The sequence below is a fragment of the Dendrobium catenatum genome, unplaced genomic scaffold (assembly GCF_001605985.2).
Source record: "Dendrobium catenatum unplaced genomic scaffold, ASM160598v2 fragScaff_scaffold_153, whole genome shotgun sequence".
Taxonomy (NCBI): domain Eukaryota; kingdom Viridiplantae; phylum Streptophyta; class Magnoliopsida; order Asparagales; family Orchidaceae; genus Dendrobium; species Dendrobium catenatum.
In genome coordinates this window covers 661-72,749 of record NW_021318615.1, presented here as the reverse complement: position 1 = coordinate 72,749, position 72,089 = coordinate 661, and the positions used below count along the sequence as shown (strand labels likewise).

At 32.6% G+C, this 72,089-nt stretch overlaps 1 protein-coding gene across 2 annotated transcripts; it reads right to left on the bottom strand.

Moving 5' to 3' along the window:
• Nucleotides 1-39,494: 39,494 nt before the first annotated feature.
• Nucleotides 39,495-47,516, bottom strand: LOC110108289 (MADS-box protein SVP). Of its 2 annotated transcripts, none has more exons than XM_020838866.2 (8): nt 47,360-47,516; nt 47,090-47,281; nt 40,754-40,832; nt 40,314-40,378; nt 40,108-40,207; nt 39,965-40,006; nt 39,820-39,861; nt 39,495-39,730 (listed from the first exon to the last, which is right to left on the bottom strand). In XM_020838866.2, the coding sequence occupies exons 2-8, from the start codon at nt 47,269-47,271 to the stop codon at nt 39,551-39,553; spliced, it is 690 nt and encodes a 229-aa protein (XP_020694525.1). In that variant the 5' UTR covers nt 47,272-47,281; nt 47,360-47,516; the 3' UTR covers nt 39,495-39,550. The 2 variants fall into 2 exon arrangements, with proteins under 2 accessions (XP_020694525.1, XP_020694526.1); XM_020838867.2 differs by having other exon boundaries at nt 39,503-39,730; nt 47,090-47,274.
• Nucleotides 47,517-72,089: the final 24,573 nt, after the last annotated feature.

Below are 72,089 nucleotides of genomic sequence, written 5' to 3'. Positions count from 1 at the left end.
GAGCAACCCTCAGGTTTTGAGAGTTCCCAATTTTCAAATTATGTTTTTAAATTAAAAAAGGCCTTATATGAATTAAAACAGGCACCATGAGCTTGGTATAAGAGGCTTAACACGTTTTTACAAAGAGGAATTTGATTAAAGGAAGTATAGACACCACCATTTTTCTGAGGAAAGTAGGAGATGAGTTACTCATTGTTCAGATTTATGTTGATGATATACTTTTTGGATCTTATGATAAAAAGCTATGTGATGATTTTTTTTTAAATAATGAGTAAGTAGTTTGAGATGAGTATGATGGGAAAGTTGTCCTATTTTTTGGGGTTTAGCATAAGACAATTGGATGATGGAACCTTTATAAATAAATCAAAGTACATTAAGAACATCTTGAAGAAATATGAAATGGATAAAGCCAAACCAATAAATACTCCCATGATTTCTAATATTCAGGTGGATAAGGACTCAAATGAAAAATATGTTGATCAACAGAAGTATAAAGGGATGATTGGATCCTTAATTTACCTAACTGCTAGCTGACCTGATATAATGTTTAGTGTTTGTCTATGTACTAGATTTCAAGATGATCCTAAAGAATCCCACCTAACTACAGTTAAAAGAATTCTTAGATATCTTTTGGGGATCCAAAACTTAGAAATTTGGTATCCTAGGCACAATACTTCTTTTGAGATTATTCAATATTCTGATTATGATTTTGCACGATGTAGGGTGGATAGAAAGAGCACTTTTGAAATTTGACAATTCATAGGATAGTCTTTAGTTTTCTGGTCTAGTAAAAAATAAAACTCTATTGCACTTTCCAGTGCTGAAGCTGAGTACATTACCTTAAGAAGTTGTATAGCCAAAGCCCTTTGGTTGAAGCAACAAATTCTGGATTTAGGATTACCTATAAGCATAATTTCAAACCTCTATGACAACACTAGTGTCATCTGCATCTCTAAGAATCCTATCCAATATTCAAGGACGAAACACATTGACATAAGGCATCACTTGATTAGAGACATGTGACAAAAGGAGATATTGAGTTACAACATGTGACAACTGAGAATTAAATCACTGGCTTTTGACACTTTCAACATCTTAAGGATCAGATTGAGTGTGATTGACATAAATGCATGAACATGATGTTTACTGAATTCTAAGTTTTCTGTTTTGTTGCCATTTTGTTCTTTTATTTATTTCACTTTGTTTGTTTTTACTTTTTACTAGCTTTTGTTTATTTTTATTTTTATTTTTATTTTTATTTCTTTTATTTTGGTTTCTCTTTTTTTGATCACTGCTGAAATAATATTTTATGTCATGTTTTTATTTTTTGAAAATTTGTAGTCAATATTCAACATCTATAAATCAGTTACGGAGAGAAAAACTATTGATTGTTTCTCTTCCTCTAATATCTCTTTAGTGGTGTAATTTTCTTTTCTAAATAAAAATCTATCTCAAATTAATAACTAGACTTTGTGATTGAGATCTTTTCTATCTTGCTACAATAATCTATCTTATCTTTATAATATTCAAAATCTTTATATTACTTTCAAATTTTTTCATAATCTTGTCATTACATTTATCATATGATTTTAATTCTATTTTGTGATTTGTTCTTCCTTATATTAGAGAGTGAGTTTTTCTTCTCTAATATCTGGAAGATATACTCACAATTGAGAGTATTTAAAATTTTTGAAAAGGGATCTAGCTTGCAAAAAAAAGTGAACAATAACGTCAAATCAAAAGATACGCAATGATGCCAAATTGAGAAATATACAGAAAGTGTATCAAAAATCAAATGATGCGCAAAGTGTACCAATCAATTGACAAGAGGCATAAAATGAGCCCACCAAAAGCAAGCTCTCTTATCTTTCAAACTTTTAAAACTTAGAAGAACTCATGTGTCACTTGTATTTTCAAAGGCTTGATTTCGAATATCACGATTATGATAAATTACTTTAGCATATTATTCTATAAGAATTTTTTTTTTGAAATCAAGTTTTGAACATCTCTTTTTTTATCCAATTATTTTTTTCTGAGTTAGGTATTTTTTTTTCAAAAGACGATTTTGCCCTGAGAGAAGTCCTAGCTAGGGTTAACAGGATCAAATATTCTACCATATTCAAATTTTGACAATGTTAACTCATTGATCTTACAAGTCTTTAAAATCAATCACATGAAGACTTTGTAGTATTCATGCTTTAATAAAAAAAACTTTGCTTTCATTTTTTTTCATATTCTTTCTACTTTTTCTTTTATGATTTTTCTTCCTTTTTTGTGACGTCAAAAGGTGTAGAGTCTGAGTTGTTTTTTCTTACTGTTTTCACTTATGTTCGTGTTTTATTTATTTTTAATTATTAATTTTTTTGCCATCATAAAAAAGGGAGAAATTGTTGTGAATCTGTCAAGGAATATAATTTTGATGATAGCAAACACTTCAATTTCTCTACGACCGCCTTGCCTATTAATATTTCATGTACACAAGATCAAACTGCAATTTGAACCTGTTCAAGATCGGGTAGATTAGGACTGAGTCAGTTTGTAATGTATGATGTGTCTTTTACCTTTTCTTGAGTCCATTATAATTTTATGGATCTTGATGCTATGTAACCTTGCACACACACACTTGGGGACAATTTCTGACTGTTTTAAATTTTTCTGTTTTTGATCACATTGTCTGGGAAGATCCAAAAATTCATCAGATGATTAGTTAAAAATAGAAACCCTAATTAAAGCATCCTGATTAAGGCAGCCGCAATTAAGAGAATCGTCATGAAAAAATTAGTATCGGCTGTGATGATATGCTCAAATCAGAAAAAATCTACCGCCGGATCTATTTAGGTATCTTTTATTTTTGGATATCGTGCAGAGTAATTATGCCTAAATTAATCTGGTAATTAAAGAAAGCAATTAAGGTTTGATTGCTCGTTCATATCGTCCTGGACGATCAATTCATAAATCTTAATTTTTCCTGGATGATCAAATATCAGCCTGGTTCCACTCAGAGCGATGCTCTAGACGATATGTGCTGAATTTAATTAATCATCCAGGACAATCGAGAGATTGGCCTGGACGATCAGGTTATTTTTCCATCGTCCAGACATCCATTCAGGGCTATGTTATGGACAATATTCGACGTTTTGTACTCCTCGGCCTAGGCGATCTCACGATCGTCTTAGACGATCTAGCTATTTTTCAGCCGTCCAGACATCCATCCAGGGTGATTTTCGGATGATATTCATCGAGTTGAACTAATCGTACAGGACGATGTACTATCGTCCTGGATGATATTTGATGATTAGTTGCTAATTAGGACTAATTTTGATCCCTTATTTAAAAGCTCTCTTATTTTCTCAAAGAAATATCTTTTGCTACTTTCCTGACCTGAGAGAGCCAAAAGGAGAGGGAGAACAAGAAAGAGAGAGAGGATCTTGTGAGGGGGAGTTTGTGAAGGATTTCACAAAGGTTGCTCCATGAAAGGATTCATCGTCATCTTCTCCGGTCATCGTCCCTGGTTCCTTAGGGGTTCTAGAGAGGTCTACTTCAGCATCTGATCGAGATTCTCTGCTTGCTTCAAGAGGAAGAAAAAGGAGTTGGGTTCTTTGCGTGCTTCAGGAGGAAGCAAAAAGAGTTTGGTTCTCTGCCTCATCGAAGTCGGTGGAAAGAAGTTTTTGTACGTGATTCTCCGCCTTGCTGTGGGGGAAAAAGGAGAGACACTGTGTTTAGTGCAATACTCGGAAGAGAGGCTCCGGGGAGTGGACGTAGGTCAGGTTGACCGAACCACTATAAAATTTGGTGTGTTCTTTCTTATTGTCCTTCCATACTTAATTTCCGCACTTTAATTTCTATGGTGAATCATGGTTTGGTTGTGATTGTGCTTTTACTTAAAGATTTTTTAAAATACAAATTCACCCCCTCTTGGTTAGCCTTGGGACTAGTTCATTAGGGCTTAACATCCCTGTCAAACTTTCAATTTGGTTTTAGTATTTTCATTTTCACCTAAGCATTATTGGAATCCAATCTCTTGAAATTTTAATTCAAGTTCCAATTTAGTTCAAGTTTACGTTATTTTGCTCAAGGTTTTGTTTAGAGTAACTTCAACTTCAAGCTTGAGTTGTTTAAATTTTATCCAAGTCTTTTTCATTTGATTTCCAAATTCATTCTAGATGCAGTCCATAAATAGTCCCTTGTTTGTTCCAAGTCCTTGTTATTTTTAGACAAAATTTTGGCAATCTCTCAGCATCTTCCCTATTTAGGAAAAATTTCAGCAGTCTAGAAAAAAGCATGCACGGGCAATATCAGATGACACCAAGGCTAGAAATCTTCAGTCCCACCACGTCAAAAAAAGATGTGCATGGGTCTTCAAGTACCTGTTTAAAAAATGCACAGTTTTATATTCATCCCTGCCTTGTCGTAGGCATTACACCTGATCTCATCCCACCATGCTAGAGAAAAGCAAGCATATGTTGGTTTTCCGGTGCGCTGCTAATGTAGAAAATAGGATTTTACCCGCCTCGCCGTAGGCATCGCACCAGGTTTCCTTCTTATCATGGCAGAGAAAAGCGTGCATGAGTTAATTTTTTGGTGCATTACTAATGCTAAAAATGGGGTTTCGAGTTTATAATTATTAATAATTATAACAAACTAATTATCATAATTAATAATAATTATAATAACATGATTATTATAATTAATAATTATTATAATATCTAGATATAATTAACACTTAAAGATAAACTAATATATATAGCTAAAATGTCAGGATTTGCTTGGGTATGAAGTGGAGATTATGATTCAAGTTGATTTGGAGGAATCATAACAGAGGATCTTTGGCTATGAGAAGATTTGTGTTTGGCTATTAAAGTTGGGGATAGGATCGGAAGTCAAGTAGAGGTTGAGATATTTAGCTTAGTGGGGTTCGACGGCCTGGTTCAAAAAATTTGGCAAGATTGAGGGTATTTGGGAAGATGTAGGTGGAAGGATTGCGAGTAGAAGATCAAAAGTTTTGGCAGTTGGAGTCGAACGGAAGGGAGGATCGACTTTAAGTAGGTTATTAGAGAGGAGATCACAAGCAATGTGGATCGACTTGGGGAGGTAGGTCGGAGCTTACAGTTTGTGAGTAGGAGGTAGATGGTCAGTGAGAGGATCTGGAGGTGTCATGGGGTAAGCGGGAAAGAGGCAGAGCCTAGGTTCTCATTTCTATCTCCTTTTAACGATGAGAATCAGGCGAGATTAAGGATAGTGTGAGAATAATAGAGAAGCGTCTGTTTCAGCATTAAATTCAGTAAGATTTTTGCTGATTTCTTGAGAAAAATTGGGAGGATTTTAGGGACTTAATATGTATAAGGTATGTAGGCAAGATTTTTATTTTTTTGTTCTCTATTATAGAGGTCAATAAATGTCCTCCAACAAATATGGTACACGTCTAGAGCAAACCACAATTAGTACAAGTTGATTGACCATGTAGATCTCCAGATATTTATCCCTAGATGTCACACAGAGGTTTTTATTTAGTGGATCTCCAAAAATTTGTTTGGATGTCATAATAAGATTTTCATTTAGTGAATATCCAAGAATCTATCTCTGTGTCTTTATAGATCTTTAAATGTACTTATAATAATCAATATGATTGACACGTTGGCTTTTGTGAAGTAGAGATCCATTAGATAGTGATAGAGTACTTCATACTCAAATTCTTAGAGTATTACTTTATAGATTGATGGTAGTAGATAGCATTTTTATCTTGTATCCTTCTTCTACCACTGATGTCACCTCTACTTCCATCATTTTATAACTGCTCAACATATTTCTCTACCGCAATTATGTATATTTGTAATACATCTTCTTTATATTGCTGATATCGTTCAAGATTTTTCTGAATCTTACAAATTCATCACCTGGTGAAATTTTCTCTCTTATATTGATTGTATCTTACTCAAATTATACTTTTTGCTAATGACACATTCTTTTTACGAAGGATCTTTCATTCTTTCCTCCTTTAGCTGCATCTTGGTAAGAAATTTTAAATATTTATTTGGGGATCTCGGCATACGGCGCGATGTCGACCCAAATAAATATTTAAAATGTCCCCAATCTTTAGGGACATTTGTAGATGTCATTCAAGATGCTTCTTTTTGTAGCTTTAGCTTGAGTTATGCGATTTTGGTTCCTTCAGCCTTTTGCTTATTGCTTTGGCGGACTTGATGAAGCAGTATACACTAGTGACTTAAACCCTTTAGGTTTGCATTAGGTCGATGGTGAGGATTCATCGGTCTAGAGCTTTGTTCATAGTGGACTAGTTGATGATGAAATCATTTTAATTTAACCTTAGGATTTATACAAACTCTGGGATAGTTTTTCGATCTTTTGCTTTGTGCTTTTGCAGACTTATTGAAGAAAAATTCATTCGATCCCCACTTAATGCTTTATGGATTTGTTGAAGGATTTGTAGGTTTTGGATTTAATCAATAGTAGTAAATGTGGGTAGTATCTTGATCCTTAACTACTTGAGAAAACTTTAATCTGAGACATGTGAGTTTGTCATATTAGGTGAGCTAGCATTTGATAGCTCCGTAACCTCTGGTTGCTGAGATGTGGGTTCCTCTACTGCAGCCTTTTTTTGTGGCGTATTGAGTAGATGGAGTTGCCAGTAATCTGATCATGTTTAGGCTTATTGGATCTAGCCTTTTACACCCATTCAGGCCTTAGACTTGAGTTATGGGCAATGTGCTCCCCAATGCTGATTTTGTAGAAGTTGGTAGATTTATAGTCCTTTGTTGTCGATGATTTGGAGTCTACAAGCATTTGGTAGTTGTTAGCGACTCATCCTTCCCACTGGAACTTGGATTCTCCAGCCGATTAGGAATTTAGTATACTACGATAACTTGAACTTGCCAAGTCGAATAATCCTTCGTACTTCTTACAGTCCCTACTAACGGGTTGATGAAGTAGGAGTTCCTCAACTACGACATTTTTTATGGCTTGTTGAGTAGACAGAGCTGCCAGTAATCCAGTCATATTTGGGCGTATTGGATCCAACCTTTTACACCTATTCAAATCTTAAGCTTCAGACTGTTGGAATACTTTAACTTCTCTAGCTCGATTTGTTGAAGTGGGTAATCACAAAAGTCTCTTTCTTGACTTTTGAATCTTGGAATGTTGGAGATGGTGGTGTCTAAAATTTATGGAAAATCACCTGCATTTACTTTGAAATAACTTTTTTTGTATTCTTTAGCATGAAAGAATATTTGCATAGATAATCTTAAATACGTATTTGATAATCTCTACATACAACATGATGTCAACCCGAATAAATATTTAAAATATCCCTGCCTCATAGGGTCATTTTAAAATATAATTAATTTAGAATTTTAAAATTTAATTATTTATTTAAGAACCTCAATGCATAATATGATGTTAACCCAAATAAATATTTAAAATCCCCGTGTCTTACAGGAAAATTTTTGATAGGGTTTGTATTTCAAGATTTTAAATATTAATTCAAGAATTTTGACATGTGGCGAGATGTTGACCTGAATAAATATTTAAAATGCCCTCAGTTGTATGGGGGACTTTTTGTGAGATTTTGTAAATGCATTCTTATAATACAAGAGAATTTCAAATATAAGATGCACTTATGTAAGAAAATACATATAAAGTACATGATGGTTTAACACATAGCCATTCTTATGTATTGTATTTCTACAGGTATCAACTCTTGATCGACGGTATAGGCCTCTGACAATCTAAATCGATCAACTGATAAGCTCATCTTTGATATACCTCGACGAAAAAGGGGCCCTCCCAGTTGGATATGAATTTGCCAACAATTCCTTGGTGTGAGATGATTGACCTTCTTAGCACCAGGACCAATTTTGCTTCTTAAAATTACCAATGATGTACCGTTTGTTCAAATGATTTTTTCATTCTCACTCGGTATATCTCCTAGTTCTGTTGAGCTTTTACTCTTGTCTCATCGAGCACATCAAGTTCTTCCAATCTCAGGCAAGCATTTTGCTCCTAAGTGAGATCATTAAAGATTACTACCCAAAGTGATGGTAGCTTGATTTTTAGTGGTGACACGTTTTCAACCCTGAACACTAGCGCATAAGGAGTGGCTTTGGTCTGTATTTTATAAGTAGTATAATACACTCATAGTGCCTCTGTCATCTTTGTGAGCCACTCTCTTTTGTACTTGGTGAGAATTTTCTTCAATAATTTCACCATCGTTTTATTGAAAGCCTTGACCAATCTATTTGCCCATGGGTTGTATATTGATGAGGATCGCCAATCGATCTTATGTCGATCAATAAACTTATAAATATTTGTACTTTTGAAAACTGTACCATTGTCAGAGATTATGCGGCATGGCACACCGAGTCTATAGACAGTATTGTGGGTAAAGAAATTGATCACGTGCTCGGACATGACTTCTGTGAATAGAGCTGCCTCTGTCCACTTTGAGAAGTAGTCTATTGCTGCCAGAATAAAGTGATATCCCACTAACAATGGCAGGCTTATCAAATTGATTATATTAGTTCCCCAACATTCAAATGGTTAGGACACTACTGTTCGGTACATTGGATTTGACAGTTGATGTATAACATCACCGTAGATCTAACACTCATGACACCTCTTGGCATGGTCAATATAATATTTCACTATTATTAGCCAATAGTAACCCATCCTCTTTGCTTTTAGCAACCATTTTGGGACCTAACTGATGTGCACCACAAAGTCCTTCGTGGACTTCTTCTACCACTCTATCAGCTTCCATGATTCCTAGGCACCTTAGCTACATCTGGTCAAAAGCCCATTGATATAATGTGTCATTAATAAACGCGTACCATAATGCTCTTTTTCAGATTTTTACGGCTGTACTTTTTTCGTTAGGAGTTTGTTTTCTTTGAAGTAGTCGACGAATGACTACCTCCAATCATTCTCTATTTCAATATCTAAACAATGCCACCATGATCCCAAAGCTTGACTATTTTTATGTCTCTTGTCTACATGATATCCTTCTGGATAATTTTTATAATGATCTGATTAGAGGTTGAGGGTCAACCAGAATTTTATCTCGGTTGCTTGAGTTTGGTACTTCTTTTGCCTTCGGGAATTATAACAGAGTGGGCTCCAAAACCTAATAATTATAAACTCTGATGAATATAGGCCTCTCCTCATTAATATTTATAATTTCCTTGGCCAATTTGGCCAAATAATCTATTTTGGCATTCTATCCTCGAGGAACTTCAGATATTTTAACATTTGGCACCTGTTTCAAGAGCTCAAGAGTTCAACGGTGGTAATGGGCCAACTCAAGCTTGCAAATCTTAGAAACTTTCAAGACTTGATTTATCACAAGTTAAGAGTCACTGAAAATTTGAAGATTTTGAATTCTGAAGTCTATTGTCATTTAAAGTCCCACTATTAGAGCATCATACCCAGCCTCATTATTGATCGATGGTTTGGCCAAGCTGAATGAAAATTTTATTATACCTCTTTTAGATGATATGAAAATGAGCCCAAAGACAGCTTGAGCCCTAGCAAGATTTTGAGGTTGGGCATGTTTTATTGATGATGCCCCATCAAAGTACATCTCCCAAAATAATTCTTTGTTCTTCTCGACTTGCATGATTTTCTTGTTGGGAAAATTGTTGAGTGGGGAATTTGCCGGGATAGGATATGTAGCGAGAAAATCTTCCAAGGCTTATCCTTTCACCGCCTTTTGTGTCATATAAGTGATATCAAACTATAGTAGTATTACTGCCCATTTCATTAAATGACCTATCAATTATGGTCTTATCATCAAGAAATTCTGCTGATCGATTTTTGATATCAACATAACCTTATGAGAAAGCATGTAATGGCATAATTTATAAACTATAAAAATCAACACCAAACAATGCTTCTTAATTGAGGAATAACGGATTTTCACTCCGATCAATCTTCTACAGATATAATAGAGTGCGGTCTCCTTGCCTTCTTCGTTATGTTGAGCTAATAATGCTCCAAGGGACTCTTCTAGAGTGGTCATGTATAGTATGAGAGGCTTCCTGTAATTGACGCTGTAAGAATAGGTGGATTCAACATATATCTTTAAATACTATTTAACGCTTCATAGCACTCTGCATCCCATTTGAAGCAAACATCCTTCTTCATCAATTTTGAAAATGGTTGTCACCTACCTAATAGATTCGATATGAATCGTCAAATAAAAGCCATATGCCCTTGTAAAGAACAAAGTTGACAGAGGTTTCTGGGAGGCAGCATTTCTATGATCTCCTTAATTTTGTTGGGGTCGATCTCGATTCCTCAATGACGAATAACATACCCTAGGAATTTATCAGAAGAGACATCGAAGGCACATTTAAGAGGGTTTATCTTCACATCAAACTTTTTGATCTTCTCAAATACGAACTTTAGGTCATTTAAGTGGTCCTTGAGATCCATGCACTTATCGACTAGGTCGTCAACATAACACTCGACCTTTTGGTGTATCAAATTGTCAATACTGCATGTCATTGCCCATTGGTAGATGGCACCATCCTTTTTCAGGCAGTTGGCCTTTACCGTTAAGGACTAGGTCATATACATAACACTCGACCTTTTGGTGCATCAAATTGTCAAAAATGCATGTCATTACCCGTTGGTAAATTGCACAAGCTTTTTTCAGGCCAATGGGCTTTACCGTGTAGCAGAATATGCCAATGCGCATTCTGAATGATGTGTGTTTTACATCTTCAAGCACCATCTTGATTTGATTGTAACCCGGTGATCCATTCATAAATAAGAGCATATCATAGTTGAAAGTGTTATCGGCTAATAGCTCTAATAATGGGATCAAAAAAATTATCTTTTAGACATGCATTGTTGAGGTCCCGAAAATCAATACATACACAAATCTAACCATTTTTTTTCTTCATTGGGACTACTGACAATCTAATTGACATTTGTAAGAGGATGTACCTTACCTTGATTAATTTTTTATTTTTGTTGTTAATAATTTTCTTGATGATAAGTCTTGAGAGGGAGTTGAAGGTAAACTTGAAAATGAAGATCAACCTTTGAATCTAAAGGTTGATTTTGAGAATGCCTTAAGCCCATATCATTTTTCTTTAGTCATGGATGTTCTCAGTAGACATTTGCAATAGGTTATACCCTGATATTTTTTTTTAAGAGGCAAAATATGTTTTTAATATATTATATTAAATATTTTTAATGATAATTGATTATTCTAATCATCAAGAAGATATTTGAACAAGTTGAAAGAATATTTTAAGAATAAATCTCGACCAAAAGGATTGATTTGTGAAATATATTTATCTTAAGAAACCACCCATTTCTGCTCCTACTACTTAAAGCTCTATGAAGGAGTACAAGAACAAAGATTGGTCGTAACAAAGACTTCAATGTAAAAGAACAATTATAATCTGCACTATTAGTCTTTATAAGTCATGAAAAGCATAGTGACAAATATGTTGAACGATTCCTCAATAATTTAGAATCAAAATAATGATTTTATATGTCCTACTGATCTATCAAGAAATCCAACCAATCTCAGAGTAAGTTTTTTCTATAATATATATAAAAAATCATGTTCTTACAAATACTAAAGTCTTCCTTGGATGATTTTTCACCAGGTACTTTATAAGCAATTTGCCTTTAACATATACTATAAATGTTGAGCAATTTGATACAAATAAATTTTTAATTTGGTTTAGATCATATAGGAGCACTAAAATTTTAAAGTTTTTATTAATTTAAATCTTATTTAATAATAGAAGTCCTAACGTTTAAAAATTTCTTAAGTACATAACCCTAGTAATAAAGTCTTTGATAAAGGTATGCAAGCACTAATATGAGGCTGAATATGAAAAGTAAACACCTGGCAAATATATATACTTAATGGGTTCAAATTTTATTCCATATTATGGAGTGAAGGAAGAAAAACTAAAAATTATAGAATTTGTGTTAAAGGGAATATTTATGAAGAAGATGAGTGTGATAATTATGGTATTCTGAATGAGGATCTTGAGCACAGTATCTAAGAGAAGATGAGAATCTTATATGTTTGTTCAACTGTCAATAATATAATCAAGTACCGAATAAAAGCATAAGGGTTCATCCCACGTATCCCTCAATAGAAATAAAATATAGTAGAAAGCATAGGAAGTTTAATCAATTTGTGTTAGCAAGTCAAGCTGTTTAAGTTTATTTCAACAAATATCCTAACAGTCGTAAAGATAAACAAGATTGGCTAGCTGTCATAAAATTAAAAGCATGGGATAGTTGGCCAATAATACATCATAGTAACTATATATCAAGATGATGAAATGTTAAATTATAAGTATGTTGAAATTGATGAGATGTCAACTATATCACATAATGTTCGAATGCAATTAGAGGATGTAAATAGTTCGACAGCTCTTCAAGTGAGAATGAGGAAGAAAGCGAAGATATCTTAGAGAATAATGAAAGTATTTCTGATTCTGAATAGTTCTTATAATTTAAGTGACTAAATTTATTGTAATGTACTTATTATATTATAAAATTAAGTTAGTGAACAAATCTTTGTAAATGTCTCTTATTAAATATTATTTGTATATAAATCATTATATATTATGTAATTATCATACTTGTTTCAACTAAATACTCAACATTATATTTTTTATTTCTACTTATGCAAATCTTCATAATTGTTACAACTTAATTTTTTATATGTTATAACAATTTACTAATTACTTTTTTATTATAAATAATTTCTTGTGATGGTCCTCCTTATAGACCATTCACTTCAAAATCTTCTCATAATAAATATTTGAGTACTGGACCAAGCAGGTCTATACAGGGTGATAAACGTTAGGGATAAAGATCAGTTTCAATAGTGATATCATCACCACCACCTGCGAGTCAGCAGCATTCCCCTACTGAGCAGGATCAGGGATAATCAGATCCAACTATGGTTAGAGTGTCACCCCTTTCTGGGTACTTTCCTCCTACATATACACGTCCTCAATTTTTCTCTCTAGATCAAACACATTCAGGTCCATTTTATCCATATTACTCTCCACGAACATCACAAATAACTCCATCCACCTACCCTTACCCTCCTTACCCCTAACCCTATTATTACCCACCTTCTATACAGCCAGAACAAGGTGGACCATTAACACAAAAAGGGTTTGATGTTGGGGATCCTGCAATAATAGCAGATAAGCATATATTCATCGAGCTTGAGGGATAAGTTCAGTTTATTATGTAAATTTATTATTATTTGATCTATTATTATTATTGACATAAAATTTAACATGCATCTTCAATCCCTTAAGGTAGCCAACCCACATGATTTGGGACATCATACAGAGCAAATATTATTCTTCTTACTTATCATGGAAGAATATCTCAAAGGAAGTTAGGGATATGTGGTTTAGAAAATTTCAGGTATATTTATTTGGCATTACTTAAAATATTTGATTTTATTTATATTAATATTATTTATTATGCCTATATTTTACAGAAAGATTTTAAGTGGTTTCCTGAGCATGGTATGAGAATCAAAACAATTTTTGAGAGGAGAGGAACAACTCATCTTAGGGACATGTTAACGAACATTAGAAAGTCCGGGCAGCATCCAATATGAATTGGCGAGGGAGTATGGGCAGATTTGAGCAGAGTTTGGGCGAGCCATGAGTTCACCATTGAGAGAGCAGAATAAGCAAAATAGAACATATGATCGTGGGATTTAGGAATCTCTCTTCATACTGATGAATCAGTGTCTTATAGTGAATATAGACGATGACTAATAAAAGTTTTCAATTAGTTTAATAAATATATGTATATTATTTTAACTATACTTTCTATTTGCATAAAGAATTTCTTAGGCGAAAGCCGACACCACTGGAACTGCATAAAAAGACTCACCAATATCAAACTGATCATCGGTGGATTGATGAGAAGGAAAAAAAAGCTCATGTGTGTTTTGATATGCAAATATATTTGTTTATTATGTTTTGTTAAATAATAAAAAATAATCAACAAATATATTTCAATAATCCACAATAAGCAGAAATAGTTCTTTAACCAAAGAAGAATGTATATGTTCCACAATAAACATAATATACGAAATCCACAATTAGATGTTCCAAATACACCAAAAAGTTCTTCAAATAAATAACAACCTTAATCATCGTCCGTATCCTTACTTCTCGGTGATTCAGGTGTAGACGCTTGCTCTTTCTTCTTCTAATTTTCATCTCGATATGATTAGAGCTTCACATGCATCTCATTTTGAATCTTTCTTATCTTCTCTATCTCTTTTGTCAGGTGATTAACCCTCTGGCTAACAATTTCTTCAGCTCCACTGACATCATAAAATCTTGACATAGATGCACTGCCCTCATAAACATATCCCTACCAACCTAAGTCGTAAACCCTCCTCCCCTACCTTCCTTCAAGAACATCTGACCACATCTGATACTTAGAATATTGGGTAGATTCTGAAGATGGTTTCTCACTAGTAGACTATTGATTTTCCCGAACTCGTATAAATCATCCTGCGAGAATTAATTAATAAAATAAATTTATATTTATTTTGTAATATTACCCAAAAAAATTATACTCACTTGAGCTTTTCTTTCCTTCTCATCATCTCAATGTTGATTAGCTTAATGTTGATGAGACATAGATGTATAACTAATTGAAAGCTTTTATCACTCATCATCTATGTTTAGTATGAGGCACTTATCCACCAGTATGAAGAGAGATTCCTAAACTTGCACAATCAGATGCTCTATTTTGCACTCTCAATTTGGTGAACTCAGAGCACGCCCAAGCTCTACTCAAATATGCCCATACTCCCTCGCCAATCCATAATGGATGTTGTTCGGACTTTCTAATATCCGTGAACATGTCCATAAGACGAGTCGATCATCTCCTATCAAAATTTATTCTTATTCTCATGCCTTATCAAGCAACCATATCAAAATTTATTCTTATCCTTGTACCTTATCAAGCAACCACCTAAATTTTTTTTTGTAAAATATAGTCATATTAAATAATATTAATACAATCAAATATTTTAAGTAATGCCAAATAAATATACCTAAAATTCTCTAAACCACATATATCTAGCTTCCTTTGGAATCTTCTTCATAGATAAGGAGCATCATGCATTTTTCTTTGTATGATGTTCTGAATCTTGTGGGTAGGTTGCTTTGGGGATTAAAGCTCTAGGTTAAATTTTTTTTCAATAATATATAATAGATCAAATTACAATAACTTTACAAAATAAACTATACTTATGTATCACCTTCAGGTTCAATGTATACACACTTATATGCTGCTGTTGTAGGATCCTCAGCACCAACCTTTGCTTATGTTGATTGTCCATTGTATTTTAGCTTCACAATAGGTAAGTAATAATAGGGGTGGGGGTAAGGAGGGTAAGGGTAGATGAAAGAAGCAGTTTGTGATGTTGGTGGGGGATAATGAGAATAGAATGGAGCTAAATGTGTCTGATTTGGAGAGAAAAATTGAGGACTTGTAGACATATGAGGAGGGAAGTAACTAGGAAAGGGTGGTACTCCAACTACAACTGAATCTGATTTTCCCTGACCCAACTCAATGGGGGACTGCTTTGACTCCCAAGTGGTGGAGATGGTATCACTGGTGGAACTTATCTCTACCCCTGACCTTCATCACCCAATCTAGACCTGCTTGGTCCTGCGCTCAAATGTTTTTTACGAAAAAAAACTTTGAAGTGAAGGATCTACAATGAGGGTCATCACCTAAAGCCATATATAATAAGTGAAGCAATAACAAATCGTTGTAACATAAAAAAAAAATAAGTTGTAAAATTATGAAGATTTATATAAGTAGAAATTAAAAAAAAAAGAATATAGAATATTTAGTTGTAACAAACATAAAAAATTATAGAATGTATAATGATTTACATATAAAAAGAATTTAATAAGAGAAATTTACCAAAATTTGTTTACTAATTTGATTTCTTAAAACTACAATTCAATAAGTACATTATAATAAATTTAGATGCTTAAATAACAAGAACTATTTAGAATCAGATATATTATCATTTCTCCCCAATGTATCTTCACTTTCTTCCTCGTTTTGACTAAAAGAGCTTTTTGAACAATTCAATCATCTAACTGCATTTCCATATTATGTGCTATAGTTGACATCTCATAAATTTCAATAGATCTATAGTTTGACATCTCATAATCTTGTGAGTAGTCACTACGACGTATTTGTTAGTCAATTATCCCCCATGCTTTTATTTTTATGATAGCTTGCCAATCTTATATATCTTTGTGACCACTATGATATTTGCTGAAATAAACTTGAACAACTTGACTTGCTAACATAAATGGATCAAACTTTTAGTATCTTCTATTATGTTTTACTTCTACTAAACCATATATAGAATGAACCCTTATGCCTCTATTCGGCAATGAATCATACTATTGACAGTCGAACAAACATACAAGATTTTCATCTTCTCCTGGGTACTGTAGCTCAAGAACAACATTCAAAATATTTTAATAATCACACTTATCTTATTTATGAGTATTCCCTCTAACACAAACTTCATAATTTTTTATTTTTCTCCTTTCACTTCATGACTTGGAATACAATATGAACCCATTATATATATATATATATATATATATATATATGCTAGGTGTTTACTTTTTACAATGAGTCTCATGACAGTTCTTGTAAACCTTTATCGAAAACCTTATTATCGGGGTTATGTACCTAAAAAAAATTATAAATGTTAGGGCTTCTAATATTAAATAAGATGTAAATCAATAAAATTTTTAAATTTTAAGGTCTCACATATGATCAAAACCAAGCTGGAAATTTATTTGCAACAAGTTGCTCTGTAGTATCTATTAGAGGCAAATTGCTTATAAAATATTTGGTGACAAATCATCCAAGTAAAACTCCATTATTTAAATTTAATATGATTCCTTTTGCATATTATGGAAAAGCTTACTCTAAGATTGGTTGGACTTATTGGCAATTCAGTAGCACATATAAAGTTGCTATTTTGATTTCTAAATTATTGAGAAATCTTTTAACACATTTACCATTAAGCTTTCCATGACTTTTAAAGATTGATGGTGCAAATTGTGATTATTCTTAGTCATCGAGTCCATGTAGATCAATCTTTGTATTTGTACTCCTTATATGTGGTCGAAGTAGTAGGAGCAGAAGTGAATGATTTCTTGAGATAAATATGTTTCACATATCGATTATTCTGGCCGTGCTTTATTCTTAACATATTTTTTAACTTATTTAAATATATGCTAAATGATTAGAATTATCAGTTATTATTAAAACTATTTAAGATAACATATTAAAAAAAATGTTTCACCTCTCAAAATAGTACATCCAACATTATTATACATGTCTACTAACTCTAACTTCATAAGGTAGATGACCGGAAGATGTTTCATAGAATCAAAAAATCTTTGGGGAAAATTTTTTTCTAACTTACATAGGATGATTGTTATGTAATCCTCCCTTCTCTAGAAATCATCTTTGTTTAGTTTAGATTAACATAGGCCTTTAAAGAAAATGCTAAGCCCTGTCAACGAATTTGATATATAATCTAATAACATATATACTATGATCAGAAGGAGAACCTTCAAAATTATGTGACAATCATGACTTTTTAGTCCAAATAATCTTGCAGATTTAAGATCTACATATCAGCATAAATTTGATCAATAGTAATCAGACATTTTTAAATCTTTAAATCACTAAAATATTGATCTTTTAAGCCCTAACGTGAAAGAGTAAAGTGCTTGGGATTCATTATTTTTCCATCACTGGTTCTTACTAACTTAAGATTTCTTTGATGGTAGTACTTTTTAAAATCTATTCTAGCTTTGACATTATCCTTGCTCTCTTGTCTTTAATATCCATAATTGTATTAAAAATATTGTCTAAAAAGTTTTTCTCAATATCCATGACAATCAGATTATGTCTTATCAAATTTATTCTCCAATATGATAATGTCCAACAAATACTTTTTTTAATCCAATTATGTTGAACATCATATATCAAAAGTTTTTACTTTGATACTGTTGGAAAATCAAAAATTGAGCAAATGCTAGAAAATCTCTGTAGTACGTCATCATCACTTAATCTCGGTGGAAGAGGTGACCTCTAAACTCTATTTTAGACAAATACTTGCTTATTTATCCTAAACGGATGATCATCTGTAGAAACATATGATAACAATCAAACCAAATATTTTTTCATCCATATTTTAGTGTAAAAGATATAATATTCTCCATACAGAAAGGGTAAGCTAATTTTCCTACTTTGCTCCAATCAGATAACATACAATTAGCTGGAAAATCGCCAATGGTCCAAAGCAATGCAGTTCTATAGAGAAAATTTTATTTGGTTGAGATGTCACATATGAGGACACCATCTTCCCATAAGAACCTGAGATGATTTCAAAAAATATCAATTTTTCCTTTTGGATTATGTGGTCCAGAGATTATAAGTGTTAAGAGTATGTATGAGGTAGTCATAAATATCTCTGGCGGAAGGTTGTATTATGTTAATATAACTGGCTAACAAGAGTACGATGAAGCTGCCTGACTATATAGAGTAAAACTATCAGCACATAATTCCAATCTTATGTTATGTGGCTCAATAGCAAATGAAGCATTCGTTGAATCAAAATATTTTCACTTATAAATTTTGGTGACCTACTGGGCTTTTTAAGCTCATTATATATGGTTAAATGATTTAAGGTCAAGGCAGGGGAGTATGAGTGTGAGACTAGTCAAGATTCTTGAGGTTGTATTTATTTTTGTTATATATTATGAGTATTGTATATGATTTTTGGGAATGAATATAGATGTAAATATTATTTTTTTTAATTATAGAATATGTTTTATTATTTGGTAGATGATATTAGATAGCTCTGGTTATTATTTATTAAAAGATTAAAAGAATATTTTTTTTCAAATTAGATTATGGAGCATCACATCTTATTCCTTATGAGGTTTATGCCTTTTGAGTTTTAGATGTACATCTTCCTATTGAGGCTTTTGTCTTTCAAGGGTTTTTAGGTACACGTGTTTCTTTTGTGACATTTACCATTAAATTTCTTGAATAATCTTGAATCTTCTAAAACTTTTACCTTTAGAGGTTTTAAAATAATCATCTATCTTATGAGCTTATGCCTTCTAAGTTTTGAAATGTATATACATCTTTTGAGGTTATTAGTCTTATAAGAGTTTTTATATTAGCATATTTTGGGGTGTATACCCTTTGTGATTTTAGATTATCCTATACCTTATGAGGTTTATGCCTTCTGAGATTTTAGATTTATATCCAACTTTTGAAGCTTTTTTGTCTTTCAAAATTTTGCATACACATATTCCTTATGAAGTTTTTATCTTTAAAGTTTTCTTAATAATCTTGAACCTTCTTATGATTTTTTAATGAGTCTATCAACCACTTACTCTCATGGAGACTTTTTAGTGAGGACATTGTCAACTACCAGCTTTACTTTGAAGCTACCTTATAGGCATTCCTTCCTAGGGTTGTGGGTGGAGACTTTGTCTGTCACTTTTCTTCACGGGGTCTTTCTAGTGAGAATCTTATCCACCACTAGCTTCCCTTTGAAGCTACCTCATGGGCATGCCTTCATGGGGTTATGGGTGGAGACCTTGTCAATCACTTACCTTCATGGTGTCTTTTTAGTGAGGATCTTGTCCAGTACTAGCTTCCCTTCAAGTCTACCTCAGGGGCCTTCCTGGGATTTTTCTTATATGCAATATTATTTATGTAAAATTTCATTAATAATTCAAATAAAACTTACTTTAAAGATATATATGTTAATTTTTTTTAAGTGTTCAACTTCCTTGAGAAATTACAATATGATGGCACTCTTATCCAATAAATACCAATAATGTTTTTGCCACGACTCTTTTGATCTCGTTTATTTTGAGGCTCATGATTTACAAGTTGCTCTTGCAAAGAATGGCCTAAATATCCTTAGTGAATTAAGCGTTCAATCTCAACTTTCAGTTGAAAGCATTTTTCACTATAGTGTCATTTTCAATGGTAAAAATTATAGCATTGAGACTGTTCGTCACTGTTTGAATTTCTTAGGGAATTCAGACACTTACGATGTTTAGAATTTTTGAATGAATTAGATGAGAAACATTTTTTTAACTTTTGTTGTCTTGTTTGTTTTATAAGATGATCAAATTCTTATGAATTTTTATGTTTGGAGGATTATTCAAATTTCTTTTGATGAGCATTGATGTCTTCATCTGTAGTTATTTGAGCTTCTACTTCATGAATCAGATTATAGTATGAGCAAACATTCTCTCATATCAATGAGTAGAATAGTCCAAGTTGAAGACCTAGAAAAACCCTTCTTAATAATTTTGGATATACTCTTGAAGTTTTATGTGCCTTAGATGAAAATACTTTGAACTACTCTATTAGTATTTCTCTCTCATTTTGACAATTCCTAGAAAGATGAGAGGAGTCTTGATAACTCTTTTATTGGCATTGAATTATTCAACTAAAAGTTTAACAAGGTGGGTAAAATTGTAGATAGTATTTCTAAAAAAGGAATAGAACCAAATTCGAGCTTGAACCTTGAGAGTATTAATGAAAACATGACAAAGAAGTGCATCAAAAGCTTATTGGATATGCATGATGATCCAATAATGATCAAGGTGTTCGTAGGTATCAAAGGATCTATTATATGGATCGATAGTGGTCAGTTTGAATCCCACCGGAATAGGTTGTTAGAGAATTTCATTTGTTATGGGTGATGACTCTTGAAAGCTACGTGAATGAGTAAATTGATTCCATTCTTTCAAAAGAAATTCTTCTTGAATAACACTTTGTGGTATATCTCTTATATTGTCCCGAGGGCCACCAATAGAATAATGTTAATTTAGGTCCTTCACAACTAGTGTAGGATTATAGGTTGGCAAAATAATATGGGGAGGAAAGATTGAACTAGTTGTGTTAGAAAGAACTTGATAAGATTGTGAGGAAGGAGGTGCTCCTTGATTTGCGTTGTCCCTAAATGGTTGCTAATATTGTGGAGGGAGAACTCTATTATATTATGATGGTGCCTTTAATTTTCCATCCTCCTCTAATAATTGAAGGATTTGACTTTGAAGTTCATCCGCCTTACGCATACAAACCTCAACTGTGAGGCAAAGGGGGACTAGATCACCCACATTTTTTTATTCTTGATTGAGAAATTAACTATTAGCCATTGAAAAATTGTGTTGATAATTTTCCCACAAATGATACCAAATAGTTGTGCTAGAAAATTTGAATCAGTGGAGTGTATGCTCTACGTCTTAGCGTTATACAAAGATTCAATACATACAAATAAAAGTAGTAAGACCAAAGATTTTTTTTATGTGAAAAATCCAAAAAAGAAAAAAAACCAATGGGGCCTAGCCTAATTGTAAAATTCATTCGAGCATATGAAGAATGTAACTCAAATGATGACACAAGCATGAGAAATAAAAGAAATATGGAGATCAAGAGGAGCAATCTGATTGAGGAATGGGGGAGGCGGCTAAGGAGAAAATCTAGTAGAGCGAGTGACTTTTTTTTAGTTAAAGTCAATTTTTTCGAAGGAAGAAATTAAAGCTTTGGTGGCTCCTTTTGTTTTTTCGTTGGTTGGTAAGTTCGTAACCAAGCGTCCTAAATTAGATCTCATTTGTCATCTTTTAAACTGAAATTATCTGGCAATTTTTTGTTACCTTGCTGGATCCTTGCCATGTGCTCATCAACCTTTTGTAATGATTTGGACTATAGTAGGGTATTCAACCAGAGATTTTAGTACGTGTACAATTATTTTATGGAACATATAAAATGATCTCCTATGTTTTATATCAGCGAGTATGATTACCTCATTATGTTTGTTTGGGTCTCTTTCCCTAACTTAAGGCCTCATTTATTTTCTTCTAGAATCCTTCACAGGTTAGTACCTTTATTTGGCAGACCCCTTCAAACGGATAATGTTACTGCTCAGGGCATCACGATCTTGGTTTCTAGTGAATATTGAGTCAACACATTCACTATTTCAATATGGCAGGTGAATGTAGGATGCTTCCACCTGTTCTGCTATTTCAATATGGTTAGGCAGGTAGTTGATTTTACTTTACCCTTTTGCTCTTTGTTTCATTATTTTGATGTGGTCAGGTGAACATTGAGCTATCCACATTCACTATTTTGATATGGTCAGGTGGATGAGAAACCCTTTACCTCTCTTTCTCATCTACTCTGCCCTTGCAAAAGAATGAGGTAGATAGATGAGCTCACTACTACCTTTCTTTGATAATCCTCCATCTGACCCTTATATTACTTCGCTTATCAGATTTGGTCAACGCCAACATGCACGATTCACTAATTGTTTATCACCCCTATTGGGAGTCCATTTGTTGACCTTGATTTTCACCTAAACCTAGGTCAGGAAGGTTGACTTTGTCAAATTGACCAAGCTAGACCCCTAAACCACGTTCATTGGGTTCAGTGGGTCAAACTAGGTCTACTGAGCTCAGACCCAAGTCTACCGAGTCCAGAACCAGATCTTAGGTCAACCTGGTTGACCAAGTCAACCTAGGTTGACCCAACTAGCCCAAATTGCCCTTATTTGAATTCCAATCAATTTCAAACCCTTCTTTTCTGAACTCCTCACCCATTTGGGTCTAATTGACCAAGTTGACCAGGTCAACTCATGGCTTGGTCAACCTAAGCCTTGTTTTGTCAAATTTAACCAATTTAGGTCAAATTATCCCCATTTATTGCATTTAAAACATTTCCAAACAAACCCTTCGCCCAAACCATGGTTAAGAATGTTCCTTTCCCTCCTAATTAACCCTAGGGTTGACCTTGGTCGTCCATCATGGCCCTAAGGTTATAAATAGGGGTATTAGGTCACCTTTAGGAGGATCTTGCTTTTACTCTCACCCTGGTCTCTTCCAACCCAAGAGCTTGCTTGTGTGAGCTCCCCAAACCTTTCTTCACCTTTCCCAAGCCAAATCCATCATTGAGACCCCACCGGAGGCGAACTTCCGACAATCCGAGCCTCTAAACTTCCAATGAAAATTGTCATAGATCCTTCACGTTTTGAAATGTGATTCCTTCTATAAATAGGAGTGTGGACAATCTACAAGTGCAACAAGCACAAGATATCCCAAATCCATCTTTTGGATTAAGTAAAATCCTCAACCCAAGCTTAGGACACTTAGATCTAAATAGCTTTTTGTATATCAAATTTCAGACTACGAAAACAGTCCTCTTTGAATGCTCTTCACTTTGTACTAGCTATGCATAAAATTTCATTCAATTTGGTTCAACCAATCATGAGAACAAGGCGAAATATCATCCTAGGGTTCGGGTTTACCCGTTCCGTCTGCTGGAGGAAGATTAAGGCTGTTGATCTTTTGATCGACAATCAGGATCTCATCGCTCCGCGGTTAAGATGGATCGCGGATCTAAATCCCGCGGTTCCGCTCTCCATTCGGCAAGATCTAGACCATCTGTTTCAAACTATGGATGATCGGACGGCTCCACGGCCGCATCCGACATGGTGTAGTGGCGTCGTTGATTTCAACACCGCGACAATCATTGCCAACGATTGTGTGGCAGCGCAATCAATGGCAATTATTGACCCGTAGTTAGGGGAGCCAATCCTAGCCTGCCACGCAGCCCACCGTCGCCATTTTAATTAAAAATTCTTTTAAAATTAATTTTAATTCTTTTTAAAATAAAATTTCTTCAAAAATTAATTTAAAAATATTTTTAAATCCAAAAAATATATATAATATACCAAATTTTTTAGAATTTAATTCCCTTTAATTTAAAATTAAATTTATTTTAAAATATGTTATATTTTTAAATTATTATTTTAAATTATTTTTAAATATGAGAAAACTTTAATATTTAATTTAATCTAATTTAATAATTTTTTTAAATATTAATTATTTTTAAATTATTTTAAATACCTTTTAATTGTCTTAAACTTTGAAAGGACGATTAGCTGTACGAAGACATTTCGTACACATATTCAAATAGGGTCGTTTCAGATCGTTTAAGTAAAATCGTCCAGGACGATCCACGATCGTACAGGACGATCCATTGCGTACAGAATTGAAAACTTGCAGTTTTTGGGCGGTTTTTCTTGTCTTTTGTATAAATAGCCCAAATTAGACTGCCACCCAATCTTTTTGTCATTTGATCTTCGTGCCTCTTGAGAGAATAGCCAAGGAGAGAAGTGAAGAGAGCATTCAAGGGAGGATTCCTACCATAGAAGCAAGAAGGCTTCACTTGGATTTCAAAGGTAAGAGTCTCTACTTGTGAATTGGGATTACTTCAATCTTTTCTTTCTTCCTTCTAGATTCTTGTGAGAAGATCTGTCAAGGAGATCCGGTTCTCTGCCGACACTTGGAGAGTCTGAAAGGACGAAGGGTTCTCTGCCGACACTTGGAGAGTGTGAAAGGACGAAGGGTTCTCTGCCGACACTTGGAGAGTGTGAAAGGACAAAGGGTTCTCTGCCGACACTTGGAGAGTGTGAAAGGACGAAGGGTTCTCTGCCCACACTAGGAGAGTGTGAAAGGACGAAGGGTTCTCTACCTACACTAGGAGAGTGTGAAAGGACGAAGGGTTCTCTGCCCACACTAGGAGAGTGTGAAAGGACGGACGGTTCTCTGCCAACACTGGGTATTGTGTAAAAGGATGGACGGTTCTCTGCCGCACCGGGAAGTGGTGAAAAGAGTGTGTTGTAAAGGCTTCTCCGCCTTGCTGTGGGTGCAAAAGGAGAGTCACTATTGGTATTAGTGCAATACTCAGAGGGTGCCTCTGAGGAGTGGATGTAGGTCTGGTTATAGACCGAACCACTATAAATCTGGTGTCATTTATTTTACTGTTTTTACATTTCCGCACTTTCTATTTCAGTTTTAAAAAAACTCTGTGGTTAAAAAATCTTTTTCTACAAAATTAAAAAGGGATCTTAAATTTTAATTTTTAAACTACCAATTCACCCCCCATCTTGGTAGCCTTGGGACACTCACTTAGGCTTAACAACCTAATTACTAGACTCAACATAGAAGACTTAGAAGAGAAGAAAGTAGTGCAATTATTAAAGATACATGTAGTACAATTATTAAAGTAAAAAGTTGATTCTCCATTATAACTGGTTGGTGACTAATGATCTTCCTTTGTAATGGAGAATATAACACGTCATAAAGGAGGCATTATTGATCCCATGATGCTGCCTTTAGTGCAGCCTTTATTAAAGGTCGTCTGTTTCTTCTGATAATAGAGCTTTGCCAGGACGATGACTTGGTCCTGTATTTTCGGGCTTGAGCGACTAAGGGTCCCATTTGTTTGGGATCGTATCATTAGAACGTTGCGATGTCATGTCTTCATCATCTAGAAATAACTGTGTCATCTACTCCCAATAAGCCTTTTAAAGTCGTGCTTTGATTTGTTTGAGAGATTCATGTGGGTATCGTTGTTTAAACATTTTTTACCGATTTTTTAAGGAAAATTCTACAGCAAGAGGATGCCTTTGATTTTTGATGAGGTTATTTTGAATAACCTTATCAATCTGCTTCTTTTTATCATCAATAATAATAGCAAGCCACCATTTGACGGAAAAATTGCGCATGAGACTTTTCAGATTTAATGAGTCTCGATTAATTTCTATGTTCCATGACCAGATCCATGGAATTTGAGCTTGGGAAAAAAAGAAAAATTCTTCCATGCCATCGATAAAATCTTCAACTTTAATTATTTGAAGATGGGGAGATGAATCCACCCAAGTTGTATAACTCGTTTGTAGTTCTGGTGGTAAAATAGAAAGGACAGCTCTTTTATATTCCCACCATTTATAAAACCAGGAGGGAATTGGATTGTCTAAGATGTTAGGATTAAGAATGAACATCCAAGAATGAGTATGTGTAGGATTTAAAACATAAAATGCTTTGTTCATAGCTTGAACATAAGTTCAATAATTAAAGGAACATGTTTTGAAGTTCCCATCAGGTAGTGGAATATCAAATTTTTCAATTTGAAATGAGGTGATTCCCCAATTTTTAGGATGAATTAGGCTAAGAATGTTTTCTCTGCTATAGGTTACATTACGCTTTTCGTCATAGTGATGTTTCACTTCAATGCATTGCAGATAGAGGAGAATAGCTTCATAAGTTTCTCTGTCATAATTGAAATCTTAAAAAAATGGATTAGTGTTTCAATATTTATTAAAAATAAGCCAAGGGAAGGTTATATCATTATCTTCAATGTTTAGATGTAAAATATGCTCAACACTTAGTTTGAGCATATGTTCAAACATTTCTGATGTGTGTTGGGCCACTGGTTGGACCGTTTCCGGATTCATTTTTTTTTGGAGTTTTTTCTGGATTAAAGTTTTCTGTTGACCCATATAGATATGTCTTTAGTGGTATCATTTTAAAAGTAAATTCTCCTCTGCCACTGCAAGAGTGTCCGCACCCTCGTCCTCGTGGGGCTCCACGAGAAGTGGGCCATCCTCGTCCAGGATTGGGGACGGTTGGTTCAGTGCGCCCTTTTAGGGTGCGCCCTCCCTCGTCCATTTTGAGTTGTTGTTCATTCATGAGTTAAAAAGTCAGGTAATGAATTGTCTTTACCTTTAATAAATTCAATGGAGAAATCAAATATTGCTAGTTGGACTTGCCATGTAGCAAATATTTGTTTAGATACTAAATTTTTAACATCCTTTTGTAAAATAAATTTAGCTGAGGAACAATCGATTCGTAGAATGAATGTAGTATTGAGTAAATCATCTTGAAATTTATTAATAGATTTAACAATAGCTAACATTTCCTTTTTTATAGTAGAATATTTACTTTGAGGATGATTCCATAATCCGGAAGTGAATCAAACCAATTCTTCTTTGTTAGTGGAGGGAATGTTTTGTTTTAAAATACCTTCATACTCGATGTCTGAGGCATCAGTTTCAACAATTTTTAAATAAGCAGGATTTGCTAAATTTAGACAAGGTAAATTCTTAACATGCTTTTAATAATTTGTACAGCTTTTGTACATTCATCATCCCAAGGAGGAAAGTTTTTTCAAAGTCTTTTAAATAGTGGTGCTACAATTTTAGCTAAATTATGATAAAATTTGGATACATAATTTAGGACGTTTAGAAAATGCTGGAGCTATTTTTTATCTAATATTTTATCAGAGAATTTGTCTGCAAATTCTATACTTCTTTCGATGTATTATGGTATCATTCTTAATATTATGTCCTAAAAATTGAATTTCGATTTGAAATAGTTTGATTTTTGGTTCAGATATTACAAGGGCATTTTGTCTTACTAGCCAGATAAAAGTTTTTAAATGTTTAAAATGTTCGTCGATTGAATTAGAGAAGATTAATACATCGTCCATAAACTAAGATGTATTTAGTATACGAATTAAAAATTTCATTCATAATTTTTTGAAATTCGAACGGAGCATTTTTTAGTCCGAATGGCATGACGTTCCATTCGTATTGGCCGAATGATACGGTAAAAGCAATTTTATAGCGATCTTCTTCTTTTATCTGGATTTGTCAATATCCAGATTTTAAACCAAATTTTGAGAATAAGCTTGCTTGAGCTAATCTGTTAAGAAGGTCACGTTTGTTAGCAATAGGATATCTTATCCATTGTAATACTTTATTTAAAGGTTTATAATTAATTACGAGATGTGGTTTACCTTGTTCCATTTCTGCTGCATTCATGACATAAAATGTAGTAAAACTCCAAGGAGAACTTGATTTTCTAATAAATTGTTTTTGGAGAAGGTCTTCAATTTCCTTTTAACAAAGTTCTAGATAGTCTCTATTCATTTAAGAAGGTCTAGATTTTGTAGCAATTTGCCTTTCATCAAATCCTTCAATGTAAGGAAGACTAACACAATGAATTTTTTATTTCCAGAAGCTAATAGGATTATCACCGCAGATATTAGCTTTAATATGTTTCTCGGTTTCAGTAATTTTTTGCTTGATATCAGATTTTTGTAGCTGGTTAGTTAACTCAGCTGATTGAATTTCTTTAGTTAAAAAAATTTATGTGTAATTGTTTTCTTTTAAATTTATTCATTTTATTTAGGATGATTTCTTTGGGATATGTAATAAATTTTAATTTTAGAGGAGGATCGCAACAATGAGATATGATGCCTTCTATATTAGTAGTTATTGGCATAATGCTAAATAGGAATGGGGTTCCTAATATAATATGTTGAGATAGATTTTTTACTAATAAAAATGGTGTTTTAATACAGTTGTCTTGTTGACATACTACTACTTGGGATAGTTTATATTTGATTTGCATACTATCTCCACTAGCTAAAGTTAATTTTTGAGTAGTTTTTTCAAAATATTTGGATGGAATTAATACTTCTTGGACACAACTCATATCAGCACTGATGTCAACTAAGGCAGTGAGATTTGGGAGCACTAATGATCTTTGAATGACTAATGTTATAGAGATAAACCATTTATGTATGATGGCTTTTTAGAGAGAATTAATAAATATATTAGTCTCATTCCTCTCATCTTATTGAGGTTCAATAAGTTCTTCGGGATCCGGTTGATCTAGAAGCTGTTCTAATTCGAGATTAGTTATTCTAGTATATAGTTTATCTTGTTCTAATTTTATTAATTGAACTTCCTTTTTCAAATTTTTAAGTTCTATCCTTAAATCAAACAGAGTAGTTGGAGATAGATTCGTTTCTTGTTCTTTTATTTTGAATCGATCTAAAACTTCCTTCATAGAGTTATTAATTTTTTTTTGAAATTTTGGAAGAAGGTTGTCTTCTGAAGTACCTAATAATTTTATAATTTGATCTTTAGTTTTTTGATCTTGGATTGTACTTAACATTTGGATAAGTTGATTTTTTTGTCCATCTGTAAGAACAAATAATCTTAATTTTTCAACTATATCTTTGTAGTAATCACTACTAGAATAGTTGTTACAACATGATGAAGAATCTGAATCAGATTCGTCTATCTCGTTTCTGTTTCAGAATTAGATTCTGATTCATCTAAGTTAAGAATAATTTTCATCAATAATTCTTTTGTATCTGTATCTAAGTTTAATTCGCTTATTTTCTTTCTCATAGGACATTTATTAGAATAATGTCCTATTTTGCCACATTTGAAACATTTAATTGATTTGTCGGATGGTTTACTTCGAGGTTACTCAATGTGCTTATTTTTTAATGATAATTTTTTCAAAAAAAATTTGGTCTAGAAAAAATTCTTTCTCGTTGATTATGTCATTTTTTAGCTAGATTTCTTTCCCTTTTTGTTAAAGGTCCTGAACATGCAAATTATTCGCAGAAAGCTCCTAATTGCTTCCTGTCCAATATTCTTTCACGTTTTAATTGTTGAGTCATTCTAATATCATTGCATAAAGTAATTTTGACTTTAATACATTCACTTATTATATGTCTATACGTATAATTTTCAAATATTAATTGGCCGTTGGCATTTCTTAATTTATCTTTGACCTTTGTAGCAAAAATTGCTCGAAGTCCTTCAAGGAACCTTTCTTTCCAATAGTTCGAACTAGCGTCCGAAAGATTCATGACTCTAGTCATAAAGACATCTTTATACCATCTAAAATTTTATAAATAATGGCATTTTAGTTTTTGTAGAAGAAAACGTATTTGTTCTCGATTATCGATTATATAGCCTAGAAAATGTTCTAGGATATTATGGATGAGTGTATATATTGCTTTGCCATTAGATGTTTCTAGATCTAACAGGTTTTTATCACTTTGCAGATTATTTTTCTCTGCTTGGCTAAGATAATTATCCCACCATCCTTTAAGGATTCCGGTGAAACCAATAACAATAATTTGGACAACTTCCCATGGTTTATTACCCTTGCTTTGAGCTACTGTTGCATATATTAACATACGATGGACAATTTTATGGATTTGATAATCGGAGATCTTTGAAGTTATAAAAAAAATTAAGTCACAAAAAATAACCATATTAAATGAAGAAGTGTCTTCTTCGGATTCTATAGAAGAGCAGACAGAAGTCTCCTCGAGCAATTATGACATAATGCAATTAGAAGAACAATTCAAATCTTCAAATTTGAATCTTAATCCAAATATAGCATTAACACTAAATAAGAAAAAATATTCTAAAAAATCTTTAAGAAAAAATTATTATCAAAGACCAACTCCCTCTGATCTTTTATATGAAGAAGATCTAAATTAACAAATTTCCTATGATCCACGACAGTTATATGAATGGAATTTTGATGGTCTATCTGATTATCAAATCCATAAAACTGTCCATCGTATGTTAATATATGCAACAGTAGCCCAAACCAAGGGTAATAAACCATGTGAAGTAGTCCAAATTATTGTTAATGGTTTCACCGGAATCCTTAAAGGATTGTGGGATAATTATATTAGCCAAGCAGAGAAAAATGATCTGCAAAACGATAAAATCCTGTTAGATCCAGAAAACTCTAATGACGACGCATAATATACACTCATCCATAATATCCTAGAACATTTTCTAGGCTATATAACCGATAATCGAGAACAAATGCGTTCTCTTCTACAAAAACTAAAATATCATTCTTTATCACATTTTAGATGCTATAAAGATGTTTTTATAACCAGAGTCATGAATCTTTCGGACGCTAGTTCAAACTATTGGAAAGAAAAGTTCCTTGAAGGACTTCCAACAACTTTTGCTACAAAGGTCAATGATAAATTAAGAAATTCCAACAGGCAATTAATCTTTGAAAATTATACGTACGGACGTATAATAAGTGAATGTATTAAAGTCAGAATTACTTTATGCAATGATATTAGAATGACTCAACAATTAAAACGTGAAAGAATATCGAACATGAAGCAATTAGGAGATTTCTGAGAACAATTTGCATGTCCAGGACCTTTAACAAAAAGGGAAAGAAATCTAGCTAAAAAACGGCATAATTAATGAGAAAGAAGTTTTTCTAGAGCAAAAAAAAATTCCGAAAAAATCATCATTCAAAAATAAGCACATTGATAAACCTCGATGTAAACCATCCGACAAATCAATTAAATGCTTCAAATGTGGCAAAATAAGATATTATTCTAATAAATGTCCTATGAAGAAGAAAATAAGCGAATCAAATTTAGATACAAATACAAAACATTATTGATAAAAATTCTTCTTAGCTCAGAAGAATCATAATCTAATTCTGAAACAGAAAATGAGATAGACGAATCTGATTCAGATTCTTTATCATGTTGTAACAACTGTTCTAGTAGTGATTACTACAAAGCTATAGTTAAAAAATCAGGATTATTTAGTCTTACAGATGAACAGAAAAATCAACTTATCCAAATGTTCAGTATAATTCAAGATCAAATTATAAAATTATTAGGTACTTCAGAAGACACGCTTCTTCCAAAATTTCAAAAATTTCCTAATTACTCTATGAAGGAAGTTTTAAATCGATTCAAAATAAAAGAGCAAGAAATGAATCCATCTCCAACTACTCTATCTATTGAAATTAAAAATTTGAAAAAGGAAGTTCAATTAATAAAATTAGAACAAGATAAACTATCTATTAGAATAACTAATCTCAAATTAGAAAAATTTCTAAATCAACCGGATCACGAAGAACTTATTGAACGTTAACAAGATGAGAGGAACGAGACTAATACACTTATTAATTCTCTCCAAAATGCCAACATACATAAATGGTCTATCTCTATAACATTAGTCATCCAAAGATCATTAGTGCCCCCAAATCTCACTGCCTTAGTTGACAGAGATGCAGCAAATCTCACTGCCTTAGTTGACAGCGATGCAGATATGAATTGTGTCCAAGAAGGATTAATTTCATCCAAATATTTTGAAAAAACTACTCAAAACTAACTTCAGCTAGTGGAGACAATATGCAAATCAAATATAAACTATCCCAAGTAGTAATATGTCAACAAAACTACTGTATTAAAACACCATTTTTATTAGTAAAAAATCTATCTCAACATATTATATTAGTAACCCCATTCCTATTTAGCATTATGCCAATAACTACTAATATATAAGGCATCATATCTCATTGTTGCGATCCTCATCTAAAATTTAAATTTATTACATACCCCAAAGAAATCATCCTAAATGAAATGAATAAATTTAAAGGAAAATAATTACACATAAATGTTTTAACTAAAGAAATTCAATCAGGTGAGTTAACTAACCAGCTACTAAAATCCGATATCAAGCAAAAAAATTACTTAAATCGAGAAACATATTAAAGCTAATATCTACGGTGATAATCCTATTAGCTTCTTGAAACGAAAAACTCATTGTGTTAGTCTTCCTTACATTGAAGGATTTGATGAAAGACATTCCTACAAAATCTAGACCTTCTCAAATGAATAGAGACTATCTAGAACTTTGCCAAAAGGAAATCCAAGACCTTCTCCAAAAACAACTTATTAGAAAATCAAGCTCCTTGGAGTTGTACTGCATTTTATGTCATGAATGCAGCAGAAAAGGAACGAGGTAAACCACATCTCATAATTAATTATAAACCTTTAAATAAAGTATTATAATGAATAAGTTATCCTATTCCCAACAAACGAGACCTTTTTAACAGATTAGCTCAAGCAAGCTTATTCTCAAAATTTGATTTAAAATCTAGATATTGGCAAATCCGAATAGAAGAAGAAGATCGCTATAAAACTGCTTTTACCATACCATTCGGCCAAACGAATGGAACGTCATGCCATTCGGACTAAAAATTGCTCTGTCCGAACTTCAAAAAATTATGAATGAAATTTTTAATTCGTATAATAAATACATCATAGTTTATATTGACGATGTATTAATCTTCTCTAATTCAATCGACGAACATTTTAAACATTTAAAAATTTTTATCTAGCTAGCAAGACAAAATGGCCTGGTAATATCTGAACCAAAAATCAAACTATTTCAAACCGAAATTAGATTTTTAGGACATAATATTAAGAATGATACCATAATAACTATCCAAATAAGTATAGAATTTGCAGACAAATTTCCTGATAAAATATTAGATAAAAAATAGCTCTAATGTATTCTTGGCGCCCTAAATTATTTATCATAATTTTATCATAATTTAGCTAAAGATGCAGCACCACTATTTAAAAGACTTAGAAAAAACACTCCTCCTTGGAATGATGAATGTACAAAAGTTGTACAAATTATTAAAAATCATGTTAAGAATTTACCTTGTCTAAATATAACAAATTTTGCTTATTTAAAAATTGTTGAAACTGCTGCCTCAGACATCGGGTATGGAGATATCTTAAAACAAAACAATCACTCTGCCAACAAAGAAGAATTGGTTCAATTCACTTTCGGATTATGGAATCCTCCTCAAAGTAAATATTCTACTATAAAAAAAAAAAGAAATGTTAGCTATTATTAAATCTATTAATAAATTTCAAGATGATTTACTCAATACTACCTTCATTCTATGAATCAATTGTTCCTCCGCTAAATTTATTTTACAAAAGGATGTTAAAAATTTAGCATCTAAACAAATATTTGCTACATGGCAAGCTCAACTAGAAATATTTGATTTCTCCATTGAATTTATTAAAGTTAAAGATAATTCATTACTTGACTTTTTAACTCGTGAATATCTTACAGGAACAACAACTCAAAATGGACAATGAGGGATGGCGAACCCCAAAAGGGCGCACTGCACCAACCGTCCAATCCGGGATGAGGATGGCCCACTCCTCGTAGAGCCGCACGAGGACGAGGGCGTAGACACTCTAGTCGTGGCAGAGGAGAGTTTACTCCTAAAATGATACCACTAAAGACATATCTATATGGGTCAACAGAACCCTCTAATCCAGAAAAAACTCCGGAAAAAATCAATCCGGAAATAATCCAAACAGTGGCCCAACAAACATCAGAAATGTTTGAACCTATGCTCAAACTAAGTGTTGAGCATATTTTACATCTAAACCTTGAAGATAATGATATAACCTCCCCTTGGCTTATTTTTAAGAAATATTTAAACACTAATCTATTTCTTCAAGAAACTTATGAAGTTATTCTCCTCTATCTGCAATGCATTGAAGTGAAACATCACTACGACAAAAAGCATAATGTAACCTATAGCAGAGCAAACATTCTTAGCCTAATTCGTCCTAAAGATTGGGGAATCATCCCATTTCAAATCCAAAAATTTGATATTCTACTACCTGATGAGAACTTCAAAACATGTTCATTTAATTATTAAACTTATGTTCAAGCTATGAACAAAGCCTTTTATATTTTAAATCCCACTCATTCTCATTTCTGGATGTTCATCCTTAATCCTGACATCTTAGACAATCTGATTCCCTCCTGATTTTATAAATGGTGGGAATATAAAGGAGCTGTCCTTTCTATTTTACCACCAGAACTACAAAGACGTTATAAAACTTGGGTGGATTCATCTCCCCATCTTCAAATAATTAAAGTAGAAGATTTTATCGATGGCATGGGAGAATTTTTCTTTTTTTCCCAAGCTCAAATTCCATGGACCTAGTCATGGAACATAGAAATTAATCGAGACTCATTGAATCTGAAAAGTCTCATGCACAATTTTTTCGTCAAATGGTCGCCTGCCATTATTATTGATGATAAAAAGAAGCAGATTGATAAGGTTATTCAAAATAATCTCATCAAAAATCAAAGGCAACCTCTTGCTGTAGAATTTTCCTGAAAAGATATGCATAAAATATTTAAACAACGATACCCACATGAATCTCCTGAACAAATCAAAGCACGACTTCAAAAGGCTTATTGGAAGCAGATGACCCAATTATTTCCAGATGACGAAGACATGATGTCGCAACGTTCTGATGATACGACCCCAAACACATGAGACCCTTAGTCGCTCAAGCCCGAGGATACAGGACCAAGTCATCGTCCTGGCAAAGCTCCATTATCAGAAGAAACATACGACTTTTAATAAAGGCAGCACTAAAGGCAGCATCATGGGATCAATAATTCCATCTTTATGACGTGTTATATTCTCAATTACAAAGGAAGGCCATTAGTCACCAACAAGTTATAATGAAGAACTAACTTTTTACTTTAATAGTTATACTACATATATCTTTAATAATTGTACTGCTTTCTTCTTAGCGCCCAGCATCATGGGATCAATAAAATATTAGATAAAAAATAGCTCCAGCATTTCTTGGCGCCCTAAATTAAATATTATATTAAGTATTTTTGAATTAAAATTTTATTTTGAAATTATTTTCAATATATAATTTAAAAAAATCTTAAAATACATATATATTAAAATTTGGGAGTTTCCTTTGAAATTTCAAACATGGGCTATTGCATATGAATAGAATTCATGGGGAAGAATTAGTGGATAATTGTATACCAATTATTTACTAATCAAGTAGCTAATTAAATTAATTATTATTGCTTAATTCTTTTGTAGTTTTAGGATACACGAGTACTTAACTTAAGCTCTCATAGTTCTAAGGACATATTTATGATGATGTGTTGCATCTTCCCTTTATGTTACCCCATGGCTAGTCTTGACATTTAATTTAACCATATTTAACCTAGCAACATCCTAAGGACAATAATTAAGGATCAATCTAGAAAATTTAGAGAAATTCTAAGGACTATGATACATATCGAAGTGACATAAAACTTGAATAATTTAACTTAGTGACACTTCAAACCCCCTAGAATTTTTTTGGTACCCTTTAAGCTGTTTAATTAACAAACCCTGATTTAATATTTAATTAAACCCCGATAATTTGAAAAATTCAAATAAATTTAAATTAAATCTAAAAATTACTAATAATACATCAAACTCTTCAGAATTTAACCCCTAATACAGAAAAATTAGAAGCCCTTTAGTTAGACCTTAATTTAAACATTAATTTAATTTGGATTAAAATTCATCCCTTTGATTAAACTAAATAATTAAAAATTATTAAAATTCCAAAATTTTCCCAAACACCTTGGAACTCTTCCTTGGGTCATTCCTGACGTTTAAATGGGATTTTAAGAGGTTTGAGACTAATTTGGATATAATTCCCTAAAATATCCCTAATTAAGTAATTTTAATAATTCGTTAAATATCCTAAATTTTAAAAATCATAACTAATTCAAAAAAAAAATCCAAATTGAAGAAACTAAAAGACATTCACTCCAATTAAAATCTAGTATTTATTAAAAATATGATATTTTTAAAAATCAACCCAAATTAAAATGTCAACTCCTTAGTCAACCGTAGTTCGATAATTAAGTTTGAAACTTCTAAAAATCATAACTTTGCATAGAAAACTTCAAATCCAGCAAACTCAAAGTCTAATTACTCCTTTTAAGGTATAATATTTAATAAAAATACTAGGATTCTAGAACAAACATGTTTTTAAAAGTTACTTTTAGTCCCCATTGACCTAGCGAATAGGATGATGACGACCTTCTAAAATCTGTTAACTCAACTTAAATTTTTGAAAACAATACCCTAAGCATTAAAATTAATGTACAAACTAAATTAATTAAAATTGACGTCAAGATATTAATATTTAAATTTTAATTAAAACTCCTCTCTAACCTCCAACAAATTGCATCAAAATAACATAAACTAACTAACCGATATAGGACATACCCAATACCACATAGCCTACTACACACACATATAATTATCTGCTGGGGCACTACTTCTAGCTTTAGGCTAGGCCAATTTTTCTTTATGTTTCTATGATGTGACAAATTGCATGTGGCACGTATGTTGGTTGCTTTGATTTGCTCTGATAAATGTTGTGATGAGCTTTATATTATATTATATTTTATCATGAGATGTTCCATAGATTACCACTAGGTTAGGAGCGATCATGCTACTGACGATGTTTTCTGCAATTGGCCATGCTCATGCAGCACTAAAAGAGGGCTAAATAAATAAATCATAAATATAGAACCGCTACAGGTGCTTCAGCCACTTAGCACCGAAATAAATAAGAACATGGCCAACTGTGGGTGGCATGAGTACTTTTTATTTCCATATATAACTACTTTTGATGTTTTACTTTAATTACTTAAGATAACTTTACAGGAGAGTCTATTTTTTTTTCTTTTTCATGATGTAATGTATTTGATGTATTGAGTTGTAAAAGTTTATAAAAATAAGATATTTCAAATATAAGGGATCCAAAGAGAAAAGAAAACCCCTTGAGAGGAATTTCTTTTTATTTGGATATCCTTCTAGAGGACGAATCATAAAAAGACTGAAAGGAGACGATTCATAGAAGAACCAAAAGATGAAAATGAAGACGAAATGCATTTTTTTAAGACTTGCATCATTTAGTAGGATTAGAATCCAAGTTTTTGTCGATGAAACCTGGCCACAATTACTTTTTTGCAAACTCTAGGTTATACTTTATATGACACTTGTGATAAGTGGCTGAATGCATTAGCTAGGATACGGGTGATAGTGTTGTGTGTAGAACACTAAACCCACTTTAGATTTAGGGTTCAAGATTATTACTGTCGGTGTTCTATAGTATGGTGAGTAAGTCCTCTATCCTTTAGAGACTATAAATCTCACCTATCACATCACATGGATGATGCTGCCTCCATCTTTCTCTCTTGTATGCTCAGAGTGCAATATGATTACTTTCCTCTAGTTTATTTTCACTATCCTATTCCCTCCGAAAGATGATATGAGCTATGTATGTTGACTAAGCCAAGTTGAACCTTTCTATCCCCTTGAATAGAAAGTTTCTAGACTCCTCCCTGTGTCAATCTCATCTGAGAGAATAATGTATAATCCTTAATCGAGTAGTCTTCTTAGGCCCCGACGTGAGATGTAATTAACCACGGGACTTGCGTCTGTGGGAAACCAAATCCCACATCAAATAAATCTTACTCAAGTGGATGTATCAGGTGAGGAAAATCTCATGACTTTGATTAGGTCACGCATATTATTACCCATACAGATGTGTAGGCGAAAATCATTATCCTTAATAGTTAATTGTATGTGTGATCTAATCTGCCCTCCTATTGACCCACTTTCAAAGACTGCATAGGATTGCGACCGTTTTGTCCTACATGATAGTGTGATCGTACCATTTACATCTGCCCCCACCGAGCAGTGTCTTTTCGGAGGTCCACAGTGTTGCATTTTCCTTGTTTATTAGGTGGTTGGTGCTGTTGGGGAAAAATTATTACGTCCAGCGTGTGGATTCATCCAGACGCGCCACGTCATCCGAGTCCCAGTGTATCTGGGTGATGTGGCGTATCTGGATTAGCCTCCGAATGATCCGGACATCGCACATAATAATCCCTCACTGTTGGGGGCCCGGTTGTTGGGTGTCGTTTCTTCTTGGGGTTTTCTTTTATTTTGGTTTTGCTAGTTGTGTGGTTCCTTGGTGGCTTCTGGTTGTCTGTATCAATTTTTAGGCCTGCTCTTTGTTTGTAGGGTTATTTCTCTTTTTCTGGCTGGTTGCTCCTTTTAATCGTCTTGTTTTTGGATTAGTTGTTGCATGTTTGCATTGGCTTATTTTTTATGGATTTAATGTTGCTATATTCGATTAGGCTACTGGCTTCTTCCCCCTTCTGTTGTTTTGGATCATGGATCTCATCTTTGGATTCATCTCTTGTGTCATGGTTGTTGTTTCTTTGGACATTGGCCTATCTTTTTGGGCTCCCAGCTTTTTTCCTTCCTTTATTTTCTCGTTTAAGTAGTACGGATCATTGGCTCATAGATTTTATTTTCCTTCTATTGTAGCTATTCAAGCATTAGAAAGCTTTTGAATTGTTTAAGGACTTATATCTTTTTTTAATTAATGCATAAGCGTCTATGTGGGTTTTAACTAAAAGAATATATATGTGTGTGTGTCCCTTTTTTAATTAATGTGCGTGTGTCAATAGTTTAATCATTAGAGCTTAATCTGATTTTGAGAGAATTAAGCTTTGATAACAGCTGAGGAGGAAATTTGAGAGAAAATATTTGGAGGCAATATTCATGTAATTTGTAGCCATTCTGATAAGAACACCATCACTCCTGATTCAAACAAAACAAAATAAGTTTTTGGTGTCTATTTGGTTTATATTCTCTTTCTCATTTATGTATATGTCAAACTCATCATTCTCAATTCTGGTAACTCTTACTCAAAGTGCCTTTTGGTGCCCTCTTTACATAACCATTTTTTAATCATTTATTTGACTATTACATAGTCTAATACTTTGAATTCAACAAATTTTAACATAGAATTAAATATCATTAACAAAATGAGATGTCAGGAAACATAATAGCAAAGTATTTGTCAACAATATAACATTACTTGTGGCTGTTAGCGACTTAAACATTCTAAATATATAGAAAATGTTAAGACTTTATCTAAACTTTTCATAAAAGCTATCATACTAAAAGCATAATGAATAATCTGATTTTAATACTTGACAAAGAAAATGTTTACTCATGAACAGCACAATTTCGTTATAAAAAATTTACCCTAATTTCAGAGACGGATCAGCGCTCTCGTTGAGATCTTGAGATCCACCCAAGTGTGAAATATTGCTAACACATTCAGATGATTGTCCATCTTCAATTACAGCATTTTCCGCGATCTCTGGATCAGTATTACCAGCAACAGATTCCCATGTCGTTTCAACATGCAACGCTGATATCTACATTAGAATAAGTTTATGATGTTGAAGCTGTATCTTGATTATATATGTTAATAATACATTCATGAATCAAACAAATAAACAGCTACTTGGTTCCTCAATCGTGCATTTTCTTCAATCAATTTCAATCCCTGCAAAAAAGATTCAACATATAACATATCACAACATTATTCAGCTTGGATAACTTGAGTAGTTCTAATTACTTTAAAAGAGGAATATAGATGTGGATTCCACCTTTTGTTGAAGATCATTGATCTGCTCTACAATCTTTTGTTCCTGAAGGTTATTTAAAGGATGGAGACTTAATGAAGTTATGTAAATAATACAAACAAAGAATAACAAAAAACAAAAACTTTATGATTACTTTTGAGTGTTACCTTTTTCTCCAGCACACGACTAAGTCCACATTCTAAGGTGCTTTCTATCTTCTGCAGTTGCTCAATGTCAAGATTTTCAATATTTTCTCCCCTCAGGTTCCTACCAAATTCATGTCAACATAGAAGTGTATAAAATTAACAAATTCTGCTCAAATTTCACACACGCACACACACACACACAGAGAGAGAGAGAGAGAGAGAGAGACCGGAGTTGTATGGTTAGTTCAGCAGCTTGTTTGTTTAATCTTGCACCATCATCACTGTTGTCAAGCTAAAAGACAACATTCAAATGCCAATATACAGATATGACTATAAAAGAGGCAGGCCAATTCAATATAAAGCAATAAGAAAATATAGTCTTAGATGAGTAAAACGACAAATTTTTGAAAAAAAACATGTCACAATTATAATACTCCTGCACACATTCCGAAATATTTCAGTTTGATAAACTTTAGAATTTGCAAGTACATTCCTTTGATAAAAATAGTTTCTGGTTGAAATAATATTTTGGCATAATATTATGAGTAATATAGCTACATTTCATCAAATAGATGATAAAAAGAAAGAAATTTCTCTGCAAAAAAATAAAAATTTAGTAACATTTAGACCAATGTAACAGAAAGAAATATATTTTTAAATAGCTTACTTGCAAAACAAGCGATGGTTGATCCACTCTTGGTATGTTCTTTGATTGCAAACTATGCTTTTCAATGATTTCCTTCATACTTCAAGAAAGAAAGTAGAAGAATGGACTTAGCATAAGAGCCAGCCTTTTCATTTTCTTTTTTTTTTTTCCAAGCTTATAAAGAGTAACTTTCAATTGATCATCAAAACTACCTTAATTAAAGAATTACCACCTCAAGAGAGTCTACGCAACAAATATTATTTCAGGCAATGTCTTTTTCTAATTACAAAAGTACCATTTGAAAATGCATCATCTTGAAAAATCTTATTCAAAAAAGCTAAAATAATATTTCGTCTAATTTTCAATCCAATATAATTTTTTTTAAACTAATTTTTTAATATCCTTGGTGTTATAAACCAAACACTACGACAAAATAGAGATTTTTTGGTGACGATATTGATAGAACTGTGCCACTGAAATCTCCGATGGAAGCAATCGCCGACACTATTTAGAGATTTTTATGGCAAAACTTTTGATAGAAATTATGGTATATTTATTTTCCCATTACCAACAATTTCGCTTTCTCAACTTCCTCCACACCCCCAGCCCCAGCCCCTACCCCTTTTCTTTTGCCCTATTTCACCTAAAGATCGTCCTATGGCCATTATGGGTGATTTTTTGTCAAATTGCTTTGATTGATTGTCAATATAAAGGTGCATCACATTCCATACCTTCTATAAGAGATTTAACCCAATAGTTTTTCTGGTTATATTTGCAAAATTTTGGGTTTATTTATTTATTTATTTATTACATTGTTAGATATGAATTTTTTTTTAGAAGATATGAATATTTATTACAAATATTTATAAATATATTTTTTTAGATTCAAATTCTATCTTGGATCTATAAAATTGTTTACATGTCGAGTTGAGTGAAGTATACATATATTTTAATGTGAAGGACTAAGGATTTTTTTTATATATATTTTAATTTGTAGCACAATAAAACTATTTTCTTGTTAGATTTAGATTAGTAAGGTCATTTATTTATTTTATGGCCAGATTCAGGTTAGTGATATTATATGTTGTTTGATTTGCAATGCAATAAAATTTATTAGATATGAAATTGTTAAGTTATATATATGACAATATAAAATAAGAATAAAATACAAAATCCTACTATTGTATTCATTAAATTTATTTTCGTTAATGTTCATAAGATGTAATTGTTCATCATGCAAGCATATGAAAGATCGAGGACACGATGACATGAATAAGTAAATACTTTAGTTATAACTTAATTTTCACCATTATTGAATGCATCCAATATGCATACAATAACTTAATCATTTAGTTTGAGGTCGATTGAAATATTCTATGTGGTACAAATCATACACAAGATTAGCAAGGTTAGTAAAAAATTCTATTTAATTTAAAAACTTTGTTTATCCGTAAGGATTAGTAAAATTTAAATAAAATAAAATAAAAATTTAATTGATAGTTATGTGTATACATTTCATATTTCTTAGTAGTAAATATGTGATATATTTAGCCCTTAAATAAATGTAGTGAATTGATATCCAAAGTTAAGGATTGTGGATGTATAATAAACAGTGATTTACTTGGATGTGAGAAGATTGTTGACCATATCTCTTTCCCCCAAGTTATTCCCTCTCTCATTTCCTCTGTTGATAATGCTAATCTTTCAAAATGGCATGATGATCTTGAAATTTTTAATTCTCTTATGGATATGAAATAATTTCTATGGCTAGCTCAGATGATTTCATTATCCTATTTTTTCCAAAAATGCTGGTATATTATAAAAGAGGATATTTGCGAAGAAGACCTATTTTTTCCCCCAAAAAATTGCCTTAAATTTTTTGCTAGCACTTCTATTGTTTTAATTCTTAAGACTATTAATCCTGAGTTTTGGAATGATTTTAGACCCATAAGCTTTTGTACTACCTTTCATAATTCCAAAATTTTGGTTTCTAGAGTGAACTCTAAAATCATTTCTATAAATCAAACTCGCTTTGTCAAAGTTAGAAACAAAGCTGATAATATCCTGCTTTCCCAAGAGTCTTATTCATGATATCAACAAGAAGATCTCTGGGCACAATTTAATCTTTAAATTGGATATCACCAAAGAGTATGATAATATTAATTAAAAATTTATCCTCAAAATGCTTGATCTTTTTGGCTTTGATGGCAATTTTATTAATCTTATTAAAATATTATTGAGAATGTCTTGTTTTCTATTATTGGAATGGCAAATCCAAAGGTTTTCTTAAAGCTGGTCAAGGAATAGACAAGAGGATCCTTTATCTCCTACTTTCTACATCATTTCTACCGAATATTTATCCAGAGGCTTAACTCATTTGTATTCTTGTTATAAAAGCATTGCTTCTAAGAATTCTGAAGGTTTAAACACTTCTCACCTTTGCTTTGTTAATGACATCATTATATTTTGCAATGGGTCCTTGAGTAGTATTAAAAAATTTATAATTTATTATGCCTTTTGAAAAAAATTGGGCTGAATTTCAATCAGTCTAAAAGTTCTTTTATTGCTGGTGAAGACATGTTTGTGCTTCAATGTAATAATATCAATAGAATTACTAGTTTCTGCAAGCAATCCCTTCCTATCTATTGCTTGGGTACTCCTCTTCACAAAGAGCATAGGAAATCTTCCCTGTTAGATAAGATGTTCTCTTGCATTTCTAATAAACTTTATGCTTGGGAATACAAGTTTCTCTCTATGGGGGCAGAACTGTGCTTATTAAGAGTGTTTTTTGTTCCATTCCAATTCATTTACTTAAAACCATTAACCCTATTGTGGAGGTTCACAATTGATTGGATAGCATGATTAACAAGTTTTTTGGGGTTTTCCTCGAATAAGAAAAAACCTCATTGGTCTAATTAGGTCTCTTGTAATGTTACTTTAAAAGAACGGGTTAGGATGCAAATCTACAACATATATGGTTAACAGTTTCTCTTACAAACTTTGGTGAACATTAAGAAATAGTGACTCTCTTTGGGCCAAGTTCATGAACATTAAATATTGTCATAACATGCATCCTACTTTATGTTCCTTTAAAAGAGATCAATCTGGTGATTGGAACAAATTTGTAAGTTTAAATGGTTTCACTACAGGAAAATCATCCATTTCCGACGAAAATTGAACATTTTCCGGCGGTTTTGTAGTTTTCCGGCGGTTAATTTACCGCCGGTAAAAACGGCGTAGTCTAAATGTGTTTATAATATCAACATTAATTATTTAAACTATATTCTTACCGTAAATAAATAAATTTTTAAATATTAATTTAAAATAAAAAATTAACTACCTAATTAAATTTAAAATAAAAAATAATATTTAATATAAAATAAAAATGAATATAACTTTTAATAATTATAATTAATATTAATTAAATAGTTAATATAACTTTCAATAGTTATTTGTTAAGTTATTTAAATAGTTTAATTTTTTTTTAATTTTTAAAAGCCCCGGAAAATTGGAAAAGCCGCCGAAAAAGCCGCTGGAAAAGTGGCCGCCAGAAGGCCGCCGAAAACGTTCCGAAAAGCCGCCGGAAAAGATGGTGATTTTTCGCAGGAAGACTTGATTGGAACTGGGTCACTTGACTCAGTTTTCAATACTCATTCTTTAAGGTCTTTAATTTTATTTCGAATGGCAAGTGGTGTATTAACGTTATATTGAATTATCTTCTTCAGAATCTTGTAGATATTATTGCTGAAATTCCCATATAACCCTCTCTTAATGATATTCCTATCTTCAAATTTTCTCAAGATGGTGATTTTAATTTTATATAGATTTAGAATATTTTAGAATTAAAAAGAATCTTTATGTTATTTTTGACAAAATTTGAAATCATTCCACCCCGACTTTTGCTTCTATCCTTTCTTTGAGAATTTCAAAAGACTTCATTTTTGTTGATAGTAAGTTATAGAGAACCCTTAGAGGGAAAAAGGAACTCTATGTTAAAAAAAAAAAAAAAAGTTAGAGAGATCCCTGAGAATCTAGTAGATAACATTGCTATATTTTGGATGCTATGTTTTTCGAATTTTTTTGCTGGTAGTTTATATTGATGCTTTAGTGGAGCTGCCTCTTTTCCTATTTACCAGATTTCTTGGTGATGTTGTTTAGGCTGATTGTGGAGTTTTCTATGCTGTTGTGGCCTGTTGTTGTGACCTCTAGTTTATTTATTTTGTCTTTTGGTGCTAAGCCTTCAGATCTGTTGTGGGTCTACTTAAATCTTGTGTCTTTTGGTTCTCTATTTGGCATATTATCTTTGTGTTATGTTATGTTTGTGTTCGATTGCAGGTAGATGGAATTTTCTGTGCAGGGTGGGTTATATTATTTCCTTGGTTAGCTGATTGCTGTCTTTAGGTTCTATGTTAAATTTTTTTGGTGCCTTGCATATAATCTCTGCATTTTGTCTTGTTTGTGTTCTGTTGTATAGGTGGTTGGAATTGTTTGTGCACAGGGAGGATAATATTATTTCTTTGGTTGGCTGACTGTTTGTGGAGCTCATTCTCTAATTGGCATGTTGTTCCTGCAAGCTAGTAGTTTCTTTTGCTAGTTGTGGAGATTTGTCTATTCTTTTATTGCAGTTTATCATCTTGAAGCTGGGCTATAAAGTTTATTTGAACTTCGACTCTCTTTTTTTGGGTGGTGGCTCCTTGCTGCCTCGTAGGTTTTCTATGTTTTGTTTATTTATTTTGTAATTTAATTGGGATTTTAAGCCCATAGGTTTATTTTTATTTGAATGTAGCTCTTTGAGAATTAGTGGCTCTAGATCATTTTAAGGATTTGTAACCGATTTTTTGAATTAACGTGTGTAGATCCCTCTATGAGTTTTACACCAAAAAAAATCATATGAATCCTTAAATTATGAAACAAGTAACCAAACAATTTACCTAGCTTTAACACCTATTAACTCAAATAATTTGTTTGATTTAAATCAAAAAGTAACTAATAAATATGGATTTACAATATTTACAATATTTTACATGCGTTAAATCCTACTTGCAACTGAACACCCCCTTAAGAATTTAATAAAACATATGGGAGGTTGTTATAGTTTAAAAACATACATGGATATACCTATTTTTTGTAAGTCAATATGTTTATAAATACATACATACATTAATGGTACTAATCTTTTGGATCACAAAAGCCAATCCACCACACAATTAGTTCTTTGAACAACAATCTTCTAATGCAAGATTAAAATTATTAATGTTGATAAAAAACTGAAGAAAAACATGATATAATTTTATCAAATTTTATTAAACTTTTTGCCAAGCTTGATCACTAAATAAATGGCTTGCAAAGTCCTTTGCTAAAAGCAATGCTTTTTTTAATAATAATACAGATAGAAGTGTAAAGAAAAGTGGAAATCTATCTATGCTACGCTTTAAGCTAAGTCATCAGTAGCTCTTGTTTCCAATTTGGTATGAAATTAGCCATATCATCCATTGAGGGATACTTTTTGGGTGGAAATTTTCTTTTGCGAATTTTCTTCCATCAATCTCACACACTCTCCCATTGATAACCTTGAGAGAAGTCTTTTTTTTTTTTAATTAAAACCCACTCATGGGGCCTACATTTTAATTACTTGCAATCAAGTTGTTATATATATTATATTCTCTCTACAAGTTCTCTAAACAATAATCTCTTCAAACAATATGTAAACAAAAACGTATGTATATCATAACATTGCTGTGTGATAGTTCATTATATTACTGTTTTTTTTAATAGTTCATTACTGTTGATAATCACTGACCTAAATAAGAATTTAATAAGCATAATTTCCTTTTTCTCTGTGAATTAATTGCTTAGAAAGTTCTAAAATCTATTTGATTTCAAAACTTTATAAGCCTCCTCTAACTCCCTCGCATGAAAGATCTTATCCCGACACATAAAATAAAAAGGATTGACAATAAAAATCACTATTTCCTTAGCTAAAATTTCAATCCTAAGATACTTTCTGAAAGTCGAAGCTAACCCACACTACTGTGATTTCAGGCCCAGCGTGCACATTTCTACAGTAATATCTGCTAAAGCTACTGTGCTTGTAAAAGTACGTGCGTACGGAAGAAAATAATTTAAGTGAGAATAAGAAACAGTTCTCGACTTATTTATTTCAAATACCAGCATAAATTTATGATTATATTTCTTCAAAATACTGAAAAATAAATAACCCAGAAATTTCATTCTTCATAGATCCGAAATATTTGCAAACAAAACTGACAAAAAAAAAAAAAACTTTTCTTTTTAATATTGTTATAAGGAGAAAAGCAAGAGCAAGATCTATGTAAATATATGTAAATACAGGCATACCTTGAGCTGGAGAACTGAAAAAGTTTTCCTGTAGAAGAAAATATTATAAGACCGACCTCAGCATCACAGAGAATAGCGAGCTCTTGAGCTTTCTTGAACAGCCCTTTCCTCCTCTTCGAAAAGGTCACTTGTCTTGCCGTTGCGTTATCTATCTTTCTTATCTTTATCTTCTCTCTCGCCATTTCCTTCAACCTTACCAAAATAAATAAGAGAGAGAGAGAGAAGAGAGAGAAAGAGAGAGAGAAGAAACAAATAGAGATACAAGTTTACCTTATTTGGGATAGATATATGGATCTGGCGGCGAAGGGCTTGCTTTGTCTGGAAAGCTGAGAAGATATGAGGCTATGGACCGGAAGACTAAAGAGAAGAAGAGGGAAGGAAAAAGGGGCAAGGAGAGAAAAACTAAAGCTTTTTGTGGCAAAATTGCGCTGCTCCATTAATCATCACATTGCCGTATTTGATAGAGCTGTCTCTCTCACTGTGTACGAACGGCAACCTCCAGAATTGAAAGAGGGTTAATGGTGAAAACAGTAAAATGAGTGAAATGTTAATTATAAGAAAATGGTGATTTTTTAGCATTGTTATAGGATGCTATTTTTCTTTGTTTTTTAAGTTAAAATTTAAATTATAAATTAAAGAATGGTATAAATTTGAATTTTATTTTATAAATAAATTTAGAAAGTTATCAACTTTTTTTTTTTTGGTTTGAAAGAAGTTCTTAGGAATTTGTTTATTAAATATTTATATTATATTAATTTTAAAATAACTTAATCAAATTGAAAGTATCTAAATATACACCTGTTAGCACTCAGCAATTCTACAATCAACCATGTAGCTCTCCTAAAGTTATATTTTGATACCAAAAAGGCATAACATTAAGGCTTCCTCCTCCAACACATTATTAGTGAGTAGGAGATACTATAACGACAATACTACAGAACATTCTAAGGACATAGATCATATGATGGTTAAGGTTGTTCTTAGGTCGAACATTTTTTTTTTAATTTTTTTTAATTTATTGTAAAAATAATATATATATATATATATTATAATTATAACTTTCTCATATTATGCTCTTTGAAACGTGAATCAGGACACATTTTCACTTCACAGTCTGTCTCCTAAACCCTAGCGCCGCTCTGGCGATTTAGGGTTCCCCCGTCTCCTTCGTTTCTCCGGCCACTTCCTCCTGGTTTTCGTGTGTTTTTTGTGCGTTTTTCTCACTAGTGCTGTTCGGCTAGTGAGTTCTCTTGCTTTTGGCCCTTCCTGGGCTACGGGTTGATGGCGGGGACCTCCTCCTTGACCCCTTTGGGGAATGTTGCCTCCAAGACGCAAGATCCAAACAAGGGTTTCTTCAACCTGGACCAAGATGTTCCTTCGCCGACCAAATCTTGCTCTTTTAAGGATGTCCTTTCGGGGACACCTTCAGGTGATATCCTTCTTTCACTTACTCAATCTACCTTTAACGGTATGCATGCGGTTCTGATTTCCGATAAAGAAGTTTTAAAGCTTGCATCTCCCTTTCGTTTTACGTTAGTTGGTAAATTTGGTCTCCTAGACCCAATCTTGACGCGATTCGCAATTTTTTCGATAATCTTAAGTTAACAGGATTTTACTCAATGGGTTTGTTAGATTCAAAGCATATTGCCATTCAACTATTCAATGATTTGGACTATAGTCGCGTGTTTGCTCGTCGATCTTACTTTATTCTCAACTGTCAAATGCGCATTTTCAAATGGACTCCTTTTTTTGATGTTAAGGAAGAGTCGCCGATCGTACTCATATGGATTTCTTTTCCAAATTTAAGGCTTCACTTTTTTAACACCAAAGTTTTGTTTGCGCTCGGTTCGATTTTTGGTCGTCCTCTCAAAACGGACCAAGCAACAGCATCAAGAACGCGGCCGTCGGTGGCTAGGGTTCTTGTGGAGGTTAATATTACGAAAAAGTATGCTAAAGAAGTTTGGGTTGGATCTAAAACTTTCAAATATTTACAAAAGGTCAAATTTGAAAAGGTGCCATATTTTTGTACTCATTGCAAACCCCACGGGCATGACTTGGTTGACTGTTTTAAATTGCATTCGGAACTCAAGAAAACTACCAACAACTCCAATGGTAAGGAAACTTCACGGACATTGATATCATTAAGAAGGATTCTATTCCTCCTGTTTCGCTGGACGGTCTCCCATCCAGTGTTGAGAAGGTTGGTAGTCTTCCCATTATTGATACTTCAAGTGGTGAGAAGGTGGATGGTTTAAACAATTTGGAAAATGTTACGGAAATTGAGAATGCTATTGTTTCTATCCCGGCTATAGATTTAGTGAATGAAGATTCTATTGAAGAGTCTGAAAAAAGCCCCAAAATTTTTATTTCTGTTGATTCTATGTTTGAAAAGGAAGTTACTATGGGTGAATCTCTTGCTACGACTATTCATGATAAAGGTAAGGAAGGTATGGAGGATCGTGAAGAAGGGGAGTATATACCTAAATCTAAATTTGATTTTGCTCTTGAAAATAGGAAGGATTTGGGTGATGGGGGTGGCCAAAATAGTGGTTCTTCGTCCGATGGTTGTGAGCTTATTACCAAAAATATTGAAGAGGAAGGATCACCTCAAATGCAAAAGAAAAAAAAAAAGAAACATGAAAAAAATCAAATGCGAGAAACACCTAGATCTACTAGGGCTCAAACTAATCAAAAATATTCTAATGTTTAAAACCCTTATTTGGAATGTGTGGGGGATTGGGGGGAAGGATTCTAAAACTTGTGTTAAGAATTTGTGTCGTATCCATAACATTAATCTGTTGGTGCTTCTTGAACCTTTTGTTTCTTCTGATAAGTTGGCTTTTTTTACTACTCGGTTGGGTTTTAATTCTTGTTTTTCTAACTGTTCAAGAAAAATTTGGATCATGTGGATAAACTTTTTTAATGTTACGGTTATTTCTGACTTTGATCAAGTGGTTCATGCTCACATTTCTTATGATAAGTTTATTTTCAATGCTTCTTTTGTTTATTCTTTATGTACTAGAGTTGGTAGAATTCCTCTTTGGGATTGTTTAGCTGATTTTGCTAATAATGCTAATGGTCCTTGGTGTGTGGGAGGTGATTTTAATATCTTCTCTAATGCTAGTGAGAGGATTGGGGGTAATCCTCCTAATGTGAATGCTATGGATGATTTTAATCAAATGATTTCTAACTACAATTTAATAGAGATTGGTTTTTCTGGTAGTGCTTTTACTTGGTATAGATCCTCCATGTGGCAAAGACTGTATAGAATTATTTTTAACAATGATTGGGTTAACAACTATCATATGACTCATGTTCAACACTTGAGTAAAATGTTATCTGATCATGCTCTGATTCATATGCAAATTTCTGAGAATAATATGAAACCTTCTTTGGCTTTTAGATTTCAAAATATGTGGATTACTCATGCGGATTTCTTAAACGTGGTTGCTAATAATTGGAATGCTACTATTTTTCCTGACAACAATATTTTTGGTATGGCTAGGCTTTGGGCTAAATTAAGTAGACTTAAACAAACTCTTAGGTATTGGAACAAGCATGTTTTTAAAAATATTTTTGATAATATCAAAGAAGATGAAGGTAAGGTTTTAGATATAAAAAATTTATTACTTGAAAACCATTCTGATGATAATATTTCTAATCTTGATAATGCCAAGCTTCATCTTTTTCATTTACAAAATCAGGAAGAAACTTTTTGGAAACAAAAAACTTATATTGCTTGGACTACTGAAGGGGATAGGAACACTTCTTTTTTTCATGCATTAGTTAACAAGAATAGATTGAGGAATCATATTCATAAAATTGTGGATCCTCAAGGCATGGTTTATTACTCAGATCAGTTGGTTGTTAACTCTTGTGTTGATTATTTTAAAGGTGTTTTTAACTCTTCTAAGTTAAATTTTCCTATTAATAATGCTAGTATTATTCCTAAGATGGTGGAGAGGATGATAATGTGCTGCTTATCATCCTCCTATGGAGGCCGAAGTTTGGAATATTATTAAAGGCATGAATGGGGACTCTGTCGGTGGGCTTGATGGTTTTACTACAAATTTTTTTGTTAAAACTTGGGATATTATCAAGATTGATATTATTGATGCTATGCATGATTTTTTTAAAGGTAACCCCTATCCTAAGTTCTTTTCGTCCACTAATATTGTGCTTATTCTGAAAAAAGATAATGCTATATACTGGAATGACTTTAGACCTATTAGTCTGTGCACCTTATTTAACAAATTAGTGGCCAAAATTATTGCTTCTAAATTGTCCTCTATCTTGCTGAAAGTTATTTCTATAAACCAAACTAGTTTTGTTAAAGGTCGTAGTATTTTTTATATTATTCTTTTGGCTCAAGAGATGGTTCATAATCTGAATGCTAAAGTTACTGGTGGTAACATCTTATTCAAACTTGACATCACTAAAGCGTATGATAATTTGAAGTGGGATTTTCTTTACAAAATTTTAAATTTGATGGGGTTTAATGAATATTTTTTATGCTTATCAAGAATAGTGTTGAAAACTGCTTTTTCTCTATTATTATCAATGGGAATACTCACGGTTTTTTCCTTTCTAAGCATGGGTTGAGGCAAGGTGATCCTCTATCCCCTTCTCTTTTTATTTTAGCTATGGAATATCTTTCTAGAGGGATTGAGAATCTTTGTTGTAGTCACCCGATGCTTAATTTTCATACTATTGGTCCTATTACTCACCTTTGCTTTGCTGACAACTTTATTATTTTTTCTAATGCTTCGATTAAAAATGTTTAATGTCTTGCTAGATTTTTATCTTCTTTTCAACGTATTAGTGGTCTTTCTATTAATAGGGAAAAGAGCAACTTTATTAATGGTTCTTCTTTGAGTAACACTTGAGTTAATGGCATTAAAAAGGTTTGTGATTTTAACCAGTCTTTTCTTCCTATTAAATACCTTGGCACACCTCTCTTTAAAGGGAGAAAAAAAGATTTTTCTATTTGATAATATTTTTACTATTTTCCAAAAAAGTTTTCTTAATTGGTCCTCTAACTTTCTTTCTTATGGTGGTAGATTAACCTTGGTAAAAAGTGTTTTAAATTCTATTCATATTTTTTTGTTTCACACTTTGCAACCTCCTGCTAATGTTTGTATGAGAATGGAAAAAATGATTAATAAATTCTTCTGGGGGGCCACTAATAATAAATCTTGTATTAATTGGGCCTCTTGGAAAAAACTGTGTGGTGTTTATAATGAAGGGTCGTTGGGGTGTAAGTCTATTTTTGACACTGCTCATGTTTTCTCTCATAAACTCTGGTATGCATTTAGATCTAATAATAGTTTATGGGCTAAATTTATGAATGCAAAATATTGTAAGAATCTTAGTCCTCTAGCTTGCCATTATAAAAGTTCAGACTCTCGGGTTTGGAAAAGACTGTGTAAGATTAAGTGGGAGGCTGAGAGCTATATTCAATGGGGAATTGGCAGTAGGGAGGTTGCTTTTTGGCAAGACAATTGGTTGGGTACTGGATCTATTGATAATTACCTCAACACTCATATTATTGTTAATACAAAAGTTAGTGAATTTTTTTACAATGGGGGATGGAACTTACCTAATCTGCAGGAGGTGGTTCCTTTTGATATCATTGAAAAAATTATTCAAATCCCCTTACATTTTCATGTCAAGGATAAAATTATGTTTAAGTTATCTTCCTCTGGTAATTTTATTCTTAAGAAAATTTGGGAAGAGACTAGAATTAAAAGTGATGCTTCTACGACCTTTAATTCTCTTTGGCACAATTCTATTCCTTTATCTTATTCCCTGCTTTCTTGGAGGTGCCTTAAAGGTTTTGTTCCTATTGATAATATTCTGTGGAAAAAAGGTTTTATTATTGTTTCTAAATGTCAATGTTGTCTCAACATTGAAAGCTTACAACATGTTTTTGTGAATGGGTCTATTGCTAGTAAAGTTTGGTCCCACTTCTTTAATTTGGCTGGTATTGGTTTGTTTAATGTTAATTTAGATTTGGCTGGTTTTCTCAAAACTTGGTTTACCGTTGGCAAAGGTTATATTCATAATATTCTTCCTATTGTGATCATTTGGTATCTCTGGAATAGTAGAAATGATGCTAAGCACTTAGGTATTAAGATGAATGATTATGACATTACATCAAAAGTGAGGTTTAAAATTCTACAGCTAAAAGCTGTCAATCTCATTTCTATTAAGCATTTTACCAATAGCCAGTCTTTGGCTGATCACTTTGGGGTTCATAATGAGGGCATTAGAACTAAAAGGGATATTATTGTGCAGTGGACTAAACCTTACGATCCTTATGTCAAACTGAATACTGACGGATCTGTTCATGGTACTAAAGCTGGTATGGGTGGTATTATCAGGAATTCTCAAGGTAATCCCATTGCAGTTTTCTAGGGTCCTTTGCCTTTTTGTTCTGTTTTAACCTCTGAACTTATGGGTTTGTATCAAGGTTTACAAATTTATTTGAGGATGGGTTTACAGAATGTTAACATTGAGGTTGATTCTACTCCTATTATTCATATTTTTTCTAAGAATGATGTTTGTTTTCCTCAAGATTTTTACACTATCAGAAAAATTAGAATGGCTCTCTCCTTACTTAATTTTACTATCTCCTATATTTACCGTGAAGGTAATGCGTGTGCGGATTGGCTTGCTAATTTTGGTGCTTATAGTGAAAATTTTCTGGATCATCCTGCGTTAGAGATTCAAGTTCCTCTAAAAGGCATGATTATTCTTGATAAAACTGGATTACCTTACATTTTTCATAATTAGCTTGATGGTTTTTATGCTTGTTCTGGGTTTGTCTGGGTTGGTTGGTGGTTGGTTTGCTGGTTATTTGCTCTTTCTGTTGGCTGGGGTGCTATTTGTTGTCCTAGATATTGCTGTGGACCTATTTTTCTTTGACAGTTTTTTGGTTATCTAGTTCTTTTGGGGTTTTATCTGGTGGAGCTGGTTGTGCACTGAGGTTTTGGATTTTATAGTTGTTAAAGGTGGGTTTATTTTTATTTGCTGCAATCAGGATTGGGGTATGTCTCTATTTTGCTGGAGAAGGGCGAGCTTTTTGTGGCGTCTCTTTAGCAGTGGTTGTTTTCATGATAATCAGGTTGTGTGCCAGACTGGTGTTCTTTATCTTTTTTGTTTGGTTTCTGCTATCGAGACTGGCTTTGAGGTTCTCTAGATTTACAATTTTATTTATGGTTATGTTTTAAATGGGAATATCTGGAGGGACTGCTAAAATAGCTGGAGTACTGGGGATAATCTTGTTCATCTGGACGGTAGGCTGGAGGGTTTTTACGTTAATAGTAAGAATTGGGCCATCAAGGAGACCAACAGTTTTTTTAATTCTCTTAACTTGTATCATTCTAATATCCTTTTTTGGAGTGCTTCTTGCAGGTACATTTTAATTATATCTTAGGAAGCTTCAATGACCACAAGGTACTCTTAGTTTATACATTGTATTTCTATATTTTTGGATATCTGTGTTTTTGCAGGAAGATTGAGCTGAATAGGACAAATTTGCTCTTCCTTTTTGGGTGCTGTCTCCTCACAGACCTAGGCATTATTTATGCATTTCTTGTACTCGTAGGATAAGGAACCTCCGGCTCTTAGAATTTTTTGTCTCTTTTTTGCCTGTAGCTTTTATGAGCAGTAGCGAGCTGAAGGATCCTTTTAAGGATCTTGTAACCATTTTTTGAAATTAACACGTAGGCCCATACTGTGGGTTTTAACCAAAAAAATAATAATATATTATGCTCTTTGATTAATTGTTTGGGTGATAAAATTCTTAGGATGATTTATGGTGAAAAATAATTATAAGCATACGTAATTGAAAGTGGAGTTATAAATGATATTCTTTATTTTTAAGAGGATTTATATGCATATCACCTACATTATTTATTTAACATTAAAAAAATCATATTTCATTATATATTTTCCTATTCTAAATTACATAAAATAATACCACTAATATCAACTTATTTAAAAATACACATTTTCTTGATATATTTTGAAATAATTTGAGCACTTGATTTTTATATAAATAAAATTTTAGATATGATATATTGACACATAAAAAATGTACGTATATAGATCCCTTTTTAGTGTGAAATTTTATTTTATAAAAAAATATTTTGATATTTTTTTGTTAATATATTTTTATTTTTTTCAATCTTTTTTGTTTGAATTTTTTTATTAGAATAACTTACTAAATATTTATATGTGATCTTTAAAAAAGCTCACTTAATTTGCTTGATTCTCCAGGATTTGAATTCAAAACTTCTTGAATTAAATTTATAAATGCAAGGCCATTTGAACTCTAATTTAAGTAAGCTTATAGTTGAACATAATGTCTCGATGAGTTAAACTTTTCAACACTATAAGTGATTCAATTTAAATCTAAACGAGCTCAACGTTTTAACTTACATCTCAAGAAAGTGTTTGCCCTAGCACCGCTCTGGCGATTTAGGGTTCTCTCTGCACGATCATTTTTTCCTCCTCTTCGTGTTCCGTTTTTCTTCCTGGCGTTCGTGAGATCGAAGTGTTCTGGTGATTTCTTCTGTGGCTTTGCCCTTTCTGGGCTTTTTCTGAATGGCGGAAGTTCCCTCATCCACTTCATGGGGGAAAGTTTTTGAGCCTATGCTCCATAACAACAAAGGTTTCTTTACTTTGGACGGTGATGGTTCCAAATTGCCTTCTAGATCAAGATCCTTCAAAGAGGTACTATCTGGTAAATCGGATGCAGGTGATGATCTTCCATCTCTTACTCAATCCACTTTCAATGGCGTTCCTGCGGTATTATTATCTGATGATGAGGTTTTAAATCTAGCTTCCCCTTATAAATTCACACTTATTGGTAAATTTGGTTTGCGCCGTCCAAATCTGGATTCGATCCGCCAATTTTTTTCGTCTTTGAAATTATCTGGTTTTTACTCCGTTGGTTTACTCGATTCAAGACATGTGGGTATCCAATTTTTGAATGATCTTGATTATAGTCGTGTGTTTGCTAGATGATCGTATTTTATTTTTAACTGCCAAATGAGAATTTTGAAATGGACTCCTTTTTTTGATATTAAGGACGAGTCTCCGATTGTGCCTATCTAGATATCTTTCCCTAACCTCCGTCTTCATTTTTTTTAATCCAAAAGTTCTGCATGCGTTGGGTCTGATTTTCGATAGGCCTCTGCAGACCGATCAGGCTACCGCGTCTTGTATGAGACCTTCGGTTGCTAGAGTTCTTGTCGAGGTTGACATTTCGAAAAAACACCCTAAAGAAATTTGGGTCGGCTCTAAAGCTTTTGGATATCTACAAAAAGCCGAATTTGAAAAGGTTCCTGATTTCTGCTCTCAATGTAAGATTCACGGCCATGCTCAATCCGACTATTTCAAACTTCATCATGAACTCAAAAATTCTAATGTTATGAGAAATGAGAAGCAAGGATCCATCAAAAAACAGATTTACGTGCCTGTGGCTGGAAAAAAAATGAGACCCTAGAGAACAAGGCGGAACCGCCTCCTATTTCTCATAACTTAGATGATATTTTGCAAAAATCGGTTATTGGTAATGTTTAAAATGAATTTTCTTTAGTTGATGATTGTCAAGAAAATAGTATTTAAGTGTTAAATGTTGAGAATATCAATATTGTTAATGATGTTAACAAGGAAATTGAGGAAGATCCTGCTTTGTTTGTTTCCATTGAATCTATGTTTAAGGAGGTGGAACATAATGTTGAATTGGAACATGGTGTGGATTCTAACTCTAAGGAAATAAGGGTTAAGGAGAATACTATTGTTCCTGATATCATGGTTACTTAGGAAGAACGTGAAGAAGGTGAATTTATTCCTCAATCTATTTGCAATGACCCAAATAAGGCTACTTAGATTATCTATCATGTGGATAATCATGATAAAGAGGTTACTAAATCGGCTAAAGAGGATGAATTCAAAATGGTGAACATAAAGAAAGGTAAACAACCTAAAAATGTCTCTTTTACCACTCCTAGATCCACCCTAGCTCAAGCTTCCTCAAAAAATTCTAATGATTGAAGCTCTTATTTGGAACGTTTGTGGTATTGGCGGTAAAGACTCTAAGATTAGAGTAAAAAATCTTTGTAGAGTTCATAATATTTATTTACTTGTTTTAATTGAGCCTCTTATTGCTAATGACAAAATTGAACCGACTACTAAATCTTTGGGTTTTTCTAATTTCTATTCTAACTGCTCTAATAAATCCTGGATTATGTGGCATAACTCTATTTTGTTAAACATTGTTGATGATTTCCCTCAAGTTGTGCATTGCTCTATTAGTCTTTTTAATGTTACTTGTTATACTTCTTTTGTTTATGCTGCTTGCACTAAAAATAATCACATGGCTCTTTGGGATCAGTTACAAGGTTTTACTACTCATATTAATGGTCCATGGTGTGTAGAAGGTGATTTTAATATCATCTCTAATGCTTCTGAAAGAGTGGGTGGCAATCCTTCTAATATTAATGCGATGGATGATTTTAATACTATGATAAATGACTGCAATTTAACTGATATTGGTTTTTTTGGTAGCCCTTTCACTTGGAATAGAGCTAATCTGTGGAAAAGAATTGATAGGTGTCTTTTCAACAATGAATGGATTGCTGATTTTGCTATGACTAATGTTGAACATCTTAGTAGAACTCTTTCCGATCACTCTCCCATTCTATTGAGAATTAGTAAAATCAATGTTTCTGGCTCTTATGCTTTTAGATTTCAGAATATGTGGATGTATCATAATAACTTTAAGAATGTTATCACTATTAATTAGAATGCTCCTGTTTTCCCTGATAATAACATTAATTGCATGTTGAGACTTTGGTCGAAGCTTAGTAGACTTAAACAAGTTTTGAGATGGTAGAACAAAAACGTTTTTAAAAATATCTTTCTAATATTAAAGAAGCTGAGTTGAAAGTTTCGGATCTTGATCATGTCTACTTGAATAATCCAGATTCTGATAATCTCTCCTGTCTTAATAAAGCTAAGGAAACTCTTTTCCAATTGCAATTACAGGAAGAATCTTTTTGGAAACAAAAATCCAATGCCAAATTTGTTATGGAAGGTGACAGGAATACTAAATTTTTCATATGCTGGCTAATATGAAGAAAACCAAGAGTCATATTCATAAAATTGTGGGTGAGGATGGTATTTCGATTGAGTCTGATAATGTTATTTGTAATTCTGGGATTGAGTACTTCATTAATACTTTTAATAGTCATTGTTCTTATGCTCCTATTGCTAACCGGAATCTCATTCCTAAACTTATTAATGAATTTGATAACACTTTACTTTGTCAATTGCCTACTAATGAAGAGATTTTCAAGGTGGTCAATGACCTTATAGCTAGGGGATGATGTTGCTGTCCTGATGGATTCACTACCAAATTTTTTCAGCAAAACTGGGACATTATTAAAGAGGATATCATTGAAGCAGTGAAGGATTTCTTTAAGGGTAACTCTTATCCAAAATTTTTCTCGTCCACTAATATTGTGCTTATTCCTAAAAAAGACAACCTGATTAATTGGAATGATTTTAGAACGATCAGTCTTTGCACTTTTCTTAACAAGCTTAATTCCAAAATTATTGCTAATAGGTTGATTAATATTCTCCCCAATATTATTTCTCTAAACCAGACGGGTTTTGTTAAGGGGAGAAGTATTTTTGATAATGTTCTTTTAGCTCAAGAAATTACTCATGATATTAATGTTAAAGTTAAAGGGGGTAATGTGATCTTTAAACTTGATATTTCTAAAGCTTATGACAACCTCAATTGGAATTTTCTTTATGATGTTCTTTCATTTTTTGGTTTTAATGAAAATTTCATTTTACTTATTAAAAATAGTATTGAAAATTGTTTCTTCTCTGTTATCATTAACGGTAGAAATCATGGTTTTTTCAAATCCTCTAAAGGATTAAGACAAGGTGACACTCTTTCTCCTGCTCTATTTATCATTACTATGGAATACCTTTCTAGGGGCTTGGACAATTTATATTTGAGAAATCCTAAACTTAATTTTTGTACCATTAGAGGATTTCCTATTTCACATCTTGGTTTTGCTGACGATTTTATTTTGTTCTCCAACAGTTCTATTAATAATATTAAAAAGTTAGTCAATTTTCTTATCAGTTTTAATCATCAAAGCTGTCTTTCTATTAATAAAGACAAGAGTACTTTTATTGTGGGTGATTCTATTAACCAGAATAGAATCAATGCCATTCAAAGAGTTTGTGGCTTTCAGTCTAAGAATCTCCTCATTACTTATTTGGGTACTCTCATCTACAAAGGTAAAAAAAGGAAAGTTCTTTTTGAAGATATTTTTACAAAGTTTCAAAAAAAGTTATCTAATTGGTCTACTAACTTTTTATCTTATGGTGGTAGATTAGTTTTGATAAAATCTGTTTTAAACTCTATTCCAATTTATCTTTTTCATACTTTATTTCCTTCTGATGCTATATGTACTAGATTAGAGAGAATTATTAACAAGTGTTTTTTGGGTTCCAAGTATAATAGCGATGGTTTATGTTGGTCGTCTTGGAGTAAGATTTGTGGTGTTTTTAATGAAGGGGATCTTGGTTGCAAGAATTTAAAGGATACTGCAAAAGCTTTTTCTCATAAATTGTGGTTCTCTTTTAGAAATAATGCTAGTCTTTGGGCCCGTTACATGAATGTTAAATATTGAAATAACATGCATCCTTCTTTATGCTATTACAAAAATGGTGACTCTATGGTTTGGAAAAGGCTCTGCAACATTAAATGGGAGGCTGAACAATTTATTCAATGGGGTTTGGGTAAAGGTGACATTTATTTTTGGCACGATAACTGGTTAGGCTCTTCCTCTATTGATGCTCTTCTTAATACTCACTCTATTGCTAATATTAGAGTTTCTGATTTCATTAATGACAACTGTTGGAATGTTTCTAAGCTTAGGGAAAACCTTCCTGCTAGCATTGTTGAGTCTATTTTGAAATTCCCTTTACATGTTAACTGTAATGACAAGTTGCTTTTTAATCTCTCCTCTTATGGTAAATTTCTGTTGAAGGATGTTTGGGAAAATTTAATAATTAAGAAGGACTTTAAGATGATATATTCGGCTTTTTGGCACAAAAATTTTCCCTTATCCTATTCTATTCTTATATGGAGATGTATTAAAGGTTTTCTTCCGGTTGATGTTATGCTTCAAAAAAAGGGTTTTTATATGCCTTCAAAATGTCTTTGTTGTTCCAATGTGGAGAGTATTGACCATCTCTTTGTGAATGGTGCTATTGCCCAAGATGTTTGGAGTTATTTTAGTAATCTTGCCAATAAAAACTTTAACTTCAATCATAATAATGTTATGTCTATTCTGGAGCTTTGGGCTAATGCTTATAAAGGCCATATCTTTAATTTTATCCCTACTCTTATATTTTTGGTATATTTGGAAGGCTAGAAATGATGCAAAGCATAATGTTATTAAGATGGAAGCTTCCCAGATTATCTCTAATATTCATTTTAAAGTGTTGCAAGCTTTTTCTTATAATATTATTACTTCTCAAAACTTTAAACATTGCAAACATTTGATTAGTACTTTTGGTATCACTGCCAATATTGGAACTGCTGTCTCTATTGGAGAAAAAATTTTCAAATGGATTAAACCCATTCATCCTTATGGGAAACTTAATTCGGATGGTTTTGTGGATAATATTTCTGCGAGTGCTGGTGGTCTTATTCGAGACTATTTTGGTTCTATCCTTGCTGCTTTTTCTGCTCTTGTACAACATTCCAATGCTATTACAACTGAACTTATGGCTTTAAACTACAGTTTAAATGTTTGAATCAAGAGGGGTTTCAACAATGTTTGGATTGAGGTGGACGCTATGCTTCTTATTCAGATCATTAATGATGTAGTTCCTGGTAATCCTCAAAATTTTTATTTAATTAGGGAAATTAAACATTGCCTTTCTTCTATTAATTTCTTCATTTCTCATATTTATTGGGAAGCTAACGTTTGTGCTGATTGGTTATCTAAAAAAGGCTGCTCTTTACTGAATTATGAAGATTTGGATATTAGGATGTTAAACCCTATTTTGAAAGGTATGGTTTACTTGGATAAAGCTAGTTTGTCTTACATTCGGAATGTTTAAGTCATTATTCTTTCTGGAGGTTGGGTATTTGGGGTTTGATCTTTCTGATGCATCTGATGCTGTGGATTTTTCCTGGATCCAGGTTTCTGTTGATATTCTCTGGAAGGATTATTGGGTTGGTTTTTGTAGTAATATGGACTATTTTTTCTGCTGGTTTTCTATTTTAGTTATCTGTATTCCAATGATTATTGGTCGTGGGGTTTGAAGTTGTCTTATCTTATTATTTCGTGGCAGTTTGTTTTTAATTTGCAGTTTATTATATGTGATTTTTATCCCTGTGTGATGTATCTGTGTTGTCTACCTGTTTTCTATTCGTCTTGGCATTTTGTTATCATTTCTAGGAGGTATTTTTTTGACCCTGCTATTTGTGCTATTTCTGGGTATAAGTGGGTCTGGTTTCAGGATGTCTGTCACGTTGACTGGAGGTTTTTCTATTGGGTAACTTTTGTAATTGGTATGGTGGCTAATCAGGTACCTGGTAAGGTTTTTCTGAACATTAATGAGATGTTTTCCTGTTGCTTGCACAGGTTCTTGAGGTGGTTTTATGACTCTGTTAAGATTTTTTATTACAATGAGAATAGTGGGGGTCTTTTACTTATTACTACCTTCTTTATCACAACTTTTTTAGGAGATTTCTTTGCAGGTATCTTATGAAATTTCTTTTTTGGAGCCTAAATGATTGCAAGGTACTCTCCTTTTACTTTTCGCATGTTTTTTTCTATTTTCATCTTCAGTTTTGCATGAGGACTATGCTGAATGGCACTATCCCGATCTTCCTTTTTTGGGTGCTGTCTACTCATAGCCCGAGCGTTTATGATTATTTTTGTTCTTTTTGTAATCATAGGAAAAGGAACCACCGGATCATAGGATTTTTGTTTTATTTTTCACTTGTAGCTCTTTTGAGCAGTAGCGAGCTGGAGGATCTTTCTAAGGACTATGTAACCATTTTTTTTATATTAACGCGTAGGCCTCACTGTGGGTTTTAACAAAAAAAAAACTCTAAACGAGCTAATATTTTGTACTTGAAATATAATAAATAACTGAAGGAAGAAATGATCATTAAATCTCTCGTACGGTTAAGTCAAGCGGCTCGGTGAGATGAATCCAATGAGCCTAAGAACATTTGATTATAATATCCTTATGGCACTCAAATACTCCATATATAATCTATGATTAAAGGAATCAGCGTAGACTATTTTTTTGGATTCTTGCTACCAAAATGCTTTTCAATGTCTGAAAATAGGGTTTTGTTTCCTACTTTAAGAAAGGTTTGAGAGTTAAGAAAGCTAAATAACTCATTTGTATTTTCCAATAATCACCGCCGACAAAAACATTGGCAATCGTCGCCACCATCATTAGACTTTTATCTTCTAAATATTGTTGCTTGACTATTAACATCAAACAATATTATTGGGATTTGACTCTCTGCTTATGAACACTTAATTTTTGAAATACTTATAATAAGAATCAAACAAATATTCTCAAATAAATATAATCCCTTCTTCTTTAGCTATAGAAAAGAATGAATTTTTGTGCCTATATTCATATAGTAGAATATTACAATTGGCCCAATCTGCACAGCTTTTCCCTTATTTGATTTTTCACGTAAAATAGTTTATAGAATCTCTTAGAAGCTTTTACCGGTGTGCAAGAATTTTATACAATAGTGAAAATATTAAACACTCCATAATCATAAATTTTTCAGCATATAATAATATAAAAGTATATATTTTTCATTATGTTTTCTTATTGATTGATATATATTTAAATTCATATAACTGATTGGTCATGACACTTCATGTCTGCCAATTTTGATTGATTTAAATTCTATTGGGAATCTGAAATCAAGAAAAAAAAAATATGTGTTTGAATTTTATTGAGAATTTTGATATTATATGAATATTTAAAAAAAAAAAGATGAAATAGGGTAAAAAATTTTGCGAATTTCCAAAATTTAAGTGTTAAGTATGTCAAACATCAGTAGTCCTCATGTGTTTCCCTAAGCCAGTGCCTTGGGCAATTTTAGGGTTTTCTTCTCCTCTCCTCCCCTCGATCATTCCTCCTCTGGTTTTCGACTATTTCTCTTAAGTGATATCTTCTTTGGTTCATCTGGTGGCTCTTTTGCTCTGCCGACCTCGTTGGGGCTCTTTTGATGGCGGGTGGTATGTCTTCCACTCTGTGGGGGAAAGCTTCTAGTGCGATCCATGTGAAATACAAGGGATACTTTATCCTGGATGGTGAAGGTCCTTCAAAATCCCCATCTCAATCGTTCAAAGATGTACTTATTGATAACCCGTTGGCAGGTGATAACATTCCAAACTTCACTCAATCAATTTTTAATGGTGTGTCGGCTGTGCTTCTTTCTGATGAGGATGTTCTTAAGCTGTCTTTTCCATTTCAATTAACTTTAGTTGGTAAATTTACCTTGCGTAGACCGAATCTTGATTCTATCCGGAGTTTTTCGGCAACCTTAAACTGTCTGGTTTTTACTCTATGGGTTTACTGGATGCTCGTCATGTCGTGATTTAACTCTTGAATGATTTAGACTTTAGCAGGGTTTTTGCAAGAAGAGCTTATTTCATTAATAATTGCCAAATATGTATTCTAAAATGGACTCCTTTTTACGATGTTAGAGAGGAATCTCCCATAATCTCGATCTGGATTTCATTCCCTAATTTCACATACATTTTTTAATCCAAAAGTCTTGCATGCTCTTGGATCCACTTTTGGTCGGCCTTTACAAACCAACTAGGCTACGGCTTCTAGGACCCGTCCATCTGTGGCTAGGATTATGGTTGTAGTTTATATCTCTAAAAAACATTCTAAAGATATTTGGGTTGGATCCAAAGCATTTGCTTATTTACAAAAAGTGGAATTTGAAGAAGTTTCAGATTTTTGTTCTCATTGTAAGATTTACGGTCATGCTATTTCAGAATGTTTTAAATTACATTCTGAGTTAAAGAAAACTTCTAATTCCAACTTGGAGAAGGTTTATTTACCTAAAAATCATCCTATTATTTTGGATAATGAGTTGACAGATCCTAAAGATGATATCCGGGTAAATATTGTTGCTCTTAATATGATTTTGTCGGATAAAAGAGAAGTTTTAATAGCAAAAAAGGCTGTTTCTAGTGATGTTATTCGCAATGTGGGTGATAAAGTTCCTAATATTTATGTTTCTATTGATTCTATGCTTCAAAACACTAATGATCCTCAAAATCTAGTACCTCATTCGACTCCTAATCCTAATAGAGCAATGCATATTGATCCTGAAACTCTTGAGAATGAGAATTATGAAGAAAGGAATTTATTCCCAAAGTGGGAATGAACATTTTGAAGGAGGATCTATTAGATATTGTGGAAAAAGAGGACTCCAGGTCTTCCAATCATGTGCGTCATACCTCTAAAACTAATGATGAGGAAGTTTTTATCAAGGTTGATAAAAAGAAAGGGAAAAATGCAAAAAATTATTTCCCTACTATGCCTCATTCTACTAGAGCTCAGACTATTTATAAAGGTTGTAATGGTTAAGGCACTTATTTAGAATGTGAGGGGTATTAGGGGGGAAGGATTCGAGCATTAGAGTTATAAATCTTTGTAGAATTCATAATATTCAGTTGTTGGTTTTAATTGTGGCTTTTATTTTTTCGGATAAGCTTGACATTACTGCATCTCAATTGGGTTTTTCAATGAATATTGCTAACTGTTCGAACAAGATTTGGCTTATGTTGAATAATTCTCTTAGTGTTAATATTCTTGATGATTTCCACCAAGTTGTTCATGTTCAAATTTCTCTTTTTAACTTCAAATGTAATGCTTCTTTTGTTTATGCCTCTTGCTCTAGATTGGGTCGGTTGGCTCTTAGGGAGCATCTTAATACTTTTGCTTCTATTTCGAATGGCCCGTGGTGTGTGGGTGGTGACTTTAATATTATTTCAAATGCTAATGAGAGATTGGGGGGAAATCCTCCTAATATTAATGCCATGGAGAATTTCAACTCTATGATTACTGATTGCAATTTACATGACATGAGTTTTTTTAGGGGTGCTTTTACTTGGAGGCAACTTATGGCAAAGACTTGATAGAATTTTATTTAATATTGATTGGATTACTGATTTTCATATGACTTATGTTGAACACTTGAGTAGAACTACTTCTAATCATGCTCCTTTACTTTTAACTATTAATGCTATTAGGATTATTGCTCCTTCTGCCTTTAAATTTCATAATATGTGGTTATCTCATCATGATTTTATGAATGTGGTTCATAATAATTGGTTTGCCCCTATTTTCCCTGATAATAATATTATGGGTGTGGCTAAATTATGGGCCAATATGAGTAGGTTGAAACAGGTTTTGAGATGGTGGAATAAAAACTTTTTTAAAAATATTTTTTCCAATATTAAGGAGGTTGAGAATGAGGTGATTGATTTAGATAAGGTGCATTTGAATAATCCTGATAGTAATAATCTTTCTTCTCTTAATAATGCTAAAATTAGGCTTTTTAAATTACAAGATCAGGAGGAAATCTATTGGAGACAAAAAGCTACCTCGAAAATAATTTTGGAAGGGGATAGGAATACGAAGTAATTTCAGGCTATGGCTAATAAGAAAAAGATTAGAAATCATATTTTCAAAATTATTAGCAATGATGGGAGGGTGTTGGAGGATGAGGATTCTATTTTCATTTTTGGGGTGGATCATTTCAAGAACATTTTTAATAATAATATTAATACCACTCCCATTATTAATCCTCATATTATTTCTTTTTGTATTACTGATAGAGAAAACCACCTACTTGTTCAACCTCCGTCTGAGGAGGAAGTTTGGAATATTATGAATGATATGAATAGTGATTATGTTGCAGGGCCTCATGGATTTATCATAAAGTTTTTTTTTGAAAACTTGGAATATCATCAATTTGGATGTGTTGAAAGCTGTTATTGATTTTTTTAGTAACCCTTATCCTAAATTTTTTTCTTCTACTAATATTGTCTTAATTCCCAAAAAGGAGCTTACTAATAATTTGAATGATTTTAGACCGATTAGCCTTTGTTCCTTCTTCAACAAGCTTATTTCTAAAATTATTTCTACTATATTGGTTAATATTTTGCCTAGAATTATCTCCCATAATCAAAATGGTTTTGTGAAAGGAAGGAGTATTATTGATAATGTTCTACTTGCTCAAGAAATTACTCATGATATCAATTATAAAGTGAAAGGGAGCAATATCATTTTCAAACTGGATATTACTAAAGCTTGTGATAACTTGAATTGGAACTTCTTATACAATGTTTTATACTTATTTGGTTTCTGACAATCTTTTAGTATGCTTATTAAAAATAGTATCGAGAATTTTTTTTTTTAATTATCATTAATGGGAGGAATCATGGTTTTTTTAAATCTTCCCAAGGTTTGAGACAAGGTGATCCTTTATCTCCTGCTCTGTTTATTATTACTATTAACTATTTTTCCAGGGGTTTGGAGGAATTATATAAAAGGCATCCTAATCTTCTCTACCGTACTATTGGTGGTATTCCTATTACTCACCTTAGATTTGCTGATGACTTTATTATATTTTCGAATGGGTCTTTAAACAATATTAAAGTTTTAGTTAAATTCTTAGATGCTTTTCAGAATATGAGTGGCTTGTCCATTAACAAGGATAAAAGCAATTTTATTATTTCTAAGTCTGTTAATTAGGGTAGGATCAATGATATCAAAAGGATTGTGATTTTAATTGCACTTCTCTGCTTATTAAGTATTTGGGTACCCCTATCTTTAAAGGCAGAAAAAGATTTCAATTTTTTGAAAATGTTTTCACTATTTTTCAAAGGAAGATTTCTAATTGGACCTCTAATTTACTTTCTATTGGTGGCACACTCGTGCTTATTAAAAATGTTTTAAATTTGATTCCTATTTACATTTTTCATACTTTACATCCTACTTCTTCTATTTATCTTAGATTGGACAGAAGATTAATAAGTTTTTTTTGGGGTTCCAAGAATAATAGTTCTTGTATTTATTAGGCTTCCTAGAATAAAGTGTGTGGGGTATTTAATGAAGGGAGATTAGGGTGCAAAAATATTTTTGATACTATTCAGGCTTTTTCTCATAAATTTTGGTTTTATTATAGATCTAAAATAAATTTATGAGCTCAATTTATGAATGTTAAATCTTTCAAAGAATTGCATCCCATTTTATATAGTTACAAAAGGTTTGATTCGTTGGTTTGGAAAAGGTTGTGCAACATTAGTTGGGAAGCTGAGCAATTTATTCAATGGGGGTTGGGAAACGGTAATATTGTCTTCTGGCAAGATGATTAGTTAGGGAATGGCTCTATTGACATTATGCTCAATACTCATACTATGTTTAATACTAAAGTTCATAACTTCATTCATAATGGGAATTAGAATGTTAATAAACTTAGGGAGACTATTCCTTGTGAGCTTATGAATCTTATCCTGAGCATCCCTTTACAGTTACAAGGCAATGATCGTATTTTATTTAAAAGCTCTTCGTTTGGATTTTTTAAACTTAAAAATGTGTGGGATTCTATTAGAATTAAGTATGACAATTCTCTTATTTATTCAGCTATTTGGCACAACAACATTCCCTTATCTTAGTCCATCCTTACGTGGAGATGTATTAAAGGCTTCCTTCCTATTAACACTTTACTAAGGAATAAAGGTTTTGTTTTTCCTTCTAAATGTCAATGCTGCTTCAATATTGAGAATATTAATCATCTATTTATTAATGGGAATATTGCTAAAAAAGTTTGGAGATATTTGTTGCTATTGCTAACATAGATAGTTTTGCTCATTTTAGTAATATTTTGTCTATTTTAGGAGTCTGAGTGACTAATTCTATAGGTCACATTTTCAATTTATTGCCCATCCTTATTATGTGGTTCTTTTGGAAGGCTCGTAATGATGCTAAGCACAATGAGATTAGAATGGATGCCAATCTTATTATTAATAACATGAAAAACAAAATTTTACAGCTTTATTCAAGTAATCTCATATCGAGTAAGACTTTCAAGAATTGTGAGAATTTGGCATCGAATTTTGGCATTTCTATCAATTCTGAGCCGCTGGTTAAAACCAAAAGGATTGTCAGGTCGTTAAAACCTTTGCCTTCCTTTCTTAAACTTAATATTGATGGTTCAGTTGGGACTTCTGTTGTGGGTATAGGTGGCATTATTCATAATCATTATGGAGAAGTTATTGTTGCTTATGCTAGTCCATTAAATCCTTGTAAGGTTATTTTTGCTGAGCTTATGGGTCTTTCGTTGGGCCTTGATTTCTGCCAGAGGAGAGGTTTTGTTAATGTTGCTATTAAGGTGGATGCTTTGCTGTTAATTCAAATCGTTAAAAATGAGTTTGTGGGAAATCACCTATTTTTCTATATTATTAGAAGAATTAAACAGTCTTTTTCTACCCTTAATTATACTATTGCTCATGTATTTCATGAAGGTAATGCTTGTGCGTATTGGCTGGCCAAATTTGGATGTCATCTTGAAGCTAATCTAGATTTTGGGGAGTCTAATTTTCCTTTTCTCTTAAGAGGTTTGGTTAGGTTGGATAAAATATGTTTACCTTATATTAGACTTGGTTGATGGTTGTTCTGTTTGTCTCCTTTTATGTTTTAGCTATTTTTCTTCTCAACTTCTCTGCTCTCAGGTTTGTATTTTTTTACTATTAGTGCTCCAGGTTTGGGGTGTTGGGGTTTTTCTATTTATCTTTGTTCATGTTGGATGGTTCTAATCTATTTTCATTAAGTTTGGTTTATTTATGCTGGATGGTGTTTGGGTTTGTTTAGAATGCCTGTGATAGCTTTGGTATTGATTTTAAGTGGTTGATGATGTCATCCTCCTTGCGGTTTAGGCCCAAGTTGATTATTTATGCTGGTTTGATGTTTATTTTTGTGGTGGCTGAGGTGGTGGGTTATTTTCTATTGTGGTTTAAATGTTGGGGCTTATTTATTATTACCCTTGTTGCTTGGTCTTATGTCCATCTATTTTGTTTCCTATGTGGTTCTACTATTGTTCCAGAGTGCATCTTTTGCCATCAGGCTATTACTATACTTGGTTTTTACCTGTTCTTCAGTCGGGGTTTAAAGATTTTTATGGTTATTTTGGTTGAGAGCTAAAGTTTGTTTAATCATGCTAGGGACAGATTGGTTCTGAAATGTATTGGTATTGTTTTTCACCAAATTATTTATATTCTTAGATTATCTACTAATTATGGTAATTGTCTTTTCCTTTTAGCTTTTTGTTGTTGGATTGGTTTGTTGTTTTTATGCAGGTTTACTTTGGCTTTAAGGCTATTTTTTGGCAGAAAGACTGTGCTGATTGATCATACTTGGATCTTTCTTTTTTGGGCGCTGGCTTCGCATCGCCTTATATTGTATATAGGCAATTTTGTATTTTTGATTAGTAGGGGACAATCAGCTTTTAGGTTTTATTTTTTCTTTAAATTTTGTAGCTCTTTGAGCATTAGTGAGCTGAATGTCCCCACAAGGACTATGCAATTTTGATTTTATTATCGCGTAAGCCCCTCTGTGGGTTTACAAAAAAAAAAGTGTTAAGTATGTTATTGCTCCTTATCTTAAAATTTTAACAGTCATAAACCTTATTACAGTCCATATATCGAAGATTAATTTAATTTTTTATTCATAATTTTTTAATAACTTATAAAGAAAGCAATTTCTTTACTTAAATGGTAGATTATTCTTAATCAAATCAATATTTAAGTGTGCTCATTTAATAAAAAACATGACAATATAAATATATAGTTACACTATTGTTGTGTACCAAAATTATTTATATATTTTTTAATTTTAAGAGGGCTCAATAGATGTTGAATTATCTTGGTTCCATAAATCCAACGCAAATATTGAAAAGAAGAGAAGAGTGTTTTTTTCGAAAAAAAACAAAAAAAAAAGGGAATAATCGTGAGATATGGGTCAAAATTTATGTACCGTTGAAAATTACATAAAGATAGTCTAGCTCCAAGCTATTACATAGTCATTAATATAATGTGTCACATAAGAATTTAGAATGAGAATGCAATGTGAAATGTACATTGTAAGTCGCAATTATAAGAAAAGGAAAAAGGCATATTAAGAGATGAAGGGGAGGTGAATTGGTGTGCTGCTAATTTTTCTGCATTAAATTCTTTTAATTCAAATCCACATAATGAATTTAAACTAAAATCAAATGGACATGATAAAAAATTATGAATGCAAAAGAGAAATAAGAATAACTAGGATATGAGGCATTAGACCTTTTCGTTGGGACTACACAAAGTTTATCATCACTCTAGCTTTTTCCTATCAAATAAAACTTCTTCTATATTTTTTTCCAATCTCAGGATCACTAGTTATAGGACCTCTATGCATTCTTTTGTATTCTAGTGCCAAGTAGTTTTAACTAACCAAGATTTACATGAGTACCTCAATATTTCCAACACTATTATCAAATCCCATGATATTTCAATAGATTTACACTATAAATTGTTCACCATTAATATGACCCTTAGGAATTCCCCACTACCTTAGCACTAGCTACTAGTCAACATGGTGATTTTGATTAATGCACATGTTATTCAACACATCATACGACACATTGTTATACCTATAGTATGAAATAGAATTAATATTACCCAACTTTTATTTGTAGTCACCTTTTTTTGTATGACCAAAACTAAATTTGAATCTACAAATATGTAGGGGTGAATTGATATTTTAAAAATACAGCTAACGTTAGAGAGAGAAGCTCTGAGAATTCAAAAATATTTTATTTTGAATTTTCATTTTTCGCGGCGACATCGACGGTGGAATGTCGACAGAAGGTCGTCGGCCACCTGCGGCCGGCGGTCCATCGGAGGATAGGTGTACCACGGGAAGGAACAGTGTTGGAAGTGTTCGTGATGTTTCTTCTTCTCCATCGACATTTGGAGATGGGAAGATAAAGTTGTTTACAGGTTTGAAATCTTCGTCCATGATGAACAAGCCACTAATCATTAATGAAGGAGGATTAATGATGAAAAAACAAATCTTGGAAGTTCCGGGCAAAGGAAAGAGCATAATTTCAGAAGGAAATCTCGAAAATTCTGGTAGGCTTCCCAAAAAACATATTGAGAAGGTAACAGATAAATTACCTATTCCGTCTTTTGAAACAAATGCCTCTGAAGTTTTGAAGGAAGGAGATGGTATAGTGATATCCAACATTGAAATGAAGAAGTCTATTGTTTTGAATGAATTGAATGATACTGTTTTGGAAGGGAGGATCAACGATGTCAATAATTCTGATGCGGAAAGGGAGAAGGTCCGATCTTGTTCTTCTGGAGAACTTGGGAAATGTGATGAGATGCTTGAAGTTATGCCTCAAAGAATTAACTCTGCAAACAATCTGAATGCGTGGAATAGAAACAAAAATATACAAGTCGCTGATTTGGATTATGGTGACTGCATTGCTGAAGATGGACATACAGTTAAATTGCACAAGGAGAAAGTTTGTGAGAATGCCATGAAACTGAAAAAATCCTTGGTGGTTAAAATATTTGGAGATGACGTACAATTCTCATCGATCAGCTATGAACTTAGAAGACAATGGGAAGTGTTCGGTAAATTCCATCTAACCATCCTTGGTAAAGGATGGGTGTTATGTTCTTTTTTTGAAAAAGAACACTTGGAAGCAGTTCTTAACAACGGTCCATGGTTTGTTAATGAGAACATAATTGGTATTGAGAAATGGAATAAAAAATTTGATCCAAATTATCTTGAAGGTCTTTCAGCTCCAGTTTGGGCCAGATTGCCTAACTTACCACTT

Excerpts from the sequence above, each read along its gene's own strand:
- LOC110108289 (XM_020838866.2), bottom strand. The coding sequence starts at position 47,271 with ATGGCGAGAGAGAAGATAAAGATAAGAAAGATAGATAACGCAACGGCA. Across the intron at positions 39,862-39,964 it reads TCAATGATCTTCAACAAAAG|GGATTGAAATTGATTGAAGA; the intron begins GTGGAATCCACA and ends TCTTTTTTGCAG. Across the intron at positions 39,731-39,819 it reads ATGCACGATTGAGGAACCAA|ATATCAGCGTTGCATGTTGA; the intron begins GTAGCTGTTTAT and ends ATTCTAATGTAG.